This window comes from Ornithodoros turicata, unplaced genomic scaffold (assembly GCF_037126465.1).
Source record: "Ornithodoros turicata isolate Travis unplaced genomic scaffold, ASM3712646v1 Chromosome14, whole genome shotgun sequence".
Taxonomy (NCBI): domain Eukaryota; kingdom Metazoa; phylum Arthropoda; class Arachnida; order Ixodida; family Argasidae; genus Ornithodoros; species Ornithodoros turicata.
This window is the reverse complement of record NW_026999314.1, coordinates 1,133,353-1,205,441: the sequence shown is the minus strand read 5'-3', so window position 1 is coordinate 1,205,441 and position 72,089 is coordinate 1,133,353.

Sequence of the window (72,089 nt, the reverse complement as noted above, 5' to 3'; positions counted from 1 at the left end):
GGAGAAAAGCGTCGAATGGGTAGAATGGCGTTTATTTGGCTACAACTAACTTGTACCCGCAAGCGGGTTGAAACCAAGTTGGGGATCTGCAGCCTCACCGCGCGGAGCGCAGTGAGCTAGTTGGCCTTAGACCCAAACTTGGGGTTAAGACCGATAAAACACCACAAGAAGAAGACTGATAAGAAACTTGCCCAACAATAGGCTAAAAGAGCGGAGCGCAGTACGCCTCAAGTTAAAATAACAACACAACTCAAGCAAGGAGTCCCGATCAATCGAGCGAAAGAACACAATATATTCCCCCGCCGTTACACCATACTTTTTTAATTTTCTCTTGAGATGCAGGATCCGAATGTGGAGAAAAGCGTCGAATGAGTAGAATGGCGTTTATTTAGCTAAAACAAACGTGCACCCGCAAGCGGGTTAAAACCAAGCCGGGGATCTGTAGCCTCACCGCGCGGAGCGCAGTGAGCTAGTTGGCCTTAGACCCAGACTTGGGGTAAGACCGTTAAAAAGAGCATATTAAGAATACTGATAAGAACCAAGCCCAACAATAGGCTAAAAGGAGCGGAGCGCAAAATGCCTCAGGTTAAAATAACTAAACAACTCAAGCAAGGAGTCCCGATTAAATCGAGCGAAACCACAGGGAACTCCACACCACTACCCTATGGCAAAACCAGCAGGGAAAGACAGTGTTACAGTGACTGGTTATGCTGAAGGAGTACTTGCTACACAAGATGTTTGGTTGAAAGGTATTTGCTAAATAAGAAGTTCATGGAGCACTTGAGCTTGCCCAACGGACGCTCAAAATGCTAACCGCCCAGGTGTTAGGGTGTACTCGTACACCAAGCGAAAAGATCTAGCAAAACCATCTAGATCTAGCAAACCACAGAATGGTTAAGAAGGAATTTACTAAGAAGATGTTCTTGGAGCAATTGAGCTTGAAACGCTCAAAATGCTGACCGCCCAGATGTTAAGGTGTACTCATACACCAAGCGACAAAGATCTAGCAAAACCACCTAGATTTAGCAAAACCACAGGGAGAAACCGATGGACGTCCCAGCTACACCTTCCTTACAAACCGACTCAGGCAGATCAAACTACCAACCAGGGCCCTGGCCGCCAACCACGCCACATCACACCTCGAGAGGCCGAGCTCCTCGCATAACTTACGCATGGATTGGCAGACCAGACCCCTGGCTCCAAGGACAGCCCCGACCGCTCTGAAACTTCTGCCTGGAAAAAGCTGCGCCAAACAGGCATACCTGTCAGACTTTTCCTTAGCTTTTTTCTCCAGATTGGCCACAGAGGAGTCCCACGCGATCGCCACATCCACCACCACTACCTCATGCCCCCTATCTAATACAAGGTCTGGCTTGAGCCGAGCACCACCAACAGAAAAGACTTTCTCCGCAGTGACAGTTGTAGTGGGAGAATATTTGGTTACAAGTCTGTGCATCTGCTTGGTGATAAAGTTGTGGCGCTCGACTCTGGGGCCGTGAACTCGCTCGCAGTACTGGAGGATGTGGCAAGGCGTCTCCTCGGCCTCATGACAGTGATGGCAAAGCCTGGCCGCGGGGTCCTCTGCGTGTTTATTAAATAAGGAACGCGTTGGATAAACGTCTGCTCTGAGTCGTAAGGCCTTTATCTTGTCGACTTCCCACATGAATTGGCAGTCTGGGTGCAGCCATCGGTTTCCCAAGAGATCTTTTTCAAAAGCAAAGAGATCTCTTTTTGCATAACTCCCTTTCTTGTCGTTAAACCACTTCCTTCTGCTTTCATTCAGGGCCATCTGCAATTCCTTCCCGTGTACAACTCCATCCGGAACACCTAGCACTGTGGACAGCCGTGAGGCGTAGCCCCCAAGCACCTGGTTGAAAATTTCGTCAACGAAGACGTTACCAAGGCGCCGCAGTCTCCCCAAAGACTTCAACTGGACTGCTGGGGCTGTCCACAGTACCGTCAAAACCCCCATGCCACCATTTCTACAAGGCATCCAGAGCAAGACGTTAGGAAAGGACCCGGGCAAATGTGCTGTCTTTTTAACGAAGGACCTGTGCCATTTGTCGATCTTCTGCGACTGCGAAAGAACCGCCAGAGAGTTGGAAAGGAGGTACAACTGTCTTGATATTACAAGCTCCTTGTAACACTTTATCCTCTGAAACGGCTTCAACGACGCTTTCATTAACAACCTGGCCACAGAGTCGCCGTACTTGTCCTCAAGCAGAGGACCTCTGCTGACAGATAAGGAAACCCCAAGGTACCTGACCATTCCTCCCCTTCCCAGAGCATCCACCCGTGCTCCTGCAATTTCCACAGGTGGTGCACCGTAGTCAAACCAGCCGGTCTCGCTGTTCCAACGCCAACCGAATACTGGGTTTTCCAATGATTCAGTGCGAGACCAACTGAACTCATGTAGGCTTCAACCATCTGCAACAATCTGGTTAACGCAGCATGGTTCTCGGAAAACACCAACAAGTCGTCAGCGAAGGCCATGGACGCAGCCGAGGCTGCTCCAGCGTGGTACCCGAACTCGGACTGGTTGAGTTGTGCGAGGAGGGGGTCTAATACACAATTAAAGAGAAAATGTGACAGGGGGTCTCCTTGCTTGATTCCCTGACGTACAGCGACTCTGGCACCGTCGGTTCTGCCGTTCAGATGAAAAGTAGTCGTGTTACCAGTGTACAGCTCCTTCACCAACTCCTGGTACAGTCGTGGCACGTCCTTGCCCTCAAGAGCCGAGAAGATGGCGTTGTGACTCAGAGAGTCGAATGCCTTCCTAACGTCTAAGCTCGCCACGTATAAGGGTTTCTGTGTTCTTTTGGAATGCAGCATGACTCCCTGAAGAAGCAGAAGGTTGGAGCTCGTGCTCCGGTCATTCTCGAATCCACTTTGAAGGTCGTGGAAGCGATTCTCAGCCGAAAGGCGGGATAGAAGAATTTTGGAGAACAACCTAAGGACCAAAGGGGAGATCGTGATGGGCCTGAAGTCGGAAGCCGACTCAGGCCTTGGCACCTTAGGGATAAAGATCGTTCTGGAGTGTTTGAACGACCGGTGGAACGACCACAAACATCATAAAATTGTTAAGGACAGAGGCAAGGACAACCGCGGGGACCCGCTTCAACAACTCAACGGTCACTCCGTCTGGACCAGGAGAAGTGCCTGTCTTGAAAGAGCTCAATGCCTCCCCAACTTCTGAATCGGCAATAAAGCCGCAATACGCCTTAACCTTACTTCTAGACGAAGGCACCGTAACACTGGTTTTGGAAGGAGAGGAAAAGAGTGGATCATAAGTGGAGTGAACATCAGCCAACGTGACAGGGGAACTCGCCCCCTCAGCCTGAAGCTGGTGAACCAGGACCTTTGGCCCCATTCTGTAAAGACGCTGATGTTCACGATACCTCTCTCTCCTTTTCGCTGCCTTCGTACTAGGCTGGGCTTTTTTAGTAGGCTTAGCAGATCGATGTTTGGGTTGGGGAAATGCATTGAAGACTCGGTAAATACTCTCCAAATCTGTATACTGCAATGGACCAGAAAGAACTCTTTCAGCAAGGTCCCGCGGCAGTCCTGCCCTTTCAAGGTCCTCCACACAGAACTCAATAGCTTCGCCTTCTGACCTCATTCTGTGCAGCGACACGCATTGCTCTTGATTTAAAGATTCCTATATCTCTTGGAAAGGTGCTGAACGTGCATCTGCTAATATTTGTTTGTATTTTTGCAGATGACGTATACCCCTGATGCTCATAAGTGAGCGGGTGGGGTAACGTTTGGAAAGTTCAAGATTGATGAAGGATGCTTTCCAATCTCTATCTCAAGCGTAGCAAGAAGATGCATTTCTGCTTTGGTCCAGCGACCGTAAGACATAGCGGGCCTCTCCGGCTCCGACGCCCCCGGAGGGGCCACCGCCGCCCCGTGCGGACCCAACTCGTCAACTTCGCGGTCCCCAGAACTGCCAGAATGTGAAGAAAGAAAATGTTGAGGTTGATGTTACCTCGTTCCCAGTTAATTGGTGCGGACACCACTCCTTGAGCTGTCTCAGCAAACAGAGGAGGGGGGCAATACCTCTGTCTACCAGTAACTGAGCCAACTGCGACTCGCTCGTTGTCGTAGGGGTTTCAGGCTCGTCAGTCACTACCTCAAGGGAAGGACCGACTTCCGGCATCGCCGGACTCAGAGCAACCTGCCCCGAAGTGTTGAACTCTTCCTCAAGGGAAGAACATTTCTCGTTGTTTGATTGTGGAGCCGGCACAGCCGGACTTAAGACACTCTGCTCCCTGATATTGCCACCCCCATCAGGAGAGCATGGAAGAGATTCTGGACTAGAACTAGGGGCCGCAGCCGTCGACTCGCCAGGCCCACCCGACGCGGCGCAAGCCGCCCCGGACGCACCCGAGCCAGACAGACCCGCATGGGACTTCAGTTTCCTTTTGCATTTTGTGTGGTGTGAAGATATTGTCTTGCTTGAATTGGATGTTTTATTCAAGCAGACACCGCACTTCCAAATGAGCCTAGTGTCGTGTGTATGAAGGTAATGGCTCTCTAGTTTGGGTCGAGATGACACAAGAAGATCACAAAGGTGACAATAAAGACTGTCCAGTGGTGGATAGATGGTAACACATTCATGGGTCGCCATCCTCAAAGAATAAAAGAAGACAATACACTCACGCTCAACGGAGCAGGTGTAGGCCCCCTGTGCTATGAACAGGGAGACCCAGAAGAATAAGAAACTCAGGTTTCACCTGCGCCAGGCCAAAAGGCCTGCGCTCCCCACTTGGCCGGCTATGCAAAGAGCAGAGCCGTTACCACCCGGCACCACGAGGAGGTGGGGGAGCACTTGTGACACACCGTACAGAACACTTCGCAAACACGGAAAGAAGCAGCAGCGAAAAAGGTGTGCCACGCCGGGCAAAAGAACACAATATAGGGTGAAAGAACACAATATATTCCCCCGCCGTTACACCATACTTTTTTAATTTTCTCTTGAGATGCAGGATCCGAACGTGGAGAAAAGCGTCGAATGAGTAGAATGGCGTTTATTTGGCTAGAACTAAAAATGTCCCCCGCAAAGGGGGGTAAAAAGAATAGCCAAGCCAGATGCTGCATGCCCCGCGGCGCAAAACGCCGCAAAGGTGAAATGGGCTTTAGCCATCTGGCTTGCTCATTTAGTGGGAAAAAAGGGTTTTAAAACGTGCAAGGGAACGAGCTTGGCTGAAATAAATAAAACCGAATGCTGGTAGAAACACCACTCACACCATCTTATGAAAGCGATTAAGGCATATTAAACTACCCACCAGGGTACGTGCGGAGAGCCATGCACAATCGGCCACAGTAAGGCCCAACGTCTTACAAATTTTCAATGTTGATGCGCAAGTCATGCCCCGAGCTCCGAAAACGACCCCGGAGACAAGTACATTTTTATCGGGGAACAGCTGCGCCAACCCTTGATACTTAGTAACCTTTTCCAGGTGTTTACGCTCGACGTTCGACTGTGATGAATCCCAGGCAATTGCAATATCTAGTATGACAACATCGTTGCCCTGCTCTAGGATCACGTCAGGCCTAAGCCTGACACCGTCGAGAGTAAACACCTTTTCCGTGGTAATCTTGGCGCCTGGGTTGTACTGCTTGGCCAGTCTGCAAAGTTGTTTAACAATAAAGTTATGCCTCTCCACACGTGGCCCATGGACTCGTGGACAATACTGCAGGATATGGCACGCTGTCTCATCGCTTTCGCCGCAATGCTGACAAAGTCTTGCCGCCGGGTTGGTTGCATGTCTATTGTACAGGGCTCGTGTAGGGTATAAATCCGCCCTAAGGCGAAGGCTCCGCACCCTGTCCCCATCTTTCATGAGACGATTGTCGGGCTGAAGCCACCTGTTCCCAACGGCATCCTTCTGATGAACAAAGAGGCCCTTGTTGCTGTATTTAGCCTTCATGTCTAGGGTCCAACGCTGCCTCCCCTGCCGGAGGACCTCATTCAGCTGTTGGTCATTGGTAATGCCTTCGGGGAGTCTCAGCCGGTGACAGAGCATGGCCTGGTGCTTGCCCAGAACGGTAGCAAACACCGCATCGACGAATCCATTACCAAGTCGTTGAAGGCGGGCAAGACCCTTCAACTGCGTCGCTGGAGCCAGCCACTGCAAAGGCATAACCGCCAACCCTCCTTCTCTCGCAGGAAACCAGATGTGCGATGTGGGAGAAGAGGCAGGAAGATGGCACACTCTCTTGACGTATTCAACGTGACGCCGGTCAGCCTTGTCGCTGTGAGGAACCACTGATAAAGAGTTCGCCAAGGTGTAGAGTCGACGCGAAACCACCAGTTCCCTCAGACAGCGGACCTTCTGAAACGGCTTCAACGCGGCTGTGGCCAGTAACTTCATTGCTGTATCAGCATGGCTATCCACTGGCGAGGGCCCTTTATTGACAAGCAGGTTCAGGCCCAGGTAGCGGATGTTGGTACCTCTGGGCACAGGTTGGATCCGGGTCCCCATGACGTTCACAGGCGGGATGGCATAGTCAAACCATCCGGATGGTCCTGGCCACGTCCAACCAAAATACTGTGTCTTCGATGGATTGAGTTTCAATCCCACGTCGGCCAGGTACCGCTCCGTACGATTAATCAGTTGCTGTAGTGCAGCGTGGCTTTCCGAGAAAATGATGGGATCATCCGTGAAGGTCATAGCGGCTGCGGAAGCGGAGCCAATGTGATATCCCAGACCAAGATCGTTGAGAGTACGAAGCAGCGGGTCGATGATACAATTAAAAAGGAATGGCGAGAGAGGGTCGCCTTGCTTGATTCCTTGTCTAACAGAGACAGGTCTTGCATCGGTCTCGCGTCCAAGCTGGAAGACAGTACTGGATCCTCGATACATATCCTCGATGAGAGCAATGTAGCCCTCATCCAAACCTCTTCCAGCCAGTGCAGCAAAAAGGGCGTAGTGGCTAACGGAATCAAATGCCTTTCTTATGTCGAGGCTTGCCACATTAAGCGACTTGTGGGACATCTTAGCGTCCTTCATGACTCCTCGAAGCAACAGCAGGTTGGAACTGGCACTTTTATCACTCTCGAAGCCGGCCTTAAGATCATGGAATTTGCTTGCGGACGACAGACGCTCCAGCAGAATTCTCGAGAAGAGCCTCAGCATGACTGGAGAGATGGTTATCGGCCTGTAGTCTGATGGCCCCTCAGGAGCGCTCTTCTTTGGAAAAAATGCCGTTCGAGATATCTTCAGTTCCGCTTGTATTGTCCGGAACTTAATAAAGTTGTTCATTACATGGGCTAAGACCTCCACCGGTATCTTCTTCAAGGACGCAACCGTGACGCCGTCAGGTCCCGGCGCTGACTTCAGGTGGAGACGTGACAGCGCTACCTCGACTTCAGTAGGCGCCACTAAAGACAAAGCCACCTCCATCTTCTCCTGCACTTCAGGCACTTCTTTGCTCGATGTCATTGACAGAATGGGGTCATAGAAGGCATGTAGGTCCTGCAGTGTAGTGGACTCCTGGTTGCTTTCCGTCATTAATTGGTGTAGAAGCACCCTGGGACCCTTGGCGTACAGCCGCTGGTGTTCAGCGTACCGCCTTCTCCTTCGCTCCTCACGATTCCTCGGCAGATGTTCCTTGCGAGGCTTTCGTGCCTTGACACAGCCACCAATAGCCGTACGATGCTCCACGTCATAAAGTCTGTATATCTCGTCCAAATCGTGAGCTTGCATGGGACAGTCACGTATGCGCAGAGCCGTAGCTTGTGGAACCCCCAGGTTTACGAGGCAGTCTAATTCTTGTTCCTCCGCAACTAAGTTGGTACGGGGCCCTACATCAACTTGGGCGATATTCTGACCTTGGGCATTCCTTTGGCGGTGCTCATTCATCACAGAGGCACGAACTGTTTTGTATTTTGCAAGGTGCCGAATACCCCGAATACTCATTAGAGAGCGCGTAGGGTATCGCTTGTGGAGCTCTTGGTTTACAAAGGGATGCGGGCCAAGTTCCATTTCCAGGACGGCCAACAGTCTCATCTCAGCCTGGGTCCACCTCCCGTACGAGACCCGCGGAACCACCGCCTCCGGTCCCCCGCATGCGGCACCCGACCCCCCCGCCAGAGGCGTAGGCGCCGACACCCCCTCCCCCACATTCGTGACCTGACGTGCTCCTCCCATAGAGGGCATATGGGTGTCGTAGTCCGTATGAAGGTTGATACTACGACTAGCTTCGTTGTTAAGTGCAGCAAAGCTCGGAGACCCACTAGGGGAACTCCAGTTAGGCATCATGCCGACAGTCGGGGGCGACAGCCCCGCATTAGCCAAGGCCTCAGCCAAGGCCGAAACGTCGTCATCTGGAGTGACATATGAAGTGTTACAACTGACAGGAGCCAGGTCAGGCCTAGCTTCCTCATCAAGCACTCCTGCTGCTTCTGAATGGGCATCACCCAAGTCGTTCTGAAGATCGTCATCGACTCGTGAAGGCGGCATCAGCGCCGGCGCCCCGGCGGAAAGGCCAGCAGCCACACCCGTGGGCAGGGAAGCCGCGTCCCCGCGAGCACCCGCCCGGGATGGGTCTGTATTTCTTGCATATGCTCTCTTGCACTTCGAGTGGTGGGACGATATTGTCTTCGAGGAGTTAGATGTCTTCCGACCACAAACGTCGCATCTCCAAATGAGGGCTATGTTGTGTACCTTTTAATGCTCCTCAAGCTTGGGTCTCGAAGACACTCGCTCGCTGCAGATATGGCAAATCAAGTCGTTAGGTGGATAGCCTGTTGTCCACTCTTCCATTGGCATGGTGGTGAATTCGGTTTATGGTCTAAAACGTTGACCGATCTGCGTAATTGGCAGACTGGTCTAAAACGAACACGTAGAACACAAGATTTTCGTTTCAGAAAACGGCTATACTAGCCGTTGTGCGGTCCTGTTAGCCGGCAACTGCAGCCGTTACCAGGGGGCGCCACGTGGAGGCCGGACCGCACCGTGGCTCAGGCAAACACTTTAAAGAAGACGCCAGTCAATCGAATACAACTCTTGGCAATTCGCAGCTGAAAGATACCTGAGCCACACCCCCCACACAACACAATATAACGAAAGAACACAATATATTCCCCCGCCGTTACACCATACTTTTTTAATTTTCTCTTGAGATGCAGGATCCGAACGTGGTGAAAAGCGTCGAATGAGTAGAATGGCGTTTATTTGGCTACCGAAAGAACACAATATATTCCCCCGCCGTTACATCATACTTTTTTAATTTTCTCTTGAGATGCAGGATCCGAACGTGGAGAAAAGCGTCGAATGAGTAGAATGGCATCTATTTGGCTAAAACATAAATGCACCCACAAGGGGTTAAAAAGCCAAGTCGGGGCTCTGCAGACCTCGCGGAGCGTAGCGAGCTTGGTGGTCGCAGACCCAAACTTGGGGTTAAGACCGACAAAAATGCATAAAATATGCACAATACATAGTAAGAATATACTGAATTAAAACACTGCCCGACAAGTGGCTAAAATGAGTGGAGCGTAATACGCCTCAAAATAAACTCAAAACACAAAACAGGAGTCCCGATGAAATCTAGCAAAACCACGGGAACTCCTCTCCACTTCCCTATGACAAAATCAAGGGGGAAAAAGCGAGCAAGGTAGTATTTGCAACTAGACAAGGATTGTAAAGTGCTCAGAGGGTGTATTTGCTATGTAATATTCAAGAAGGTGTATTCAAAGAAGGTGCACTCACACTCGAAAGGTGTAATTGTTACAAATTGTTCAAAGAAGGTGTATTTGGTACTAGATGCTCAAGAATGTCTTATTGGTACAAGATCTTCAAAGAATAATAATGGGGCAAACGAGCAAAACAGGCGCTCGTAATGCCATCGCCGAGATCTCAAGTGCAATAATACACTGTGCGCTAAAGATCCAATAAGACCACAAAGAAGATCTAGCAGCACCACCGAGAAGATCAAAGAAAGGTGTATTTGCTACAGGATGTTCAAGAAGGTATATTTGCTACAAATATTGAAGAATATAATGGAGCAACCGAGCACAAAAAAACTCTCGGACTGCTAACGCAAGATCTTAAAGTGTATTAATACACTGTGCGTTGAAGATCTAGCAAAACCATAAGAAGATCTAGCAACACCATTGAGAAGATCAAAAGAAGGTGTATTTGCCACAAGATGTTTAAAGAAGGTGTATTTGCTACAGATGATGAAGTGTATTGGTAAGCCAACGAGCACAAAAAAAAAAAAAAAAAAACGCTCGGACGGCTGACGCAAGATCTTAAGTGTATTAATTCACTATGCGTAAAGATCTAGCAAAACCCATAAGAAAGTTTGGCAACACCATAAGAAGATCTAGCAAAACCACACCGAAGCGATGGCTGCCCCAGTCATACCTTACGAACAAACCGACTCAGGCAGATCAAACTACCTACCAGGGCTCTGGCCCCCAACCATGAGACATCAGACCTCGAAAGCCCAAGTTCTTCACACAGCTTTCGCATGGATTGACAAACCAGACCCCTGGCTCCAAGGACCGCCCCAACCGCTCTGAACGTTCTGCCCGGAAAAAGTTGAGCCAGACAGGCATACTTTTCTGATTTTTCCTTTGCCTTCTTCTCTAAATTGGCCACAGAAGAGTCCCACGCGATTGCCACATCCACCACCACTACCTCATGCCCTATCTAATACAAGGTCTGGCTTGAGCCGAGCACCATCAACAGCAAATACCTTCTCCGCAGTAACAGTAGTACTCGGAGAATACTTAACAACAAGTCTTTGCAACTGCTTGGCAATGAAGTTGTGGCGCTCGACTCTGGGGCCATGCACTCGTTCGCAGTACTGAAGGATGTGGCAAGGCGTCTCCTCAGCCTCACGACAGTGATGACAGAGTCTGGCCGTGGGGTCCCTGGCGTGTTTGTTGAAAAGAGAGCGTGTTGGGAAGACATCTGCTCTGAGCCGTAAGGCCTTGATTTTGTCGCCTTCTTTAATATACTGGCAGTCTGGGTGCAGCCATCGATTCCCAAGGAGATCCTTCTCAAAAGCAAAGAGATCCCTCTTAGCGTAACTACATTTTTTGTCACCGAACCACTTCCTCTTGCTTTCATTCAGGGCCAGTTGCAACTCTCTACCATGCACAATACCGTCAGGAACACCCAGCACTGTGGACAGTCTCGAGGCGTAGCCTCCAAGCACGTCGTAAAATTTGATCAACAAACACGTTGCCGAGGCGCCACAGTCTACCCAAAGACTTCAACTGGAGCTGTCCACAGTACTGGCAAAAGCCCCATACCACCACTCCTGTAAGGCAGCCAGAGCAGGACGTTAGGAAAAGATTCTGGTAGATGTGCTGTTTTCTTAACGAAGGACCTGTGCCACTTGTCGACTTTTTGTGACTGAGAAAGAACAGCCAAGGAGTTGGACAGGAGGTATAACTGGCGTGATACTACTATTTCTTTGTAGCATTTAATTCTCTGAAGCGGCTTTAACGACGCCTTCAACAATAATCGGGCAACCGAGTCACTGTACTTATCCTCCAACAGAAGACCCTTGCTGACGGATAAGGAGACCCCAAGGTACTTCACAACACCTCCTCTCCCCAACGCATCCACCCGTGCTCCTGCAATTTCCACAGGTGGTGCACCGTAGTCGAACCAGCAGGTTTCGCTGTTCCATCGCCAACCGAAATACTGTGTTTTCCGAGGATGTAGCGCGAGACCAACTGCACCAACTGCAGCAGTCTTGTTAAAGCAGAATGGTTCTCGGAAAACACCAGCAAATCGTCAGCGAAGGCCATGGAGGCAGCCGAAGCCGCTCCAGCGTGATATCCAAGCTCGGTCTGGTTCAATTGGGCAAGAAGAGGGTCTAGTACACAGTTAAAAAGAAAGGGTGACAAGGGGTCTCCCTGCTTTATACCTTGTCGTACAGCGACTTTGGCGCCGTCTGTTCTGCCGTTCAAGTGAAACGTGGTGGTATTGCCAGTATACAGTTCCTTAACCAACTCCTGGAAGAGTTGTGGCACGTCCTTGCCCTCAAGGGCTGAAAAGATGGAATTGTGACTCAGGGAATCGAAAGCCTTCCTAACGTCCAAGCTCGCCACATACAGGGGCTTATGTGTTCTTTTGGAGTGCAACATGATGCCCTGAAGAAGCAGAAGGTTGGAGCTCGTGCTCCGGTTACTCTCAAACCCACTTTGCAAATCGTGAAAACGATTTTCGGCCGAAAGGCGGGACAATAAGATTTTGGAGAACAACCTAAGGACCAAGGGTGAGATCGTAATGGGCCTGAAATCAGAAGCCGATTCAGGCCTTGGTACCTTAGGGATAAAGATGGTTCTTGAATGTTTGAGCTCAGGTGGAACGACCACAAATTTCATAAAGTTGTTAAGGACAGCCGCAAGGACGACCTCGGGAACCCGCTTCAGCAGCTCGACAGTCACTCCGTCTGGACCAGGAGAAGTACCATTTTTAAAGGAGCTCAAAGCCTCCCCCACTTCTGAGTCGGCAACAGGGCCGCAGTACGCTTTAACCTTACTTCTAGACGAAGGCACCGAGACACTGGTTTTGGAAGGAGAAGAGAAGAGTGGGTCATAAGTGGAGTGAACATCAGCCAACGTGATAGGGGAACTCACCCACTCAGCTTGCAACTGGTGGACAAGGACCTTCGGTCCCATCCTGTAAAGACGCTGATGTCCACGGTACTTCTCTCTCCTTCTCGCTGCCTTCGTACTAGGCTGGGCTGATCTAGTTGGCAGAGTGCGTTGGTGTTTTGGATGGGGAAAGGCATTGAAAACTCTGTAAATTCTCTCCAAGTCAGTATATTGCAGTGGTCCAGAGAGAACTCTTTCACCAAGGTCCCGCGGCAGTCCCGCCCTCTCAAGATCCTCCACACTAAGCTCAGTGACTTCGCCTTCTGACCTCATGGTACTCTCAGACACACACTGCTCTTGATTCAAAGATTCCTGCATTTCTTGGTAACGCACTGACCGTGCGGCCGCCAGTATTTGTTTGTACTTTTGAAGATGACGTATACCCCTGATGCTCATAAGTGAGCGGGTGGGGTAACGTTTAGACAGTTCAAGATTAATGAATGGGTGTTTTCCCAAATCTAGCTCAAGCACAGCAAGAAGATGCATTTCTGCCTTGGTCCAACGACCATAAGACATAGCAGGCCTCTCCGGCTCCGCCGCACCCGGAACGGCCAACACCGCCTCGTGTGGACCCGACTCATCAACTTCGCAGTCCCCAGAACCGCCAGAATGTAAAGACTGTGAGTATTGAGGCTTGATGTTACCTCTCTGCCACTCGATCGGTTTAGAGACCAATCCACGAGCTGTTTCGGCAAACAGAGGAGGGGGGGCAATACCCCTGTCCGCCAGCAATTGAGCCAACTCTGACTCGCTCGTTGTCATAGGGGTGTCAGGCTCGTCAGCCACTACCACAAGGGAAGGACCGACTTCCGGCATAGCCGGACTTAGAATAACCTGCCCCGAAATACTCGATGCCTCCCCGAGGGGAGAACACCTCTTGTCGCTTGATGGTGGAGCCGGCTTCGCCGGACTTAAGACACTTTGCTCCCTGATACTGCCTCCCCCATCAGGAGAGCATGGAAGAAGTACTGGACTGGAACTGGGGACTGCAGCCGTCGACTCGCAAGACCCACCCGACGCGGCGCAAGCCGCCCCGGACGCGCCCGAGCCAGAGGGGTCCGCCTGGGATCTCAGCTTTCTTTTGCATTTAGTGTGGTGTGATGATATGGTTTTACTTGAGTTGGAAGTTTTAATCAAGCAAACACCACATTTCCAAATGAGCCTGGTATTGTGTGTAAGAAGGTAATGGCTCTCGAGTTTGGGTCGTGACGACACAGGAAGATCACACAGGTGACAAGAAAGACTGACTTCTGGTGGATAGACGGTGACCCATTCATGGGTCGCCATCCTCGCATGAAAGACAAAACGCTCGCACTCAGCGGTGCAGGTGTAGGCCCCCTGTGCTATGAACAGGGAGACCCAAAAGAAGAAAGTACGCAGGTTTCACCTGCACCAGGCCAAAAGGCCTGCGCTCCCCACTTGGCCGGCTATGCAAAGAGCAGAGCCGTTACCACCCGGCACCACGAGGAGGTGGGGGAGCACTTGTGACACACCGTACAGAACACTTCGCAAAACACGGGAGAAGAAGCAGCGAAAAAGGTGTGCCACGCCGGGCCGGGTGTGAAAGAACACAATATATTCCCCCGCCGTTACACCATACCTTTTTAATTTTCTCTTGAGATGTAGGATCCGAATGTGGAGAAAAGCTTCGAATGAGTGGAATGGCGTTTATTTGGCTAAAACAACTCTGTCCCCTAACGGGGTTAAAAACTGGGCGAAGCCCGGCGATGCGTACCACACGAACCCTTTCGGGCCGTGCTGTGCTGGTACCATACGCCGCTCTTGCGGCCCTGGTTAAAATAAACGATAATAACACCATACAGCCGAACAGCCGCAAACTAAAACTTCCTGACAGGGAGGGGGAAGACGAATAAACTACACTTTACGAATAAACCGTGACAAACAGATTAGACTTCCGAGCAAGGTACGTGACGCGAGCCAGGCCATATCGCTTTTAGTTAATCCCAACTCGCCACAAACACGCCGCGTAGACCCGCACGTCAGGCCGCGGGCACCGAAGACGATACCCTCAACCTTAACCTCTCTATCCGGAAACACAGCACGGAGAGGTACTTTGCAATTTTGTCGCGAACTTTTTGTTCAAGAGTGGAGATGCACCCATCCCAGCAGATGGCCACATCAGCAATTATCACCCTGTCACCAGTGTCTACCACCATATCCGGTTTTAAACGGGCACCTTCAACTGTAAACACTTGCTCCTCACGTATGGTGGCAGAAGGATTATACTTTTGGGTTAGTCTTGACAGCTGGTGGCAGATGAAATTATGTCTCTCGATGCGGGGCCCGTACACCCGCTCACAATGCTGGAGAATGTGGGCCGGGGTCTCCTCTCCTTCCTGGCAGTGGTGGCAGAGCCTAGCTGAAGGGTCGGCGGCGTGTTTGTTGAACAGGGCTCTGCACGGGTAGACACCCGTCCGCAGGCGCAACGCCCGAATCTTGTCACCTTCTTTTAAGTGTCTTGATGTGGCGCTCAACCAGTGATTCGCTAACAGATCGCTTTCGTGGGCGAAGATGGATTTGTTATAGTAACGGTTCTTCATGTCTATCATCCAACGGCTGTGAGCTTCACGAAGGAGTCTATCGAGCTCTCTACCACTCGTTACACCCGTGGGAATCGATAGCTTCCGGCAGAGGGAGTCGAGATGCGGCGCCAAGACTTCGTTCCCTATAGAGTCAACGAAGGTGCTTCCCAAGCGCTGCAGGCGGGCCAATGCTTTAATTTGCACTGATATCGCCGTAAAGGCCAACTGGAGCATACCTAACCCGCCTCTCCTATTCGGCAGCCAGAGATGGGAAGTAGGAAAGCTTCCTGGCAAGTGAAGAAACCTCTTCGCATCCTTTACATGAGCCGCATCCAGCTTCTGCACCTGACCCAGAATGTTGAGAGAGTTTGCAACAGTGTAGAGGCGCCGTTGAATGATTAGCTCTTTGTAGCAATGAAGCCGTTGAAAGGGTTTGAGAGCTGCCGCATCGATGGTGTCCTTAATGTCTCGAATCTTGGTGTCATCGAGGGAAGGAGCCTTATGGACATATAAATAAAGCCCCAGGTATTTAATGGGCTCTTCTCTGGTCAAGGGCCTGACTTCTTCTCCACAGACGGTAATAGGCCTAATGTCATAACGGAACCAGTCGCTCTGGCTGGACCAGGTCCAGCCAAAGTATTGGGTCTTTTTCGGGTTGATCTCCAGTTGGACCTGACCAAAGTAGTTCTCCGCCATCCTGATCAATTCTTGCAGTGCTGCATGGTTGTCCGAAAAGATGATGACATCATAGGGCGAATGCCATCGCCGCCGCTGTTCCCTGCGAAGCCTGGAAGCCAAGACCGGAAGAGTTTCAGGAGATGGAGGAGCGGATCCATGATACAATTAAACATAAAGGGGGATAAGGGATCCCCCTGCTTCACTCCTCTCCTGAGCGGTATTCTTCTGCCGTCCTTGCAGCAAAAAAATCTCACCATGGCAACCTTATCCAAAATGTGATAAATCACTGACGAGATTCGACAAACATGATACGCCAAACATTGTATTGAAACAGGAATTTGAGCACCTAAGGGAAACCTTTGGCAGCCATATTGAATTCTACACTGATGGATCAAAAACAAATACCAGGGTTTCATGTGCTATGGTTACTGGAATAGTTACACGTTCACACCGTCTAAAGAGCACCATGTCTATTTTTACTGCTGAAGTGTATGGAATAATTTTAGCCCTCAACTACATCCTACAAAATCACATAAGATCCTCAGTAATATACACAGATTCTCTCAGTTCTCTGCAGGCTATTTGTAACATACACCCCACTAAAAACCTGGTAGTTCATCGTGCAAGGAGCCTGGCAAGCACTATAGCTAATAGGGCCTTTCAGCTACTCTTCTGCTGGGTACCCAGTCATGTTGGGATACCTGGCAATGAGCGAGCTGATCATGCTGCTACGGTTGCTCTAACAAGTGACATAACCCCTTTCGAAATTCCATATCAAGACCTCAAACTATGTCTAAGAAGATGCATCAATAACGACTGGCAGACATCTTGGGACCAGCAAACCAATAATAAATTACATAGTATCAAGCCCAATGTAGGCACCTGCTCACAAGGTATGTCCAGTCGACTATATGAAGTGCTATCCTCTCGCCTTCGTTTGGGACACACATACTTGACGCATGGGTATCTTCTACGAGGAGAAGACCCACCGGAATGCAACCACTGTGGGGAACAGCTTTCGATCATTCACATCCTCATCACGTGTCCAGCGTACCAACATCTTCGTCAACACCATTTTGCTCCCTTTTATAGAACCTTCTTGCCCCTCCACCCAATGCTTCTGCTGGGTGATGACAGCTTTGTTCCTTTTGAGAACGTGTATAGGTTTTTTAAAGATACTGGTTTTTTAAAACATCTGTGATTTTAAATACTAATGCAACAGTTACTCATATTTTAGTCCTACACATGTACTTTTTAACTAACTAGTCTTCAGCGGTATTTGGCGCATTATGGCCTTTGTAGCTGATGCGCCAATAAAACCCGAATCAAATCAAATCAAATCTTCTGCCGTCCGACTTGCCCTCCAACCAAAAAGTGGTGTGGCATCCATTATATAAGTCCTCCAGGACATCCAGGTAATGCTGGGATAACTGACGACCTCTGAGGGCGGCGAAAATGGCGTGATGGCTTAGAAGGTCAAAGGCCTTACGCAGGTCGAGACTGGCCGCAAAGAAGGGTCTGTGGTGGAGCTTGGCGTACTTCATCATGCCTTGCAACAGAAGGAGGTTGCTGGAAGTGCTTTTGTCCCCTTGAAATCCACTTTGAAGCTTGTGGAAGGAGGTAGCCGGGGTAAATCTCTGCAGCAGGATCTTGCTATACAACCGTTGCAGCTGAGATGATACTGTGATAGGGCGGTAGTCACCGGCCCCCGAAGGCTTAGATCGTTTGGGGACGAAAACCGTTCTGGCCTCTTTGATATCTGCAGGAACACATTTATTCCTGAGAAAGTTTGTGAACACAGCCGCCAAGATGTCGGGTGGAATACGCTTCAGGCCTTGCACCGTTACGCCATCGGGACCGGGAGCGGCACGTTGTTTCGCTGATGCCAGGCATCGCTCAACCTCGTCAGCCTCGATTGGAGAAAAGGGGACGAGCATCGGACCCCCAATAGCCGGAACCTGGATCTCTTTAGACGAGGGAGAGGAAAACACCATATCATATTCCTCGTGCAGGTCTGGCGTCGTGACCTTGTAGCCACCGGCTTCCGCCATAAGCTCATGGCACAGGACCTTCGGCCCTTTAGCATAAAGTCTTTGGTGCTGCTTGAACTTAGCTCGTCGGCGCTCGCTCCTCGTCTTAGGCTGCTTCTCACCGCTGCGTGCGGGCCTTTTTCCCTGTATTCTTATTCTCTCCACCCCGTAAGCCTCGTAGATGGCGTCGATATCGTGTCCTTGAAGGGGGCCACCCATAATTCGTTCCATTAAGTTCTGGGAGAGCAGACCTTGGGCTGGAGCCGCTCCTTGGGTCATCGTTGCGGCAGGCGTAGTCAGCGTGTCTTGTAGTGTAGCGACCCTCTGGCGCTCTTCTTGCTCAGGGAGACTACGTAGGAGCGACTTGTATCTTGTAGAATGCCGCATCATTCTGATGCTCTGGAGGGAACGATGAGGGTATTTCGTATGAAGGTTTTGATTCATAAAGGGGTGAGACCCCAGGGCAATCTCAGCACGAGCCATGAGAGTCAGTTCAGCCTCCGTCCATCGCCGGTACGAGATCACCGCCGGGCCGCCCCCATCCCCCGCGCCCCGGCCCAAGCCGGACAAACCCGGCCCCGGGTCCGAGCCTCTCACAGTTTGTTCGGGAGATCGGTCCTGTGCGCCTGCCTGACGAATATTCACCCTGCAGGAATCAACCTGCGAGACCCACTGTGGCCCGTCGGGCCCCCCCAAGGGGGGAGTGAGGTCTTCTTGCGCCAATAAAGACGTCAAGTCAGCTGTAGAAGGTGAACTCGGCGCAGGACCCGTCGTAGTATAGATCGTCCCTTCGTCGGTCACGGGCCTTGCCGATTCTTCGGCAGCCCTGGTGATTGGCTCAGGCCCGGGGTCGGGCAAATCCAGCCCCGCCCGAGTCGCAGTCGGACAGGAGCCACCCGACGGAGACCCCGCACGGGCAGTCATCTCTCCAGCATGGTCATCATTGTCGGGTATCTGGTGGTCACTTTGAGGACATCCGTCCGTGTGGGCCGCAGGATCTTGTATTGCCGACCCAGGGGAATCTTGGCTCTGCTGCTCCGATGGCTGCTCTTCGAGCTCTTGCAGTATCGGTCTGTGCCTCCGACGACACTTTGAGTAATGGGAAGACATGCTCTTCGCCGAATCCAAGATTTTCTCCAGGCAGTTGTCACATCGCCACTTCACCTTTATATCGTGTTCGCTGACAAGATGTCTTTCGAACTTCTCCCGCGATGACAAGCGGGTTTGGCATACTCCACAGACTAAGTCACCAGGTGGGAAATAAACTTCCCGATCTTCCATTTCGCGTTAACTCCCTGCCAGGCCAGGTAAGAGCGTTGCCGATCCAGTATAGACCTGGATGGCATAAAATCACAACACCGAGTTCTTCCACTCCTACCACGGCTTATGCCGTGGGCGGTCCGTTAGCCGGCTGCTGCTGCCGTTGCCCGGGGGGTGCCGCGAGGAGGCCGGACCGCCCGTGACTCAGGATACACACCAAAAACCTCTATTCGAGAGCACAATAGATCGCACAGCAAAGCACCCGAATACCTGAGTCACGCCCCCCGAAAGAACACAATATAGAACACAATATATTCCCTGAAAGAACACAATATATTCCCCCGCTGTTACACCATACCTTTTTAATTTTCTCTTGAGATGCAGGATCCGAATGTGGAGAAAAGCTTCGAATGAGTGGAATGGCGTTTATTTGGCTATAACTCTTCTTTCCTCAAATGGGGTGTATCGTCAGGCTCTGAGGCCATTTGGTTAGCCCTGCTGGGAAGACAGGGGACGGCGGTGTTGAGCCTTCAAACCTGTTCTTAATCCGCTCATCATGCCGTGAGTCGGATTGAGTCTGGGAGGGTAAGTTACATCGGCATCCGTCTCAGAACCCAACACCAAAGTGCATCTGGAAGCCCCTGCAGTAGGGGTAGCAAACCGTATCGCAGAGCTTGTATCGGCAGCGTAGTCTTGGTGTTTCGCCAGGGTTCCCTCGGGCTATACCTTAAAGGGAAGAAACGGCTTAAGCAGATCAGGCTGCCGACTAGGACCTTTGCTGCCAACCAACCGATATCATTCTTGGTAAATCCCAGATCTTTCAAGGTCTGTCTTGTGCTTGCACAGGTGCCAGCTCTCGCACCAAAGCACAGACCGTGCACTTCAACATTCTTGCCGGGGAAGGAGGCTTTCAGGCATGAGTATTTTTGTACTTTCCCTTGGTTCACTTCCTTCAGGGTCGATGCGCTGGCGTCCCATGCAATGGCAACGTCCAAGATCTTAACGTCATCGCCCTTCTTGATGATTATGTCAGGTTTCAACCTGACTCCATCTTGAGAAGTTATCAGCTTCTCTTCTTCCACTTCCACCTCGGGATTGTACATCTTGATCAGTCGGACGACCTGCTTTGCTATAAAATTGTGTCTTTCCACCCTTGGTAAGTGGACCCTTTCACACTCTTGGAGTATGTGGAATGCTGTCTCCGGCTTCTCCTTGCAGAACCTGCATTCAATGGCTTTGGGATCAGTGACATGTTTATTAGATAGGGCCCTGGTTGGGTATAAGTTGGTCCTTAGCCTGAGGGCTCGAATTCTGTCTCCATCGGCCATGTATCTGGAATCGTGGTATAACCACTGGTTTCCAACAGGCTCGCTTCGGTGAGAGAACAGACTTTTGTTGGTATAGGTTTGGATCGATTTCTCGATCGCCTGCTAATGAACACAATATGAATGAAAGAACACAATATATTCCCCCGCCGTTACACCATACCTTTTTAATTTTCTCTTGAGATGCAGGATCCGAATGTGGAGAAAAGCTTCGAATGAGTGGAATGGCGTTTATTTGGCTGCCGAAAGAACACAATATATTCCCCCGCCGTTACACCATACCTTTTTAATTTTCTCTTGAGATGCAGGATCCGAATGTGGAGAAAAGCTTCGAATGAGTGGAATGGCGTTTATTTGGCTGCCGAAAGAACACAATATATTCCCTCGCCGTTACACCATACCTTTTTAATTTTCTCTTGAGATGCAGGATCCGAATGTGGAGAAAAGCTTCGAATGAGTGGAATGGCGTTTATTTGGCTACCGAAAGAACACAATATATTCCCCCGCTGTTACACCATACCTTTTTAATTTTCTCTTGAGATGCAGGATCCGAATGTGGAGAAAAGCTTCGAATGAGTGGAATGGCGTTTATTTGGCTACCGAAAGAACACAATATATTCCCCCCTGTTACACCATACCTTTTTAATTTTCTCTTGAGATGCAGGATCCGAATGTGGAGAAAAGCTTCGAATGAGTGGAATGGCGTTTATTTGGCTAAAACACAATTGTCCCCGGCGTAAAAGAGGGGTAAAATAAATAAAAGACCTAGCCAGGCGCTGCAGCCCCGCGAGCGCAGCAAATGGGCTTTAGACCCCTGACGGAGGCCAAAAGCAAATAAAACAGGGGTTAGAATACTAGCGAAAGAAACGCTTCTGACAGGTCAAAGGTAGTTAACGTGGTGGGACCCTACACTCTCTTATTGAAACGGTTCAAACAAATAAGGCTACCCACCAGACTCCTGGCGGCCAACCATGCTGTGTCTGACTTGGAAAGGCCGAGGTCAGCACAGATTCTCCTAGTAGATGGGCATGTCATACCCCTAGCGCCGAGCGCCACCCCAGCTATCTTAACGCTGCAGTCGGGGAATAATGCGGCCAAAGCCTGGTACTTGCTGGCCTTCTGTGCATTCTTTTTTTTCAGGTTAGCCACTGAAGAGTCCCAGGTGATGGTCGCATCCAAGATTACCACGTCATTCCCCTGCTGCAGAACGACATCAGGCTTCAGTCTGGTGCCCTCAACAGTGAACACCTTTTCTCTGGTGACACTAATACCAGGGTTGTGTTGAGCCACCAGACGACAAAGCTGTTTCACTATGAAATTGTGGCGCTCAACCCTAGGGCCATGAATCTTCTCGCAATACTGCAAAATATGACAAGCCGTCTCCTCGGCCTCACCGCAGTGCTGACACAGACGCGCAGCAGGGTTGGCAGCGTGTTTGTTATACAGGGATCTGGTGGGATATAAATCCGCTCGCAGCCTTAGTCCACGAATCTTGTCTCCCTCTTTCATAAAACGATTATCGTGGTATAGCCACCTGTTACCAAGCGGATCATTTTGGAAGGCAAACAAGCCCTTCTTAGCATACTGCTCCTTAATGTTCTGGATCCACTGGCCACGGGCTTCCTTGAGGGCATACTCGATATCGCTGACTGAAGTGAGACCCTCGGGTACTCTGAGGTACCGACAAATCTTTTCCTTGTGCCCCTGGAGATAGGCATTAAATATCTCATCGACAAAAGGATTTCCAAGTCGCTGAAGCCTCGCCAGGGCCTTAAGCTGCACGGAGGGTGCCGTCCATTGAAGAGGCATAAGACCCAGGCCACCCTCCTTAGGAGGCAACCACAGAAGGGCGTTCGGGTAAGAACTGGGGAGGTGACAGGCACGCTTAATAAATAACCTGTTGGTCTTATCTGCCCTTTCACCGAGTCTTATCACATCCAAGGTGTTTGAAATGGTGTAGAGCCTTCTTGAGACTACCAGCTCCTTGTAGCAGCGAACACGCTGCAGAGGCTTGAGGGCAGCTCCCGTAATAATTCTCGTGGCATCATCAGCCATGGCATCATGGTCGGTAGGTTCTCTATTAACGTACATGTTGAGCCCAAGGTATCGAATGGGCCTATCAGCTTCGTGAGGGTGTATCCACTGGTCCATAACTTGAATCGGCGGGATCTTGTACTGGAACCAGTCCTTCGTGCTATCCCATGACCAGCCAAAATACTGGGTCTTGCCAGGATTCAGTTCCAGACCAACCAGCTGCAGATGTTCTTCAGTCATACGAATTAGCCGTTGTAGAGCATCATAGTTCTCCGACACTAGCACCAAATCATCTGCAAAGGCGATTGCAGCCATAGAGGAGTCCTGCAGGTGGAAGCCCAGCCCAGAACCGTTGAGGAGACGCAGTAGGGGATCAAGGATGCAATTAAACAAGTATGGGGGAGAGCGGATCTCCCTGCTTGATTCCCCTACGTACACATACAGGAATTTCGTCCCCTTCACCGTTGAGCTGGTAAGTAGTAACTGAAGACGCATACATCTCTTCCACCAAGGATATATACATTGCAGGCACCCCTCGGCCGCCAAGTGAAGCAAAAATAGCATGGTGACTCAACATGTCGAAAGCTTTCCTGATGTCTAGGCTAGCAGCATATAAGTGTCTATGACTGGATTTTGCAATCTTCATCAGTCCTTGCAAGAGAAGCAGGTTGGAGCTTGTACTTCTATCATCCTCGAAGCCGCTCTGGTAATCGTGGAACTTGTTACACTTAGAGAAGCGTTCCAGTAGCAGCCTCGAGAACAATCTGAGGAGGACCGGGGATACAGTGATTGGCCTTAGATCAGAGGGACCTTGAGGGACGACCTTCTTGGGCACGAAGACCGTACGGGAACGCTTTAGCTCCGGCGGGATGGCTTGAAACTTCAGGATGTTATTCATGACCTGGGTGACGACCACAAGTGGTATCTTGCTCAGCATTACCACGCTGACACCATCCGGCCCAGGCGCAGAGCTTCTATTAAGTCGTCTGAGCCCCTCCAGCACCTCATCAGTGGAGAAGATTCCAATTTCAACGTGAGTCTTGTCAGGCATCTCCGGCACCGAGATATCCCTCTTAGATGGAGTGGAAAGCAGGGGATCATGCAATTCATGTATGTCCTTAAGAGTAATGCCACCACCTCCACCCTTCACCATCTCCTGATGTAGCAGGACTTTCGGCCCCTTGGAATAGAGACGCTGATGTTCTGCAAATCTTCTTCTCTTGCGCTCTCTCCTCGTTATAGGGTTTCTGGGCACATCTCTAACATTCCTTCTTCTTTTGGTGATTCGTAAGTCCTGGCGTTCCGGGCAATATAACTGGTATATTTCCAAGATATCTGCGTACTGCACCGGAAGATCACATAGACGATTTGCAAGAGCTTCTCCCAAACCACAGCGGGTAAGGTCATCAACGCCGAGCTCCGGCACTTGCACTGCCCCATCGCATATATGCATGGTGTTAGGTTGAGCAGAGGACACATCACTTCGTAGCCGTCGGACCTCGGCGAGAATAGTTCTATATTTCTGTAGGTGACGGATGCCACGGATACTTGCGAGGGAGCGTGTGGGATATCTCTGCCCCAGCTCGTGGTTAATAAACGGATGGCGGCCAATTTCAATTTCCAAGTTGGCCAGCAGCTTCATCTCTGAAACAGTCCATCTTCCATACGAGACCGGAGCCCGGGCAGATCCCCCACCGGCGCAGCCGGGGCCCGAAGCCACCGCCGCAGGCATAAGGACCGCAGCACCCCCAACAGCGCCGGCCACTGCACCACTATTAGACAGTGAACCTGTATCAACAGGAACACGTGGGTCCTCCTGACAGGAGAAAGACTGAGTACAAGAGAGTCGAAAGAACACAATATATTCCCCCGCCGTTACACCATACCTTTTTAATTTTCTCTTGAGATGCAGGATCCGAATGTGGAGAAAAGCTTCGAATGAGTGGAATGGCGTTTATTTGGCTACCGAAAGAACACAATATATTCCCCCGCTGTTACACCATACCTTTTTAATTTTCTCTTGAGATGCAGGATCCGAATGTGGAGAAAAGCTTCGAATGAGTGGAATGGCGTTTATTTGGCTAAAACAATCATGTCCCATGGGGATGGGTAAAATAAAATCGTCAAGGTTAAGCGAATGCCTTGGGGCCCGGCCTGCAAGCAGGCCAGCGATGTTATGCCATTGGGCCCCAACGGTCTCCTCTTACCCAGACTGGAAGAAGAAACGAAAAAACAAAGGAGTTTAAAACAATCGATGATTTAAAAACCTGACGCTAAAATCACGCAGCAAACGCGAGGAAGCATTAAAAGTTAAACGGCCTTATTGAAACGTGAGAGGCAAATTAGACTTCCCACGAGTGTTCTAGCAGCGAGCCATGCAGAATCACTTTTGCTAAGGCCAAGGGAAAGTAAAGTTCGGCGAGTGCTGGCGCAGGTACCCCCGCGGGCCCCGAAACAGAGCCCGGCGACTCGAACATTTTTGTCAGGGAAGGAGGCTGATAGAATAGAATACTTTGCCGCCTTCCCGGAGTTGATGACTTCTAGAGCCGCAGGGTTGGGGTCCCACGCCACCGCTACGTCGAGTATAGTGACATTGTCACCCTTGGCAATGACAATGTCAGGCTTCAAACGGGTCCCGTCGATTGCCGTGTACACCTTCTCCCGTTGGACGACGATGGCAGGATCGTACTTCTGGGCGAGGCGGACTACTTGTTTGCAAATAAAATTGTGCCTCTCGATCCGAGGAAAGTGGACCCGGCCGCATTCTTGTAGGATATGGTAGGCTGTTTCTTGCTTATCCTTACAGAATCTGCACAAGGTTGCGGCCGGGTCGAGAGACTGCTTGTTAGACAAGGCCCTAGTCGGCCACAAATTCGCCCGAAGTCGAAGGGCACGGATCCTGTCACCGTCGGCCAGGAAGCGGCAATCGGGATGCAACCAGGTGTTCCCAAGAGGTTCATGTAGATGGGAAAATAGGCCCTGATTTTCGTACAGTTGCATGGCCTTCTGGGTCCAGCGCTTATGGGCTTCGTAAAGGGCCGCCGATAAATCCAACTGGCTTGTAATGCCCATCGGTACATCTAACGCAGTTGAGAGCTTGGAGACCTGATCTTGGAGGGCCTCTCCGAGTACGGCGTCAACGAAGGGGTCGGCCAGTCTTGCGAGCCGGGCAAGAGCTTTGAGCTGGCAGGCCGCGGCCGTCCACTCCAGTTGCAGCAGCCCAAGGCCCCCCTCTCTGGCAGGTAAGTAAACGTGCAGGTTGGGGTAGGAGAGGGGCAAGTGTAAAATCTTCTTTATGGCTGTTCGCATCGTTTTGTCTCTTCTCTTCGCTTGCTGGAGCACGTTTAAACTGTTGGACAGGATGTAGAGATAACGCGGGATAACCAGCGAGCCCAGACATCTCAGACGTTGGAAAGGCTTGATCGACGCCCTGCGGATGGCTCCGGCGATGTCCTCTGTGAGTTCATTGGTGGGTCTTGGTGGCTTGTTGACGTAGAGCTCTAGACCAAGATACTTCACAGGCTGAGTCTTCTCTCGAGGCTTGACGATGGAGCCCGCGACCGAAAGAGGTGGTAAGGCGTACTCGAACCACTTTTTTACTCCGCTATACCTCCAACCGAAGTATTGCGTCTTCATAGGGTTTAGCTGAAGGTGGACCCTTGATAAATAGGCTTCTGTCTTTTGAATGAGGGCCCGTAGTCCCTCGAAGCTTGAAGACGTAAGGAGTATATCATCCGCAAAGGCGAGACCTCCGGCGTTCGCTTCAGCAATTTGGACACCCAACCCGGAACTGTTTAGGTCGTGAAGTAGGGGATCAAGCACGACGTTAAATAGAAAGGGTGATAAAGGATCACCCTGCTTGATCCCCTGCCGGGTGGGGATGCGACGGCCATCGGTCACACCGTTGAGGTAAAAGAAGGTGGAGGTCTGAGTGTACAAGTTCCGGATGAGTTCAACGTAAAACTCCGGACAACCTCGGGCACGGAGAGTGGCGAATATGGCATCGTGGGATACGGTATCGAAAGCCTTCCTCAGGTCAAGACTCGCAGCATAAAGGCTTTTCTTATTTTTCTTGAGATAGCGCATCGTGCCCTGCAGAAGCAGTAAGTTAGAGCTGGTGCTTCTGTCATCTTGGAATCCGCCCTGGAGCGGATGAAAGGACGTGTTCTCAGACAACCGGCTTAACAGGATTCTGGAGAAGGCTCGGCACAAAATCGACGACATTGTAATGGGTCGGAGATCCGCTGCTGTCCTCGGATTGGCGACTTTGGGAATGAATACCGTCTTTGAGGTCTTGAGCTCTTGAGGCACATTCTGGTACTTCAGGAAGTTATTGAAGATGTGCAGGAGAATGGCGACAGGAATTTTCTTCATCTCAGACGTCGTCACCCCGTCCGGGCCTGGAGCAACCTTTTGGTGAAGTCCCTCCACAGCATGGGCAACTTCGCTCAGTGTTACAGGACCCATGGAGACGTTCATTCGTGCTGTGGAGAACTGTGTGCTCGAGACTGGTCTTGATGTGGCAGAAAATAACGGGTCGTAAAGCTCGTGCACCTCCTGTAGGGACACCTTACTGGATCCGTCACGGTCCTTCATGAGCAATTCGTGAGCTAGAACCCTTGGTCCTAGGCGATAGAGCCGCTGGTGTTCTTTAAACCTTGCTCTTCGCTTCATGTTGCGATTCCCAGTTGTAGCATGCCGGACAGAACGGACAGGTCCATTCTTGAAAGACTTTGGCCGGACGCCAAAGTGTTGGTAAATGGCGTTGAGGTCGTCCATTCCCAGGGGCGCATAGAAAAGGTTGTGGCATAGAGCGTCGTCATCTATCCCCACGGCAGCAAAGTCCCTCCTTATATCATTCAAGCTTGCCGGTTGGTCAATATTCAGGACCGGCTCAGGGGTAGGAATGACGTGGGGTGTAGAAGCGCTTGCCAGGCACTCTTGCAAGATATCTTTGTATTTCTTTTGATGGCGCATCATTCTGATGGCCATCAAAGAGCGACTTGGAAATAAACGAGCCAGCTCCTGGTTAATGAATGGGTGACGCAACATATCACGCTCCAGAAGGGCCAAAGCTCTCATCTCCGTGTCGGTCCAGCGACCATAGGGCACATAGCAGCTCGCTGCTCGGGACTGGTCATTAAAATCGCCTTCAGATCCATTGTGGGCATAGCTGGCAGGAGAGGAGGGGGCACCCGCACCGCGGGCCGCCAGCCCAGAGGACCCCGAACCAGGAGGCGGCTCCGGCGCCGGACCGCCAAACGGCCCCCCCACAGCGGCGTTGGCAAACCTGTCAACTCGACAGGGATTGGTGTCTCTAAACATAACAGGCATGACTTGATTGGGCACTGTGGAAGCCCCACCAAGGGGAACTTCACCTGACGGTCGAATAACGGGAGGGGTTAACGCCCCATCCCTGGCCAGCGCTTCCGCTAGCTCGGAGATTTCGTCGTCTGTTACAGGATCGCCCACCGGAGTGGATCCTGTGATCTCCGCTGCGATGGCCTCTGCTAAGAGGGAGACCTCGCGTGTCCCGCAAAATTCCATCTGGCCGTCAGCCTGGGACAAAGTGCCGCCTGACTGAATAGCAGTGCCGCCTGGTTGAACAAGTGGAGATGAGTCACCATTTTCAGTAGTAACCAACAGACCGCCGGGAGAGGCCGAGGCGACCACGGCGTCAGACCCACCACCCGGCACAGAGCACCCCGCGCCGGCGGCCGCCGGCACAAGGGCCCCCCGCCCAACAGATGTCTTCCTCTTGCACTTGGAAAGAACACAATATATTCCCCCGCTGTTACACCATACCTTTTTAATTTTCTCTTGAGATGCAGGATCCGAATGTAGAGAAAAGCTTCGAATGAGTGGAATGGCGTTTATTTGGCTACCGAAAGAACACAATATATTCCCCCGCTGTTACACCATACCTTTTTAATTTTCTCTTGAGATGCAGGATCCGAATGTGGAGAAAAGCTTCGAATGAGTGGAATGGCGTTTATTTGGCTACCGAAAGAACACAATATATTCCCCCGCTGTTACACCATACCTTTTTAATTTTCTCTTGAGATGCAGGATCCGAATGTGGAGAAAAGCTTCGAATGAGTGGAATGGCGTTTATTAGGCTACCGAAAGAACACAATATATTCCCCCGCTGTTACACCATACCTTTTTAATTTTCTCTTGAGATGCAGGATCCGAATGTGGAGAAAAGCTTCGAATGAGTGGAATGGCGTTTATTTGGCTATAACTCTTCTTTCCCCAAATGGGGTGTATCGTCAGGCTCTGAGGCCATTTGGTTAGCCCTGCTGGGACGACAGGGGACGGCGGTGTTGAGCCTTCTAACCTGTTCTTAATCCGCTCATCATGCCGTGAGTCGGATTGAGTCGGGGAGGGTAAGTTACATCGGCATCCGTCTCAGAACCCAACACCAAAGTGCACTGGAAGCCCCTGCAGTAGGGGTAGCAAACCGTATCGCAGAGCTTGTATCGGTAGCGTAGTCTTGGTGTTTCGCCAGGGTTCCCTCGGGCTATACCTTTTTGAAGAAACGGCTTAAGCAGATCAGGCTGCCGACTAGGACCTTTGCTGCCAACCAACCGATATCATTCTTGGTGAATCCCAGATCTTTCAAGGTCTGTCTTGTACTTGCACAGGTGCGAGCTCTCGCACCAAAGCACAGACCGTGCACTTCAACATTCTTGCCGGGGAGGGAGGCTTTCAGGCATGAGTATTTTTGTACTTTCCCTTGGTTCACTTCCTTCAGGGTCGATGCGCTGGCGTCCCATGCAATGGCAACGTCCAAGATCTTAACGTCATCGCCCTTCTTGATGATTATGTCAGGTTTCAACCTGACTCCATCTTGAGAAGTTATCAGCTTCTCTTCTTCCACTTCCACCTCGGGATTGTACTTCTTGATCAGTCGGACGACCTGCTTTGCTATAAAATTGTGTCTTTCCACCCTTGGTAAGTGGACCCTTTCACACTCTTGGAGTATGTGGAATGCTGTCTCCGGCTTCTCCTTGCAGAACCTGCATTCAATGGCTTTGGGATCAGTGGCATGTTTATTAGATAGGGCCCTGGTTGGGTATAAGTTGGTCCTTAGCCTGAGAGCTCGAATTCTGTCTCCATCGGCCATGTATCTGGAATCGTGGTATAACCACTGGTTTCCAACAGGCTCGCTTCGGTGAGAGAACAGACTTTTGTTGGTATAGGTTTGGATCGATTTCTCGATCGCCTGCTTGCGAGCCTCTCTCAGTGCCAACTCCAGGTCGCCTCTATCAGAGATTCCCATGGGAATGCCCAGATATTGGGCTAGCCTTTCTTGATGGTCTTTAAGGGGCGAAGAGAGCACAGCATCCACGAAAGGGAGCCCGATTCGGGCTAGCCTTGCATAGGCTTTAGCTTGGCAGGTCGCCGCTGTCCATTCAAGTGGTAGCATGCCTAGCCCACCTTCCCTTGCCGGCATGTGCACATGGGAGTTTGGGAATGATGATGGAAGGTGGAGCACATTCTTGGTAATGGTCCTTATGATCTTATCACGTCGGGCTGCCTCTGATCTCACATTGAGGCTGTTAGAGAGTATGTATAAGTATCTCGTAGATACCAAGGTGTTAATACACCTGACCTTCTGGAACGGCTTCAAGGCCGCCCTTCTGATCACTGCCACGATCTTCTCAGCCATCTCATCGTTAGCCTTGGGGGGCTTGTTCAGGTATATCTGCAGCCCGAGGTACTTCACTGGGATCTCCTTAGGTAAGGATGGGATGGAACATCCATCGATTCTCAATGGGGGGAGTGTATAGTCAAACCACTTCCTCACACCATTGTATCTCCAGCCAAAATACTGCGTTTTGCGGGGATTTACAGTCAAAGCCAGGTTCTTAAGATAGTCAGTTGTCTCGTTAGTCAACGCTCTGAGCCCTTCATAACTTCCTGACATCAGTAAGAGGTCATCGGCGAACGCCATGGCCGCCGCCTTCTGGCCACCCACGGACACACCCAATTCAGATCTATTGACCTTCTGTAACAACGGGTCCAAGACCGCATTGAACAGAAATGGGGATAGCCGGTCACCTTGTTTGATGCCTTGATTCACAGACACTCTTTGGCCGTCCGACTTTCCGTTTAAGAAGAAGGAGGTTGTACAGTTACTGTACAGGTTCCGGTGCAACTGAATATAGAAGTCCGGGAACCCCCTCCCCTTCATTGCCCCGAATATGGCTTCGTGACTGACCGTGTCAAAGGCTTTCTTGACATCAAGGCTAGCCGCATAGAGGCTTTTCTTCTTGGTCTTTAGATACCTCATCGTGCCCTGGAGGATAAGCAAGTTTGAGCTTGTACTGCGGTCACTCTGAAAACCGCCTTGGAGGGGATGGAAGGTATTATCTTCCGTAAATCTCCTAAGTAAGATATTCGATAGGAGACGGCTCAGCATCGGAGACATGGTTATAGGACGCAGATCCGCAGCAGACCTCGGGTTGGCCTTTTTCGGTATAAATACCGTGCGAGAGGCTTTCATCTCCTCGGGAATGTCTTGGAACGCCAAGAAGTTATTGAGGATATGGGTCAGGATCTTTGGCGGTATCTTTGCCAAGTCTGTCCACGTGAGTCCGTCGGGACCCGGAGCAGCTCTTTTATCAAGGCTCTTCATAGCCCAGATGACTTCGTCCGTGAGGAATGGGGTAACCTCAACAGAGGTTTTACCATCTGACCTCAAATCCCCCTCAATCCTTCTGGATTTGGACGAGAATAGTGGATCGTAGAGCTCGTGGACATCTTTTAGAGTGACTCTCTGGCCATCTCCCTCCTGATCCATGATCAATTGGTGAGCTAGCACCTTTGGGCCTAACTTGTATAGTCGTTGGTGTTCTCTGAACACGGCCCTTCTTCTGGCGTTCCTGGTCTTTGGTAAGGTTACATTCCTCTTTGGCCTTCCTCTGGTCTGCTGGGTCCCGCCTTTGACTGCCACACCAAAGTGTCTAGTGATCTCTGACCAGTCTCCCATACTCATGGGGACATTAGCCAGGTTGGTGGCTAAGGTTCTATTATGGAGTCCAGCTTCCTCCATATCTTCCATAATCTCATCGACACTAAGCACTATAGTTTCCTCCTCCCTGACTTCATTGTCAGCATCCGTGACCATCTGCGTGGACACTGCTTCTTTGATCCTCTGCATGGCACGTTTGTATCTTTCCTGGTGCCTCATCATTCTGATTGCCATAAGGCTTCTGGTGGGAAAAACCTTGGCCAATTCTTGATTCATGAAAGGGTGCGAGCCGAGGGCGGCCTCCAGCTGAGCCAGCGCAGCCACCTCTGATTCGGTCCATCTCCCATGGGAGAAGACTTGGGCTACTTCCACCCCAAGGGACGTGGGGGGATGCTGCGACATCGCACTTCCAGTGAGTTCAGCCACTCTCCGTGGTTCAGGCGCAGACATAATGATCGCACCATCGGGATCAAGCTGGGGTGAATCTTGAAAAGGTGCCCCCTTGTCCTCGTGGTGTGTCTGCGCCGGCGGCTCCGGAGGTCGAGTTGAATCGATCGCTCCACTGGGTCCAGGGCGGGGTGGATCTTGAAAAGGAGCCCCGTTAGCCCTCTGGCCGAGTTTCCTCTTGCATTTCGTATAGTGGGAAGACATAGTCTTCGCAGAGGAAGCTTCCTTCTCATCACAGAGAGAGCATAACCAATAGACCTGGAAGTCGTGTGCAGATTTCAGATGGTTTTGGAAAGAACACAATATATTCCCCCGCTGTTACACCATACCTTTTTAATTTTCTCTTGAGATGCAGGATCCGAATGTGGAGAAAAGCTTCGAATGAGTGGAATGGCGTTTATTTGGCTACCGAAAGAACACAATATATTCCCCCGCTGTTACACCATACCTTTTTAATTTTCTCTTGAGATGCAGGATCCGAATGTGGAGAAAAGCTTCGAATGAGTGGAATGGCGTTTATTTGGCTACCGAAAGAACACAATATATTCCCCCGCTGTTACACCATACCTTTTTAATTTTCTCTTGAGATGCAGGATCCGAATGTAGAGAAAAGCTTCGAATGAGTGGAATGGCGTTTATTTGGCTACCGAAAGAACACAATATATTCCCCCGCTGTTACACCATACCTTTTTAATTTTCTCTTGAGATGCAGGATCCGAATGTGGAGAAAAGCTTCGAATGAGTGGAATGGCGTTTATTTGGCTACCGAAAGAACACAATATATTCCCCCGCTGTTACACCATACCTTTTTAATTTTCTCTTGAGATGCAGGATCCGAATGTGGAGAAAAGCTTCGAATGAGTGGAATGGCGTTTATTTGGCTACCGAAAGAACACAATATATTCCCCCGCTGTTACACCATACCTTTTTAATTTTCTCTTGAGATGCAGGATCCGAATGTAGAGAAAAGCTTCGAATGAGTGGAATGGCGTTTATTTGGCTACCGAAAGAACACAATATATTCCCCCGCTCTTACACCATACCTTTTTAATTTTCTCTTGAGATGCAGGATCCGAATGTGGAGAAAAGCTTCGAATGAGTGGAATGGCGTTTATTTGGCTACCGAAAGAACACAATATATTCCCCCGCTGTTACACCATACCTTTTTAATTTTCTCTTGAGATGCAGGACAAGCACAGCGTCGACGAACGGGTCGACCAATCTAGCGAGTCGAGCGAGAGCTTTTAATTGACAGGCCGCCGCTGTCCACTCGAGTTGCAGCATGCCGAGGCCCCCCTCTCTGGCTGGCAGGTGGACGTGCAGATTTGGGTACGAGAGGGGCAGGTGGAGGATCTTCTTAATGGCAATGCGCATCCCTTTGTCCCTTTTCTTCGACTGCTGGATCACATTTAAAGTGTTTGATAGAATATAAAGGTAGCGCGGCAACACCAAAGAGCTAAGGCATCTCATCCGTTGAAATGGCTTGAGCGCCGCCCTGCGAATGACTCCAGTGAAGGCTTCGGTGAGATCATTAGTGGGTCTTGGCGGCTTGTTGACATATAGGTCCAGGCCAAGATACTTCACCGGTTGAGTCTTATCACGGGGCTGAACCATGGAGCCGGCAACTGAGAGTGGTGGCAGGGAGTATTCGTACCATTTCTTCACCCCGCTATACCTCCATCCAAAATACTGGGTTTTTGTAGGGTTGAGTTGTAAATGAACCCTTGATAAGTAGGCCTCAGTTCTTTGGGTGAGGGCCGAAGTCCCTCGAGGCTCGAAGACATAAGAAGAATGTCATCCGCAAAGGCAAGACCGCCGGCGTTCGCTCCAGCAACTTGTACACCCAACCCGCAAGTATTCAGTTCATGCAGCAGGGGATCAAGCACTACATTAAACAGAAATGGTGATAAAGGATCACCTTGCTTGATCCCCTGCCGGGTGGGAATGCGGCGGCCGTCGGTCCCGCCATTGAGGAAGAAAAACGTGCATGTTTGAGAGTATAGATTACGAATGAGTTCGATGTAGAACTCGGGGCATCCTCGAGTACGGGGAGCAGCGTATATAGCCTCGTGAGAAACGGTGTCAAAGGCTTTTCTCACGTCTAAACTGGCGGCATACAAACTGTGCTTGTTCTTCTTAAGGTACCGCATCACCCCCTGCAGAAGCAATAAGTTGGAGCTGGTGCTTCTGTCGTCTTGGAAGCCTCCTTGAAGCGGGTGAAACGACGTGCTCTCAGATAGCCGGCTCAACAATATTCTCGAAAAGGCTCGGCACAGGATAGATGACATTGAGATCGGGCGAAGGTCAGCCGCCACTTTCGGGTTTGGGACTTTAGGGATAAAGACCGTTTTAGAGGTCTTCAACTCATGCGGCACGTCTTGAAATTTTAGGAAATTGTTGAAGATGTGAAGAAGGATAGTGGCAGGAATTTTCTTCAACTCGGGCACCGTCACCCCATCCGGACCAGGAGCAACCTTCTGGTGCAGTCCTTCCACAGCATGGGCAACCTCGCTTGCCGTAATCGGGCCCATGGAAACATTCATTCTTGCTGTGGGTGTTTGTTTATTCGGGACAGGCTTGGATGCGGCAGAAAATAGAGGATCGAAGAGTTCGTGCACTTGCTGGAGGGACACCTTGCTGGTTCCATCGCTCTGTTCCATCATCAGTTCGTGGGCTAAAATTCTCGGCCCCAAACGATAGAGCCGCTGGTGTTCACGAAACTTCTCTCTGCGTTTCGCGTTCCTGTTACCCGTCACAGGCCGCCGGGCTGAGTGGGAAGGCTTATTCTTAGAAGGCTTTGGCCGAACACCGAAATGATGGTAGATGGTGTTCAAATCATCAATACCCAGAGGCGCATACGTCAAGTTATGGCATAAAGCATCATCCTGTATCCCTGCAGTGGCGAAGTCCCTCTTTATGTCAATAAGGCTTGCCGGTTGATCAATATCTACTACCGGTTCGGGGCTCAGGGTTGGTTGAGGTCTAGAAGCATTCATGGAACACTCCTTCAGGATGTCTTTATACTTCTTCTGATGGCGCATCATTCTGATGGCCATCAGAGAGCGACTGGGGAATTGACGAGCAAATTCTTGATTAATAAATGGGTGGTGGGGCATGTCACATTCAAGAAGGGCCAAAGCTCTCATCTCTGTATCAGTCCATCGGCCGTGGGGCACATAGCAGTCCGCCGTCCGGAGCTGGTTGTTGGAATCGCCTTCAGATCCACGGTAGGGGTAATTAGTAGAAGGGGGGGCACCGGTGCCAATGATCGCCGGCCCAGGAGGCCCCGAGCCAGAGGACGGCTCCAGCGCCGCGCCACCCAACAGCCCCCCCTCGGCGGCGCCAGCAGAACTGTCAACTTGACAGCCATTGGTGTCTCTGAAAACTCCAGGCATAGTTTGGTTAGGCACTACGGAAGCCCCACAAAGGGGAACTTCTCCCGACGATCGAATAGCGGGTGGGGTTAACACCCCATCCCTGGCCAGCGCTTCCGCTAGCGCGGAGATGTCACCGTCAGAGCCAGGGTCACCCATTTGAGTGGGCCCTGCCATCTCCGCCGCGATGGCCTCTGCCAAGAGGGAGACCTCGCGTGTCCCATACACGTCGCTTTGGCCATCGGCCTGGGACACATTACCAGTGCCACCTGGTTGAGTAGAAGGAAGAGAAACACCCGTTTCAGCATCTGCCAGAACACCGCCGGAGGAAGCCGGGGCAACCACGGCCCCAGACCCGCCACCCGGCACAGAGCACCCCGCGCCGGCAACCGCCGGCACAAGGGCCCCCCGCCCAGTCGAGGTCTTCCTTTTACACTTGGTGTAATGTGAAGATAGGACTTTACTCGATTCAGAAGTCTTGCTACAGCATATATCACATCTCCATACGAGCACCATGGAGTGAGTAGCGTAATGATGCTCAAGCTTGATTCTCGACGACTCCCGCGAACCACAGTGATGGCAAACAAGTTCGTCGGGAGGATAGGATCTCTCCCATCTGTTAGTATTGTTGTTGTCCATGATGTGCCAATAGGCTAAAAGCTTCCTCAATAAACTTCACTGCGAAGGTGGGAAGAGCGGAAGACCCACTGTATATGAACAGGGGCTTTGTAAAGTAAGCAATACGCAAGTTGCGCTCAATCCCAGGCCAAAGGCCTCGGGCGGTCCGTTCGCCGGCTGCTGAAGCCGTTGCCCAGGGGGTGCCACGTGGAGGCCGGACCGCCCGGTGACTCGGATAACACTCGAAAGAACACTGATTTGCACAAATAAATTTCGCTCAGCACAGCAAACCAATTCCGAGTCACCACCCCCCAAAACACAAGAAAGAACAATATAACACAATATATGCAAACCAATTCCGAGTCACCACCCCCCAAAACACAAGAAAGAACACAATATATTCCCCCGCTGTTACACCATACCTTTTTAATTTTCTCTTGAGATGCAGGATCCGAATGTGGAGAAAAGCTTCGAATGAGTGGAATGGCGTTTATTTGGCTACCGAAAGAACACAATATATTCCCCCGCTGTTACACCATACCTTTTTAATTTTCTCTTGAGATGCAGGATCCGAATGTAGAGAAAAGCTTCGAATGAGTGGAATGGCGTTTATTTGGCTACCGAAAGAACACAATATATTCCCCCGCTGTTACACCATACCTTTTTAATTTTCTCTTGAGATGCAGGATCCGAATGTAGAGAAAAGCTTCGAATGAGTGGAATGGCGTTTATTTGGCTACCGAAAGAACACAATATATTCCCCCGCTGTTACACCATACCTTTTTAATTTTCTCTTGAGATGCAGGATCCGAATGTAGAGAAAAGCTTCGAATGAGTGGAATGGCGTTTATTTGGCTACCGAAAGAACACAATATATTCCCCCGCTGTTACACCATACCTTTTTAATTTTCTCTTGAGATGCAGGATCCGAATGTAGAGAAAAGCTTCGAATGAGTGGAATGGCGTTTATTTGGCTACCGAAAGAACACAATATATTCCCCCGCTGTTACACCATACCTTTTTAATTTTCTCTTGAGATGCAGGATCCGAATGTAGAGAAAAGCTTCGAATGAGTGGAATGGCGTTTATTTGGCTACCGAAAGAACACAATATATTCCCCCGCTGTTACACCATACCTTTTTAATTTTCTCTTGAGATGCAGGATCCGAATGTGGAGAAAAGCTTCGAATGAGTGGAATGGCGTTTATTTGGCTACCGAAAGAACACAATATATTCCCCCGCTGTTACACCATACCTTTTTAATTTTCTCTTGAGATGCAGGATCCGAATGTGGAGAAAAGCTTCGAATGAGTGGAATGGCGTTTATTTGGCTACCGAAAGAACACAATATATTCCCCCGCTGTTACACCATACCTTTTTAATTTTCTCTTGAGATGCAGGATCCGAATGTGGAGAAAAGCTTCGAATGAGTGGAATGGCGTTTATTTGGCTACCGAAAGAACACAATATATTCCCCCGCTGTTACACCATACCTTTTTAATTTTCTCTTGAGATGCAGTATCCGAATGTAGAGAAAAGCTTCGAATGAGTGGAATGGCGTTTATTTGGCTACCGAAAGAACACAATATATTCCCCCGCTGTTACACCATACCTTTTTAATTTTCTCTTGAGATGCAGGATCCGAATGTAGAGAAAAGCTTCGAATGAGTGGAATGGCGTTTATTTGGCTACCGAAAGAACACAATATATTCCCCCGCTGTTACACCATACCTTTTTAATTTTCTCTTGAGATGCAGTATCCGAATGTAGAGAAAAGCTTCGAATGAGTGGAATGGCGTTTATTTGGCTACCGAAAGAACACAATATATTCCCCCGCTGTTACACCATACCTTTTTAATTTTCTCTTGAGATGCAGGATCCGAATGTAGAGAAAAGCTTCGAATGAGTGGAATGGCGTTTATTTGGCTACCGAAAGAACACAATATATTCCCCCGCTGTTACACCATACCTTTTTAATTTTCTCTTGAGATGCAGGATCCGAATGTGGAGAAAAGCTTCGAATGAGTGGAATGGCGTTTATTTGGCTACCGAAAGAACACAATATATTCCCCCGCTGTTACACCATACCTTTTTAATTTTCTCTTGAGATGCAGGATCCGAATGTGGAGAAAAGCTTCGAATGAGTGGAATGGCGTTTATTTGGCTACCGAAAGAACACAATATATTCCCCCGCTGTTACACCATACCTTTTTAATTTTCTCTTGAGATGCAGTATCCGAATGTAGAGAAAAGCTTCGAATGAGTGGAATGGCGTTTATTTGGCTACCGAAAGAACACAATATATTCCCCCGCTGTTACACCATACCTTTTTAATTTTCTCTTGAGATGCAGGATCCGAATGTAGAGAAAAGCTTCGAATGAGTGGAATGGCGTTTATTTGGCTACCGAAAGAACACAATATATTCCCCCGCTGTTACACCATACCTTTTTAATTTTCTCTTGAGATGCAGTATCCGAATGTAGAGAAAAGCTTCGAATGAGTGGAATGGCGTTTATTTGGCTAAAACAACTACGTCCCCGGAAAAAAAACGGGGTTAAAAGATCTCCAAGTCAGAGACTGTATGCCTGACGAGCGCGAGGCGCCGCCTGTTGGTATTGGCACTTAGGCTCGTGACTTGTGGTCGAGAGTCTAAAATAAAATAAACAAGGGGGGGACTAAAACCAAACTACTCCGACGGAGCGAAAAATCAGCTGTGAAGCGACGACGGCTGTGATGCGACGCCATTTAAACCATGCGCACAAACCGATTCAAGCAAATTAAACTGCCCACTAGGGTCCGGGCAGCAAGCCAGGAGATGTCCGCCGAAGAAAATCCGAGTTGCTTAGACAGTGATCTTGTGGTAGGGCACGTCATCCCTCTGGCGCCGAAAACCAAGCCGGAAACTGTAACAGGTTTGTCGGGAAAAGCGGATGTTAAAACTTGATATTTGTCGCGCTTCTCCTTGCATTTCCTTTCTAAGTTGGCTGCCGAATTGTCCCAAGCAATGGCCACGTCGATTATGCGGACCTCTTCGGGGGTTTCGATCACGATATCAGGTTTAAGGCGTACTCCCTGAACGGTAAAGATCTTCTCCTGCGTGACTTTCGCCTGCGGACTATGCTCGTTGATGAGTCTGCACACCTGCTTGGCGATGAAGTTGTGCCGTTCTATGCGCGGGCCGTGCACCTTGTCGCAAAACTGGAGGATGTGCACCGCCGTTTCTTCAGCTTGACCACAGTGGTGGCAGAGACGTGCATTGGGGTCCAGGGCATGACGATTGGAAAGAGATCTTGTCGGATAAAGGTCGGTCCGGAGGCGAAGAGCGCGGATCCGATCGCCGTCCTTCATAAACTTGCAGTCAGGGTATAACCAGCGGTTCCCAACATGGTCGTGGGTGTGGGCAAATAATCCTTTGTTTCTGTACCCCGACTGCATGGCATCCTTGTACCGACGGCGACCCTCGTTTAGCGCCGACTCGATATCCTCGAACGAGGAAAGACCCTCTGGGATGCGAAGGTATTGACAAAGCTTCGAAAGATGTTCGTGTAAGATCCCATTGAAGAGCTCGTCAATAAACTGATGACCTCTTCGTAGGAGCCGGGCCAGAGCCTTAACTTGCACAGCAGGGGCAGTCCATTGGAGATCGATGACACCTAAACCACCTTCTCTTGCCGGGAGCCAGATGTGAGAGCTCGGGAAGGAGTGGGGGAGGTGGCACGTTTTCTTAATAAATTCACGTGAGCTCTTGTTGGCTTTCTCGCTATGGGGAATAACCGCCAAAGAATTGGCCAATCCATAGAGACGTCGCTGCACCACTAGCTCCTTGAAGCATCGTACTTTCTGAAAGGGCTTCAGGTCGGCTTTCATGATGACAGTGGAGGTGGCCTCTGAGACTGCGTCGAGATGAGACGGTCCGCGGTTGATGAGTATATCCAGTCCCAGATATCGTAGGGGCGTATCTCTCGCAATGGGGTCCACGCTGACGCCGTTCACCACAATTGGCGGTACGTTGTAATTGAACCACCCCTGTGCACTCGACCATGCCCATCCGAAGTATTGGGTCTTAGCCGGGTTCAATTCGAGTCCCACCCTCCGCAAGAACTGTTCCGTCATGTCCAACAGTTCAGTCAAGGCGGCATGGCTTTCAGAAAATAGCAGCAGATCGTCTGCGAAAGCCATTGCGGAGGCAGAAGTGGAACCCAAATGGAACCCCAGCCCGGATCGATTAAGGTGTTCCAGCAACGGGTCGAGTACACAGTTAAAAAGGAACGGCGACAGCGGGTCCCCCTGCTTGATGCCTTGCCGGACGGATACGGTGATGTCATCGGTAACGCCGTTAAAGCAGAAGGTTGTGGTGCAACCGCTGTAAAGTTCCTTGATGAGCTCAATGTACTGCTTGTGCAGACCTCGTCCTTGTAGGGCAGAAAATATGGCATGGTGGCTTAAGGTGTCGAACGCCTTTCTTATATCAAGGCTGGCGGCGTAGAAAGGCTTATGAGTCTTCTTGGCCTGGCGCATGAGCGCCTGTAAGAGCAGTAAGTTGCCGCTGGTGCTCTTGTTGATTTCGAAGCCTTGCTGGAGTTCATGAAAGTGATGTCCGGTTGAGAAGCGACCCAGCAGAACCCTGGATAACAGCCTGATAATCATAGGGGGCACCGTTATGGGTCGTAAGTCCGTGGCAGTGGCCGGGGAAGACTTCTTCGGTATGAAAACCGTTCTCGAGCATTTGAGTTCCTGAGGTATCGCTTTGAACTGAAGAATGTTATTCAGCAGCAGAGCCAGAACTGGGGGAGGAATCCTCTTGAGGTCGGAAGCGCTTACGCCATCGAGGCCTGGCGAAGAAGAAGAGTTCATCATCTTGAGAAAAGCGTCGACCTCCTCAGAGGTAAAAGGCGAGTAGGGCGCCTTGATTCGGGAACTGGTGGCGAACTCCTCGGTTGTTCGTGCAGATCGGGCCGTAAACAGGGGGTCGAATAGCTCGTGAATAGAATCGAGCGTAATTGAAGAATGATCTCCTTCTGTCATAATGTGATGCACCAACACCCTGGGACCTTTCTTGTAGAGGCGCTGGTGCAATTTAAAGCGCTCTCGCCGGCGTGATGCCTTGGTACTTGGAGCGGGTCCAGGGTGAGGGTGCCTCGCTGCAGACTTGGTGTATTTCTTGTGCGAAATGCCAAATATACCATAGATGGATTCCAGGTCCCGATACTGCAGAGGGTAGTTCTCAAGTCTGTCCTTTATTCCGGGATCAAGGTCGCTCAAACCAGCTTGGCTAGCTGCAGAAGTGGTGTCAGGTTGTAGTTCTTCGGTAGACCCAGCAGCTCCTTGAGCAGGACTGCAGGGATGTTGTTGGCGGAGCTCTTCTCTCATCGATCTCAACACAGATTTGTACTTGCTTAGGTGGCGAAGGCCTCTGATGCTTGCCAAAGATCTGGTGTTGTGTCTTTTGGCCAGTTCGACATTAATAAACGGGTGCTGCCCGATCTGTAGCTCATATGTGGCGAGCAGCTTCATTTCTGCTATGGTCCATCTCCCATAGGAAATTAGTGGCGCCGCCGACGCAACCTCCGTCGAGCCAAGCTCGGCCGAACCGACACCCCGCAAGGCCGCCGCGGCACCCTGGGTCCGCACCCCGACAATGTCCCCGCAGGAAGATCCTATAGAAGGATCGTGGGCATTAGATGAGAGAGACATAGCCTCGGCAGCATTCATGCTCATTTGTTGGTGTTCAGCAATCTCCGCTGCCAGAGCGGAGAGGTTCTGTGAGTCACCTACGTCTTTGTCGAACGAAGGTATTGGAGATGCAGGCCCTAGTAGGGCAAGCTCCGCCGCAAGGGCGGAAATATCCGAGGAATCTCCATCAGACGTGGTGGGAGCAATGTTGGAACTTTGAGAAGATAGGCCGCCATTGACCCGGGCCAAAGTGCCCTGCCCAGTCGAAGTAGCAGTAGGGGAATTGTCGTGGCGGGACACCGATACCCCGGCGACCCCGCAAGGCGCCGGCACACCCGAACCCGACCCCCCAAAGGCCGCGCCAAGGGCGCCATCGCCGTCGTTAATGCCAGTGGCATTGTTGGAGAGGATGTCGTCGGGTCGTCCTTGAGTTTTACGCTTGCACTTTGTGAAGTGCGAAGACATCACTTTGCTACTGGTGCTCGTTTTAGTTTGACACATGCTACACCTCCATAGCAGTTCGAGGGAGTGATCGTGGTAATGACATTCCAGCTTCGGTCTTGAGGATAACTGCAATCCACATCGTGGGCAGATCAAATCCTTTGGTGGATATCCTCGTATGGCTTCTTCGAGACTCATTCTCGAAACAGTCTTTCGCTTGTGGCACACAGCGCCGAAGTATCACAGCTGTGATTGACTAAAAGCGTGGGCTGCCGTGCAACGAGCAAGGCAGCCTAAAAAGCACAAATTGAACAAAAGTTTCACTCTAGCCACGGCAAAATGCCGTGGGTGATCCGTTGGCCGGCTGCTACTGCCGTTACCAGGGGGCGCCACGTGGAGGCCGGATCACCCGTGACTCAGCTGTAGCAGGCAAACGCACTGCCCTGAGGCAGAAGAAAAACACTCACTCTGATATCGCAAAGCACAAGTAGCACTCACGTAGCAGAAAAGACAGCTGAGCCACACCCCCCGAAAGAACACAATATATTCCCCCGCTGTTACACCATACCTTTTTAATTTTCTCTTGAGATGCAGGATCCGAATGTAGAGAAAAGCTTCGAATGAGTGGAATGGCGTTTATTTGGCTACCGAAAGAACACAATATATTCCCCCGCTGTTACACCATACCTTTTTAATTTTCTCTTGAGATGCAGGATCCGAATGTGGAGAAAAGCTTCGAATGAGTGGAATGGCGTTTATTTGGCTATAACTCTTCTTTCCCCAAATGGGGTGTATCGTCAGGCTCTGAGGCCATTTGGTTAGCCCTGCTTGGACGACAGGGGACGGCGGTGTTGAGCCTTCTAACCTGATCTTAATCCGCTCATCATGCCGTGAGTCGGATTGAGTCGGGGAGGGTAAGTTACATCGGCATCCGTCTCAGAACCCAACACCAAAGTGCACTGGAAGCCCCTGCAGTAGGGGTAGCAAACCGTATCGCAGAGCTTGTATCGGTAGCGTAGTCTTGGTGTTTCGCCAGGGTTCCCTCGGGCTATACCTTTTTGAAGAAACGGCTTAAGCAGATCAGGCTGCCGACTAGGACCTTTGCTGCCAACCAACCGATATCATTCTTGGTGAATCCCAGATCTTTCAAGGTCTGTCTTGTACTTGCACAGGTGCCAGCTCTCGCACCAAAGCACAGACCGTGCACTTCAACATTCTTGCCGGGGAAGGAGGCTTTCAGGCATGAGTATTTTTGTACTTTCCCTTGGTTCACTTCCTTCAGGGTCGATGCGCTGGCGTCCCATGCAATGGCAACGTCCAAGATCTTAACGTCATCGCCCTTCTTGATGATTATGTCAGGTTTCAACCTGACTCCATCTTGAGAAGTTATCAGCTTCTCTTCTTCCACTTCCACCTCGGGATTGTACTTCTTGATCAGTCGGACGACCTGCTTTGCTATAAAATTGTGTCTTTCCACCCTTGGTAAGTGGACCCTTTCACACTCTTGGAGTATGTGGAATGCTGTCTCCGGCTTCTCCTTGCAGAACCTGCATTCAATGGCTTTGGGATCAGTGGCATGTTTATTAGATAGGGCCCTGGTTGGGTATAAGTTGGTCCTTAGCCTGAGAGCTCGAATTCTGTCTCCATCGGCCATGTATCTGGAATCGTGGTATAACCACTGGTTTCCAACAGGCTCGCTTCGGTGAGAGAACAGACTTTTGTTGGTATAGGTTTGGATCGATTTCTCGATCGCCTGCTTGCGAGCCTCTCTCAGTGCCAACTCCAGGTCGCCTCTATCAGAGATTCCCATGGGAATGCCCAGATATTGGGCTAGCCTTTCTTGATAAGAACACAATATATTCGACCGCCGTTACACCATACCTTTTTAATTTTCTCTTGAGATGCAGGATCCGAATGTGGAGAAAAGCTTCGAATGAGTGGAATGGCGTTTATTTGGCTACCGAAAGAACACAATATATTCCCCCGCTGTTACACCATACCTTTTTAATTTTCTCTTGAGATGCAGGATCCGAATGTGGAGAAAAGCTTCGAATGAGTGGAATGGCGTTTATTTGGCTACCGAAAGAACACAATATATTCCCCCGCTGTTACACCATACCTTTTTAATTTTCTCTTGAGATGCAGGATCCGAATGTGGAGAAAAGCTTCGAATGAGTGGAATGGCGTTTATTTGGCTACCGAAAGAACACAATATATTCCCCCGCTGTTACACCATACCTTTTTAATTTTCTCTTGAGATGCAGGATCCGAATGTGGAGAAAAGCTTCGAATGAGTGGAATGGCGTTTATTTGGCTACCGAAAGAACACAATATATTCCCCCGCTGTTACACCATACCTTTTTAATTTTCTCTTGAGATGCAGGATCCGAATGTGGAGAAAAGCTTCGAATGAGTGGAATGGCGTTTATTTGGCTACCGAAAGAACACAATATATTCCCCCGCTGTTACACCATACCTTTTTAATTTTCTCTTGAGATGCAGGATCCGAATGTGGAGAAAAGCTTCGAATGAGTGGAATGGCGTTTATTTGGCTACCGAAAGAACACAATATATTCCCCCGCTGTTACACCATACCTTTTTAATTTTCTCTTGAGATGCAGGATCCGAATGTAGAGAAAAGCTTCGAATGAGTGGAATGGCGTTTATTTGGCTACCGAAAGAACACAATATATTCCCCCGCTGTTACACCATACCTTTTTAATTTTCTCTTGAGATGCAGGATCCGAATGTGGAGAAAAGCTTCGAATGAGTGGAATGGCGTTTATTTGGCTACCGAAAGAACACAATATATTCCCCCGCTGTTACACCATACCTTTTTAATTTTCTCTTGAGATGCAGGATCCGAATGTGGAGAAAAGCTTCGAATGAGTGGAATGGCGTTTATTTGGCTACCGAAAGAACACAATATATTCCCCCGCTGTTACACCATACCTTTTTAATTTTCTCTTGAGATGCAGGATCCGAATGTAGAGAAAAGCTTCGAATGAGTGGAATGGCGTTTATTTGGCTACCGAAAGAACACAATATATTCCCCCGCTGTTACACCATACCTTTTTAATTTTCTCTTGAGATGCAGGATCCGAATGTGGAGAAAAGCTTCGAATGAGTGGAATGGCGTTTATTTGGCTACCGAAAGAACACAATATATTCCCCCGCTGTTACACCATACCTTTTTAATTTTCTCTTGAGATGCAGGATCCGAATGTGGAGAAAAGCTTCGAATGAGTGGAATGGCGTTTATTTGGCTACCGAAAGAACACAATATATTCCCCCGCTGTTACACCATACCTTTTTAATTTTCTCTTGAGATGCAGGATCCGAATGTGGAGAAAAGCTTCGAATGAGTGGAATGGCGTTTATTTGGCTAAAACAATCATGTCCCATGGGGATGGGTAAAATAAAGTCGTCAAGGTTAAGCGAATGCCTTGGGGCCCGGCCTGCGAGCAGGCCAGCGATGTTATGCCATTGGGCCCCAACGGTCTCCTCTTACCCAGACTGGAAGAAGAAACGAAAAAACAAAAGAGTTTGATGATGATTATGATTATTCAGGTTTTTATGGCGCACGGACAACTAGGGTCATAGTGCGCCAAAGCTATGGTGAAAAGACAATGGGGATGGTTGGTGACAATGTAAAAGCAGCAAGATTAAACTAAAACCATAGTTTTAGAAAAGTTTAGATAGTAAAACAAGATACATGAGCAGCTAGGTAAAACTATATTGTATTTAAATAGCCAATATCTTTAAAATAGTTAAAAACTCTCATGAAGGGTAAAAGAGGCTCATCACCCAACAACAAGGCTGGATGAAGTGGCAACTGATATTTGTAAAGCTCTTTAAAGTGATACTGACGATGAGGTTCATGTGCAGGACACGTGATTAGGATGTGCAGCACAGACAGCTGCTCCCCACACAGCGTACGTTCCGGTGGTTCCTCCCGGCGCAGTAAAAAACCATGTGTGAGGTGTGTGTGACCAATGCGTAAGCGACTAAAAACTACTGAATGGAGACGATTTTTAAAACTCGGTATGCTTCCTAAGATTGTGTTTTTTGACATCCAAAGCTTGTTGTTTTCTCGTGTAGCCCACTCTTGTTGCCATTTCTCATTAATTTTCCTCCTCAGGACTGACCTAAGGTCTTGAGAGGGACTCTCCAATAGGCTCACTTCAGAAGAGAGCACAGCTGCAGCTGCTGCATCTGCGAGTTCATTGCCGGGTATCCCAACGTGGCTGGGAACCCAGCAAAAACCTAAACAGAGACCTTTTTTGATTACCTTGGTTGCAAGATATCGGGACCTTAATACAAGGTGATTTTTCTGTTTCTGCATTCTACAGATGGCTTTAAGAGAACTGAGTGAATCGCTGTAGATGATCGAAGACTTGATCTGACGGTCTAGGATGAAGCTAAGCGCCATGATTATTGCATATAGCTCTGCAGTAAAAACTGATGCAGAGTTTGGAAGCCGCTGAGACTTCGTGCAAGATTCAGTAACCATTGCACAAGAAACGGATGTGTGTGTCTTTGACCCATCGGTATAAAAAGCAGTGTGATCTCCAAAGCTTTCGGCTACATAACTGAATTCTTGTTGGAGGACACATGGTGGAGTGCCATGTTTGTTATATTTAGCTAAAGAGTAATTGCATTCAGGAAGTACATCCCACGGCGGAGCTCCCACACACGCTTGCAAAATTGGTGTGTGATACTCAATGAACTCATACGTTTCGATTCCCTGTAGCACACGCATACTAAAAGGAGGTATAACTGTGGGTTTGCTGAGAAAGAACTGCTTAAACCGTGTCTCCCTCACAGAGTGGAGTGCAGGATGTTCTGGATAGCCTTTCACTCTAAGCGCATATGATGCTGAGAGGTAGAACCTACGTCTCTCCAAGGACCACTCCTTGGATTCGACATATAGACTCTCAACTGGTGATGTACGAAAGGCACCAGTTATTAAACGCAACCCCTGGTGGTGAACTGGGTTCAAAATCTTGAGAGCAGACTCGCGGGCAGATCCATAGACAATGCACCCATAGTCCAATCTTGACCTCACTGTCGAAATGTAAATTCTATGCAACGTGTCACGATCTGCGCCCCAGGATCTGTGTGACAGCACCTTTAAGAGGCTTAGGGACTTGATGCATTTAGTTTTAAGGCTCTTAATGTGCGGTAGGAAAGTAAGTTTGCTATCAAACGTGACCCCAAGAAATTTGTGCTCACTCTTAACAGTGAGGTCCTGCCCATTCAGCTTAAGAGTAGGTGAAGGAAGCATTCCTCTGACCCTAGAGAAGTGAACACAGACAGTTTTCTCGTGCGAGAACTTAAACCCATTTTCGAGGGACCATGTGGTAAGCTTGTTTAGAGCTAGCTGCATCTGACGCTCGCATATTGCTAGATTTGTAGAAGAATATGATATTTGAATGTCATCTACGTATAAGGAGCATGACATGGAACGTGGAATTACATTGGCTACTGAATTGATTTTCACAAGGAAGAGAGTAACACTCAGGACAGATCCCTGTGGCACTCCATTCTCTTGAACCAGAACACGAGATAGCGTCGTTCCAAGTCGTACTTGGAATGTCCTGTTTTGTAGGAAGTTCATGACGCACCTAAGTATGCGCCCCCTGATCCCAAAAGAGTACAGATCTTGTAGGATACCATACCGCCAAGCGGTATCGTATGCCTTCTCAAGATCAAAGAAAACAGAGAGGCAGTGTTGTCTTCGGACGAAAGCTTCACGTATCATTGTTTCTACTCGAACCAGGTGGTCCGTTGTGGACCGCACGGCACGAAAACCACACTGAAGTTCAGAGAGACATTTGTTTTCCTCTAGAAAATGGACGAGCCGACCATTGACCATACGCTCAAATGTTTTGCCGATGCAGCTTGTGAGAGCGATAGGTCGATAGCTAGTTGGATTTGAAGGGTCTTTTCCAGGTTTTAACAGTGGAACAACGGTGGCAGTTTTCCATGCGGATGGTAATGTGCCGTCTGCCCAGATTCGGTTGAAGAAACGAAGCAAGCATTCTTTCGATGTTTCGGACAAGTGCTGAAGCATGGAATATGTCACTCGGTCTGGACCAGGTGAGGTAGCCTTTGCTGAAGATAATGACCTCTGCAGCTCTATCATAGTAAACGGCTGATTATATCCATGGTCGTCCCCGCCACTCATTCGAATTGTCTTCTTTTCTGCAGTGTCTTTGATCTTAAGAAAGTTTTTACTATAATGAGATGAGTCAGAAATTCTTTGGAAATGCTCCCCAAGCGCATTCGCCTGCTCTTCTAGGCTTTCACATACCTGACCGTTAACTTCTAAAAGAGGGACGGAATGACTGACATGTTCTCCTCTGATTTTGCGAAGTCTGTCCCATACCACTTTGGATGGGGTGTTACAAGACAGAGACGATACAAAGGCGTGCCAAGAGGACCGCTTAGCTTGCTTGCGTGTCCACCTGGCCTTTGCTCTTGCCTTTTTAAAAAGTAGGAGATTTTGTGATGTGGGGTACCTCCGAAATGTGCCCCATGCCCGATTTTGAAGTTTGCGAGTTTCCTCGCATTCACTGTTCCACCAGGGTTTAGGTCGCTTTGGGAGACGACCAGAAGCCTGGGGAATGAATTGTGTTGCTGCATCGAGGATGATGTTACTAATAAGATTGCTAGCTTCCTCGATCGTCACCGTATCAATAGGAATCAGAGAGAGGTCACATTTTTCAGAAAACTGATTCGAGTCGGCTATTTCAAATTTCCACCTGGGAGGGCGTGTCGTCAGAGTGTCGACTAGAGTAAGGTATTTTAACACCACTGGGAAGTGGTCACTTCCAAGTGGGTTTTGTTTTACAGTCCATTCTATCTCCTGAAACAAGGATGGACTGCAAAAAGACAGGTCTAAGGCTGAGAGAGTCTGACTTGAAGAATGTATGTATGTAGGTGCCCCTGTGTTTAAAAGACAGATGAATGTTGATAATAAAAATTTCTCTAACATTTTCCCTCGAGTGTCAGTTCTTGTACTGCCCCAAAGTGGATTATGAGCATTAAAGTCACCTAGAACTATAAAAGGACTTGGAAGTTGGCTGCATAAATCTTCTAATTCTTTTTGTGTACCCCGCAGGGGGCACCGGCTTCGGCTGGTGTTTGGTGAGTGGCACCACCACGGACCCCAGCCCCCAGTCCCAAGGTGTTACCTACCGTGCCGAGGGGATGAAAGGTGAAGGGAGAGAAACCATGAACGGAGGCGGTCGAGGTTTTGGTCAAACCCCGGCCGATGGGTTTTCAGTAACTCCGGGACCTTCCCACATGTATGGACGTGAAGTGTGGGAGACAGTTTGGATCGTCCAGCTCTAAATACCGCATGGGTAAAAAATCGTCTTCTAAATCTTTGATCGGGGGCGGTAAGCGCCCTCGCACCGATGGCTTACAAACTGTGCTATTGAACACGCCAAACAACACACCAAAGTTCATTGTCTTGACTAGTGCTGGCCCTGAGCCCACTCCTTTAGGTAAAATGTCGCCCTTTTTCATCGAAAAAGCGGTTGCATCACTTTCAAAAAATGTGACAGAGATGAAACGCATGAGGTCTGGTGACTTACTGCTCAAATGTGTATCCGAAAGGGATAGCAAAACAATTCTTCAAACATTCATTCAGAGATGATGGGGCACAAGATCTCAGCGTCTCTACATAAGACCCTGAATACATGCCGAGGTGTCATTTCCCTGTCTGAACTCATCCATGTGCCAGCTGAAGGGTGAACTTGAAAGACCAACAAGTTATAGACGTCTGCAAGATAAAAATCAGACGAAACAACGAATATATCACCACTAGGAACGTTATACTTACGTTTGACACACCGGTGCTACCTGAGAAGCTTAAGGTGGGGTACCTAACAACCGACGTTAGGCCTTACATACCCAACCCTCTTCGTTGCTTTAAGTGCAACCGCTTTGGACACGCTGCAGGTGCATGTACAGGCCGCCCCTGTTGCGCACGTTGTGGGCAGGAGGGACACGAAACCAAGGAATGTGATCGTGCTGAACAATTGTTCTGAGAACCACCCCTCTTATTCTCGGTCTTGTCCAAAATGGAAAGCCGAAAATGAGGTTCTACATCTTAAAGTGACACTTAATATAAGTTACATTGAGGCAAGAAAAAGGGTATCACCATTTTTGTTCGGAAACAAATCTTATGCAGACAAGGCTAAGGAGAAACCAAGAATGATAACACACGCAACACAAACACAGGTACAATCCACCAAAACGCAAACTGACATCACACCCACTGTCTTACCAACTACATCCATGACGCCACCTGAAGGTGTGGTGTCACAACTGTCGTCGTCCTCCGTGGAGAAAATCTCTATGGATTGTGACGATGACTCGAGCTCAGAACGCTCATTCGTGAGCACGAGCTCAGAATCACAGAAAAAGACTGTCAAGGGTTTGTCTGTGAGTGGTTCGCTCCCAGACATCTCTGACAAGGAACTGGCAGAGGCCAGGAAGAAAACCCCTCGACAGAAAATAACTGCGCCAAAAAAGTAGGAAATGAAAGCACAGTCCTCTGATTCGAGGTACTTAGATTTAATCTTTTTTCTCTTTCTTTCGTACATTATGGGCCAAACAATCCTCCATTGGAACTGTCGGGGTCTTATTGCAAATGTCGATGACATAAAAGACCTCTTCGAGGAACATAGGGCGGTTTGTTTTTGCTTACAGGAGACAAATTTACACCCACAAAGCATAAACCCCTTTCGGAGATACACCGTGTTCAGAAAGGATCGTTTAGGGTGCGCGCGCGCATCGGGAGGTGTGGCTGTCGTTGTCCCGCAGTCTGTACCTGCAAGGGCCGTACCCCTGGTAACAAACCTAGAGGCTGTTGCTGCTCAAGTATGTCTCGAACAGGTAATTACTGTCTGCTCTCTGTACTTACCGCCAGCAGAAAACATAGACCAAGCAGAGTTTGAACAGTTATGTGATCAGCTTCCTCAGCCCTTCATGATTCTCGGGGACCTTAACGCCCATAATCCGCTGTGGGGCAGCTCAAGGCTCGACAGTCGTGGCAAGCTAATTGAAAGGGTTTTACTGTCAAAGCAGCTCTGCCTTTTGAACACTGGTCTCCCAACGTACATAAATTCTGCCACTCAGACATTTTCACCCCTAGATATTTCTTTGTGCAGCCCCTCTCTGTATTATAATGTCAATTGGGATATGCAAGCAAACCCTCGCGGTAGCGATCATTTTCCAGTTGTACTTAGATTTCCTGGTCCAACAAGTAGCTTAAGAACACGACCGCCTCGATGGAACCTTTCCCGCGCGGATTGGAGTAATTTTAAGAAAACAGTTGGGGGGGGGGGGATTTGTCATCTCTGTCTCTTGAAAGAGGAGATATTGAAGAAGCAAACAGAGTGGTGACTGATGCGATCATAAATGCAGCTGTTCTATCCATTCCACAAACGTCTGGGAACCTGCCAAAGCGCTCCAAGCCTTGCTGGAACACCGACTGCAAGGATACGCGGAAGGAGCAAAATCGGGCATGGAGTATCTTCCGCAAATATCCAACCACAACAAACTTAATCCGGTTTAAAAGGGCTAGGGCTAAAGCCCGTTGGACACGGCGCCAAGCCAAAAAAGCGTCGTGGAAGGACTTTGTCTCAAGTCTGAATAACAACACACCTTCAAAGGTAATTTGGGACAGGCTCCGAAAAGTAAAGGGAGATTATGCTAGTTTTTCTGTTCCTCTACTACAAGTAAATGGCGTTGTATGCCAAAACGTGCAAGAACAGGTAGACGCCCTTGTAGAACACTTTCAGAGCATATCGAGCTCTTCACATTATAGCACTGACTTCATTAAAATCAAGGAACAGTCAGAGAAGCAGACCGTCCCCCTTGGATCTGGCAATGGGTACACTTACAACTCCTTATTTACAATGACATAACTGCTGAGGGCCCTATCACGCAGAAAGGTTACTGCACCAGGTCCAGATCGTGTGACATACAGCATGCTAGAAAACCTATCCAATTCCTCGTTAGAATGCGTTTTAGATTTCTTCAACACCGTATGGCGAGAAGGATCACTCCCTCTGGTTGGAAAGCAGCGACCATAATCCTGCTGTTGAAGCCAGGAAAGGATTCATCAGATCCATCTAGCTATAGGCCCATAGCGCTCACAAGTTGTTTGGGAAAAGCTTTTGAACGCATGGTCAGCAACCGCCTCATATATTTTTTAGAGGAAAATAACTGCTTGGATCGATACCAATGTGGCTTTAGGGCTGCACGGTCGACAACGGACCAGCTTTTGCGCCTTGAAACAACAATTAGGGAGGCTTTTGTAAGAAGTAGGCATTGTGTCAGTGTATTTTTTGACCTGCACAAGGCCTATGACACCACTTGGCGGTACGGTATTGTTCGAGACTTGTATGCAATGGGACTTCGCGGTCGCATGCTGCGCTGTATTTCGAACTTCCTCGAAGGGAGAACCTTCAGAGTCCAGGTAGGAACAACACTGTCCCGACCATTTGTACAGGAGAACGGTGTCCCACAGGGGTCAGTTCTAAGTGTCACACTCTTTATCGTGAAAATGAACTCAATAGCAAAAGTAATTCCTCCTTCAATTAAGTACTCGTTGTACGTTGATGACGTGCAGATTTCCTATTGCTCTTCAAATGTGTCTGCATGCGAGCGCCAGCTCCAGCTGACAATCAACAGGTTAGTGAAGTGGTCAAATGAAAATGGCTTCCAGTTCTCTCCTGAAAAGACTGTCTGTGTCCACTTTTCGAGGCTTCGGAGCGTTTTCCCTGAGCCAGCTTTGAAGTTGCGCAGCCACCCAATTAATGTACAGCCTGAGCACAAATTTCTCGGGCTCATCTTTGACAAAAAACTGACATTTCTGCCACACATGAAACAACTCAAGAATAAGTGCATTAAATCCCTTAGCATTCTAAAGGTACTTTCACACCGGTCCTGGGGAGCAGATCGCGAAGTACTGAATCGCATCTACATCTCCACTGTCCTTTCTAGATTGGACTATGGATGTGCTGTTTATGGGTCGGCTCGACCAACTGCTTTGAGGATACTCGATCCGATACATCACCAGGGACTACGCTTAGTCCTTGGTGCATTCAGAACATCGCCAGTGGAGAGTTTGTCTGTCGAGTCGAACCACTGGTCTCTCGCAAGACGGAGGTTTTTTCTTAGCGCCACATATGCACTTAGGGTTCGGTGTTACCCCCAACATCCAGTGCTCGAATGTGTGCAGGACACTCAATACAAGCAACAGTTTTTGAATAAACCGTCACAATCGCTTCCTTTTTGCATGCGCATCTCTCAGGAAGTTAAACGATGCAACTTCGCTGAATACGATTACAAGGTCATGGAATTTAACCAAAGGCTGCCTCCATGGCAACCACCTCCAAGTTTCAACAAGTCACTAACAAAATTCAAGAAATCTGACACTTCACAGGCTGTTTTGTTACAAGAATTCCTTCATCTTAGAGAAAGCTTTAGCAAGCACACAGAGTTTTACACTGACTGTTCAAAAATCAGCACAGGGGTTTCGTGCGCCATGGTTACGGGTTCACACACGAGCTCACACCGTCTCAGAACCAGCATGTCCATTTTTACCGCAGAAGTGTATGCGATAATTTTAGCACTCAAGTACATATTGCATAATGAAATTACTTCATCTGTAGTGTATACAGATTCTCTGAGCTCACTGCAGGCTATTTGCAACTTGCACCCAACTAAGGACTTGCTTGTTCACCATGCGAGGTGTTTAGCGAGTATGATCTCGGAGAGGTCTTACAATCTGATGTTCTGCTGGGTACCCAGCCATGTCGGGATACCTGGTAATGAGAGAGCTGATAGTGTTGCCACAAGTGCACTAACTGAAGATATAACCCCTCTTGAGGCCCCGATGCAGGATATTAGACGGGCATTAAGAAACGTCATCAATGATCAGTGGCAGATATTTTGGGACACGCAGGATAAAAATAAGTTACATTCTGTCAAGCCTAATCTCGGGAGAAACTCATCTCCACTTCCAAACCGTCTGCATGAGGTGGTACATTGTCGGCTAAGGTTGGGTCATACATTCCTTACTCACGGGTACTTGTTGCGGCGTGAGGACGCCCCGGAGTGTGACCACTGCGGGGGGACGCTTTCTGTTATGCACATCCTCATTACATGTCCATCCTATGAAGATGTTCGTCGACGTCACTTCTATCGATTTTACAGATATTGTTTACCGCTTCACCCGGCCCTTTTGCTGGGTGATGAGGCTGAAGTACCTTTTACAGCTGTGTATGAATATTTCAAGGACATCCAGCTAATTGGTCTCTTGTGATCTCATACTGTTATTTTAGTCATTTTATCATATGTGGTAACTGTCTCCGGTAGTTCTTAAATAATCATCTCTGATTTTACGTTTGCCATCGTACATACCATTGCTTGGCGCTCTATAGCCTTGGTAGCTTTTGCGCCAATAAACCCTAATTATCATCATCTTTTTGTGTAATAGTGTCTGATGGCGGCAAGTATACCGAGCAGATGGTGACGATCCTGTCTAAACACACCTGCACAGCTACAGCTTCCAAGTTTGTAACTAGGTGAATTGCTTTTATTGGGAGAGATCGTCGTGTGATGATCGCTACACCACCAGATGCTCGGGTGGCGTCACTTCGATCTCTTCGAAATATGTTGTGTCTACGCAGTGGATTTTGTGTTTGGTTGTTCAAATATGTTTCCTGAAGACAAAAACATGTAGCATTATACGTCTCGAAGAGATCGTTCACATCATCTAAGTTAGAAAGGAACCCACGACAATTCCATTGGAGGATCGTGTGCTGCATAATAGTTGCAGTACTAAGAAGTAGTAGTAAGTGTGTCAGAAACTTTTGCCGACTTTGAAAAGCTTTCATTACCTATTTTTTGTTGGAGGTGTGACCCGCGGCCTTGTGGGTTTCTTCCGCGCAGCCGCAAGCTACTTGTCAGATATGTCAGGGAGTGACCCACTCCCCGACAGACTAGCTCTATTCTTTTGAAGGACTTGGGAGCTCGTGCTCGCGAAGGAGCGCTCAGAGCTCGTCTCGTCCTCGCAGTCCATGGATGTGGTCTCCGTGGACTGTGAGGACAGAAGTGGCGTCGGTGTTAGGGACGCCACTGGAGTTTCGGGGACTGGAGGTGGACGTGCACCTCCCTGGACTTCTTTTGTGGTTGTCTCTATCAGCAGTGATTGCTCGGTTTGTGTGAACTGTGTTACTAGTTTTACTTTCTGTTTTACGGCTGTGGCAAAGGATTTTTCGAAAAAGATGGGAGCTACTTTTTTCCTGGCTTCTGGGTAACTGATGTTCTGTGTAACCTTAACGTGCAGGACTTCTTTTTCATATTTCCACTTTGTACATGACCTCGAGTAGGATGGGTGGTTGGAAGAACAATTGACACAGCAGTCTGGCCCTTTGCATTCTTTGGTCTCATGGTCACTCTTTCCACACCGTGCGCAACAAGCAGAGCCGCGGCACCCGTCTGCAGCATGTCCAAACCTGTTGCACCGAAAACAGCGCAACGGGTTCGGAATGTAAGGTCGGACGTCTACTGACAAGTAGCCTGCTTTTAGTTTTGTTGGAAGTGTGGGCCTGTCAAAAGTCAGTACTATGTTTCGTGTGGTGATGCACTCCCCATTTTTACGGATTTTGATTTTGCGTACATCAACGACATCCTGGTCCCTGAGCTCCATCAAGATTTCTTCAGCTGGCACGTCAACCAGCTCGAAGACTGAGATGACACCCCTGCAAGTGTTTAGTGTTTTATGCATCGAAGCTGCAAGCTTTACTCCCATCATTTCATGAGCATTTAATATGCGGTTGCAGTCTTTCTCATTCGTGCATTTTATGAGCAAGTCACCAGATCTGATACGTTTTATTTCAGTGATATTTTTAGACAGGGACGCCACCGCTTTTTCAATAAAAAATGGTGACATCTTTCCTAGTGGTACGTTTTTCTCTTTTTCAGGGTCTTCACTAGACAGTACTATATACTTGGCAATGAACTGTTTATATGAACTTTGTGAAACTTCGGTTCGTGGTCGCTTTGCGGCCACGATCTCAAGAGGAGAAGAAAATTTACCCATACAGGTTTGTTGAAACGAGTATTCCAAAGAGTCGCCCGTACTTCATACTCATACATACGGGAAGGTCCCGGAGTTTCGACAACCCATCGGCCGGAGCTTGACCAAGACCCCGACCGCCACCGTTCAAGGCTTCTACCCTTCGCCTTTCATCCCCTCGGCACGGTACGGATAACACCTTGGGACTGGGGGCTAGGGTCCGTGGTGGCGCCACTCACCAAACACCAGCCGAAGCCGGTGCCCCCTGCGGGGACAAAAGAGTTTAAAACAATCGATGATTTAAAACCTGACGCTAAAATCACGCAGCAAACACGAGGAAGCATTGAAAGTTAAACGGCCTTATTGAAACGTGAGAGGCAAATTAGACTTCCCACGAGCGTTCTAGCAGCGAGCCATGCAGAATCACTTTTACTGAGGCCAAGGGAAAGTAGAGTTCGGCGAGTGCTGGCGCAGGTACCCCCGCGGGCACCGAAACAGAGACCGGCGGCTCGAACATTTTTGTCAGGGAAGGAGGCTGATAAAATGGAATACCTTGCCGCCTTCCCGGAGTTGATGACTTCTAGAGCCGCAGGGTTGGGGTCCCACGCCCCCGCTACGTCGAGGATAGTGACATTGTCACCCTTGGCAATGACAATGTCGGGCTTTAAACGGGTTCCGTCGATTGCCGTGTACACCTTCTCCCGTTGGACGATGATGGCAGGATCGTACTTCTGAGCGAGGCGGACTACTTGTTTGCATATAAAATTATGCCTCTCGATCCGAGGAAAGTGGACCCGGCCGCATTCTTGTAGGATATGGTATGCTGTTTCTTGCTTATCCTTACAAAATCTGCACAAGGTTGCGGCCGGGTCGAGAGACTGCTTGTTAGACAAGGCTCTAGTCGGCCACAAATTCGCCCGAAGTCGAAGGGCACGGATCCTGTCACCATCGGCCAGGAAGCGGCAATCGGGATGCAACCATGTGTTCCCAAGAGGTTCATGTAGATGGGAAAATAGCCCCTGATTTTCGTACAGTTGCATGGCCTTCTGGGTCCAGCGCTTATGGGCTCCGTATAGGGCCGCCGACAAATCCAACTGGCTTGTAATGCCCATCGGTACATCTAACGCAGTTGAGAGCTTGGAGACCTGATCTTGGAGAGCCTCTCCGAGTACGGCAACACAACGAAGAACGGAAAGAACACAATATATTCCCCCGCTGTTACACCATACCTTTTTAATTTTCTCTTGAGATGCAGGAACCGAATGTGGAGAAAAGCTTCGAATGAGTGGAATGGCGTTTATTTGGCTAAAACAATAATTTCCCTTCAAAAAGGGTTAAAATAAAGCGCCTAGTCTAAGTGGATGCTTTGGGGCCCGACCCGAAAACGGGCCAGCGATGGTCAGCCATTGGGCCCCAAGAGTCTCCCCTTAGCCAGACCGAAAAAGGGAGAATAAAAGAAACCCAAGCGGGATAAAATACTTTCCACTGTCTTAAAACCGACGATTAAAAGAAACTCGCAGCAAGTTAAAGGGGACGAATTTAAACCATAGTTCTAAAACGTGAAAGACAAATAAGGCTGCCCACAAGAGTTCTGGCAGCAAGCCAGCCAATATCGCTCCTTGTGAGTCCAAGCTGATGGAGGACCCGTCGTGTGCTGCTGCAGGTTCCCCCACGGGCACCGAAGCAAAGCCCCGCAATGGTGACATTCTTGTCAGGGAAGGAAGCCGACAGGACTGAATACTTAGCGACCTTCCCATTATTCACCACCTCTAGGGCTGCTGGTGAGGAATCCCAAGCCACGGCGACGTCGAGGATGGCAACATTGTCCCCTTTAGATATGACAAAATCTGGTTTCAGCCTAGTTCCATCGATCGCCGTCATGACTTTTTCCTGTTGCACGGTCAGGGAGGGGTCATATTTCTGCGCCAGCCGGACTATCTGTCTGCAGATAAAATTGTGACGCTCGATCCTTGGTAGGTGAATGCGGCCGCACTCCTGTAGAATGTGGTACGCCGATTCTACTTTATTCTTACAGAATCGGCAGTGCGTGGCCGTTGGATCGGTGGACTGCTTATTTGAAAGCGCTCTCGTAGGGTAAAGGTTCGTCCGTAGACGCAGAGCTTTGATCCGGTCACCGTCGCCCAAGAACCGAGAGTCCGGACGAAGCCATAGGTTACCAACAGGCTCCTGGAGATGGGAAAAGAGGGCCGCATTATCGTAACCCTGGATAGCCTTCACAATCCATTTCTTGTGTGCCTCATGGAGGGCCCTGGCGAGGTCGATGCAACTGGTAATCCCAACTGGGACGTCAAGAACCTCCGACAGCTTCACCACCTGGTCTTGAAGAGCCTCTGCCAGGACCGCATCCACGAACGGATCGGCTAAACGGGCCAATCTGGCCAGAGCTTTGAGCTGGCAGGCTGCAGCCGTCCATTCCAATTGGAGAACACCGAGTCCTCCCTCCCTGGCCGACAGATGGACGTGTGCATTCGGGAATGACAAGGGCAGGTGGAGGATCCTCTTAACGATGAGCCTTATGTCTTTGTCTCTCCTCCTCGACTGCTGCAGGACATTCAATGCGTTTGAGAGGACGTAGAGATATCTGGGCACTACCAGCGTTGAGATACACTTCAGGCGCTGAAAAGGCTTCAACGCAGCTCCTCGGATTACCCTGGCCGTAGCTTCCGTGACATCGTTGGTCGTCCTCGGCGGCTTATTGACGAATAGCTGTAGGCCGAGGTATGTCACTGGCCTGCCTTTCTCATGTGGTTGGACAGTAGAGCCAGCTACTACTATGGGTGGGAGGGCGTAGTCGAACCATTTTTTAACTCCACAATATCGCCACCCAAAGTATTGTGTCTTGGCTGGGTTTAGCTGTAGCTGGACATGGGACAGAAAGGCCTCCGTACGTTGAATCAGTGCCCTGAGACCCTCGTAGCTTGACGACAACAGGATGACGTCGTCGGCAAAGGCAAGACAGCCGGCCTTAGCCCCCGAAACTTGCACTCCAAGGCCACAGCTGTTTAATTCCTGTAGCAGGGGGTCCAACACAATATTAAATAGGAACGGGGACAGCGGGTCCCCCTGCTTGATGCCTTGTCTTGTAGCGATGCGACGGCCGTCTGTTCTGCCGTTAAGGTGGAAAAATGTCGACGTATTGCTGTAGAGGTTCTTAATCAGAGCAATATAGTTTTCAGGGCAGTCCCTTCCACGTAGAGCAGTGAATATGGCCTCATGGGAAACAGTATCGAAGGCCTTTCGAATATCGAGGCTAGCCGCGTAGAGACTCCGCTTGCCTTTCTTGAGATACTTCATGATACCTTGTAGTAGTAACAGGTTTGAGCTGGTGCTGCGGTCGTCCTCGAACCCTCCCTGCATGGGATGGAAGGTGTTGTGTTGAGACAGTCGACCCAGAAGAATTCTTGAGAATGCTCGACAAATAACTGATGACATGGTAATCGGCCTAAGATCTGCCGCTGTCTTCGGGGCCGCCACCTTTGGTATGAACACTGTTTTCGATGTTTTCAGATCCTGCGGCACATCCTGAAATGTCATGAAGTTGTTAAACACATGGGCTAATATAGCCGCCGGTATCTTCTTGAGTTCAGGGACCGTCAGACCATCAGGCCCAGGGGCGGCCTTATCGTGGAGACCGTTGATGGCATTAACGACTTCGCTTTCTGATATCGGGCCTAAAGGGACTGTCATCTTGTTCGTGGAAGTCAAGCCTTGCTGCACAGCAGCAGAAGGTGTGGTAAACAGGGGATCAAACAGCTGATGGACATCTTGCAGATTAACGCTGCTGGCACCGGCCTCCTGCTCCATCAAAAGTTCATGGGCCAATATCTTCGGCCCCAGCCTATACAATCGCTGGTGCTCCTTAAATTTAGCCCTTCTCCGGGCACTGTGGTTGCCATCATGCAATCGCTGGGGTGGGCGAGGAGCGCCATTCCTGGGTGATCGAAGCTGAACCCCAACGTGGTCATATAGAGCCTTCAGATCCGGCATCGCAAGCGGTGCTTGAGTCAAATTATGCCATAAAGCCTCATTCTCAATCCCGACTGCTGCGAAGTCTCTTCGTATAATTCCCGGACTCGTCAAGTCAGGCAGAAGACTGGATCCAGCCGCTGGCATGGGATTATGAGATACGGTGTCAAGCCGAGTTGTTGCCGCTATACATTCTTGGAGGATGACCTTGTACTTGCTTTGGTGCCGCATCATCCTTATGGCCATTAATGACCGGCTCGGGAATAAGCGAGACAGCTCCTGATTTATGAAGGGGTGGTGGAGCATTTCCTTCTCCAGGAAGGCCAGGGCCCGCATCTCGGTGTCTGTCCATCTTCCGTAGGATATGTGCGCAGAGGCACCACCAGTTTGATCAGTAGAGTAGTTTTCAGGTTCCGACAGGATTGTAGTAGTCGAACCAGGGACACACGCCCCGCCGACCGCCGGCGCAGGAGGAACCCAGCCAACCGACGGGCCCGACGGAGGACCGCCCAACGTCACCCCCACTGCAACCCCGGCATCCGCACCCTCAGAAGTAGGTGCAGTGACTCCATAAACGTCCGGTTCGTTCAGATTAGGCGTGCCAGGAGCCCCGCACAGGGGAACTCCATTCGTCGAACTAAAGACAGGGGGAGGCAAAGCCCCATCCCGGGCCAGTGCATCCGCCAGCTCAGAAATATCGTGGTCAGAATTATTGTAGTTGGTCTGAGCAAGCTCAGCCAATTCCACGGCGATTTCCCCAGCTAACTGGGAGATTTCTGGCGTATTCCAATAGGTGCACTGGCTTTGAAGCATTTCGGCATCGCCACCGGATTCAGCAGAAGGAATAGGAGCCTTGTCACTCTGTGAAGGAGCCGGAAGGTCACAAGAGGGCGCCGGGGCGGCACCAACGCCGGACCCGCCAATCGGCACGGAACCCCCCGCACCGGCAACCGCCGGCACGGGAGTCCCCCGCCTGGTCGAAGCCCTCCGTTTGCATTTCGTGTAATGCGATGATAGAACCTTGCTTGATTCAGATGTCTTTTCCAAGCAGATGTCACATCTCCACACCAAGACAAGTGCATGGGCAGTATAATGAGTCTCGAGTTTCGCTCTTGAGGATTCCCGACTACCACAATGGTGGCATCGTAATTCTTCTGGCGGGTAGGAAAGGACGAACTTGTCCATCCTGCAGACAGTTAGCTCTCACAGTAACCTTCAACTTGCTGCGCCTTCGGGTGGAGCGTAGATCCCCCTGTTATGAACAGGGAGCTTGCGAACTTGAAGAAAACACTGAAGTTGCACTCCAACCAAGGCCAAAGGCCTCGTGCGGTCCTATTCGCCGGCTGCTGTTGCCGTTGCCCGGGGGGCGCCACGAGGAGGCTGGACCGCACCGTGGCTCAGCTGCTGACACCTAAATAGCACACACCAATCCAATCGCTTTTCTAAGTCACACAGCGCACGAGAAAATCAGCTGGGCCACACCCCCCAAAGAACACAAGAATAATAAGAATAAGAAGAAAGAAGACAATATATTCCCCCGCTGTTACACCATACCTTTTTAATTTTCTCTTGAGATGCAGGATCCGAATGTGGAGAAAAGCTTCGAATGAGTGGAATGGCGTTTATTTGGCTAAAACAACAAAAGTCCCCTAAAAGAGGGGTAAAAACGTCAGCTACAAGAGGGGCGCTTTGGGGTCTAACCTCCGAAAAGGTTGGCGGTAGTCTGCCCAAGGACCCCAAAGTCTCCTCTTTGCATCAGAAAGAAGAAACTAAAACAGTAGAGGGGTAAAACTGGCCCATAAAAACGGCAAGAGCCGACTCATTAAAAGTGACTGAGAGCACAGTCGGCCAAGTCTAAATCTTCTGGTTGAACCGAGTGAGGCAGATCAAACTTCTAGTAATAACTCTGGCGGCTAACCAAGCCATATCCGCAGTAGAGCAGCCCAAGTCTCGAAGGGCAGAACGCGTCCCTGGGCAGGTGCCCCCAGGAGCGCCAAAGCAAAGTCCCGGCACTTCGACCTGCTTGTCTGGGAAACAATTCTTGAGGCAGGTATATTTCGGAACCTTGGTCTTGTTGACGTCTTCTAGTGTCGTGGTGGACGCGTCCCACGCGATGGCGACGTCAAGGATAGTGACTTTATCTGCGTTAGTTATAACTATATCCGGCTTTAGACGCTGAGTAAAGCTTCTCTTGATCCACGGTGACGCCGGGGGTGTATTTCTTCGCCAATCGCACTATATTCTTGGCAATGAAGTTGTGCCTTTCTACACGGGACAAATGGACACGGTCGCACTCCTGCAGGATGTGAAACGCAGTCTCATTTTTCTCCCCGCAGAACCTGCACAGGAGTGCGGCCGGGTCCATTGCATGCTTATTCGATAACGTCCGCGTGGGATAAAGATTAGTACGCAGTCTCATCGCCCGGATCCGATCGCCGTCCGACATGTAACGGCAGTCTGGTCTTATCCAATGGTTGCCCACCGGCTCGCGACGATGCGAGAATATTCCAGCGTTGGTGTAGTGGGCCGCATTCTCGTTGATACGCTTCTTCTGTGCGTCCTTCAGGGCTAGGGCCAGGTCGTGCTGGCTCGTGATGGAGGCGGGAACTTGTAGGTACGCGCTCGTTTTCTCTATGATGTCCGCAAGTGACTCAGATAGGATACTGTCCACGAAAGGATGGGCAAGCCGGGCCATACGCGCGAGGGCCTTCCTTTGAGCGGCTACTGCCGTCCATTGGAACTGAAGCAACCTCAGGCCTCCCTCCCGGTTGGGAAGGTGCACGTGAATATTCGGGAAGGACTGGGGAAGGTGCAGTACTTTCTTGATGTGGACTCGCAGCTGCTTATCTCGTCGGGGCGCTGCCTGCCTTACATTAAGGGCATTCGAAAGTATATACAAGTACCTAGGTACTACAAGGCAGTTAATGCATCGCAACTTCTGAAAAGGCCTTAGAGAGGCCTTCGAGATTAGCGCCGAAATCCTCTCGGAGTAGGGCTCGTCTACTTGTGGTGCTTTGTTGGTGAAGAGACGCAATTCAAGGTACTTGACGGGGACGTCCTTGGTCTTGGGATGAACAATCGTTCCCGCAATGGTGATAGGTGGTATACTGTAATCAAACCATTTTCTGACGCCGTTGTACTTCCAGCCGAAATACTGGGCCTTGATACGGTTCAACGAAAGGTGGATGTCCTTGAAAAACCTTTCGGCTTCCGATATAAGGGCCTTGAGGCCTTCTAAGCTGGACGACATCAAAAGAACATCATCCGCGAATGCCATCGCTGAGGCGTTTACGCCGGCAACTTCCACACCTACTCCTGATCTGTTGACTTGCTGCAGGAAGGGATCCATCACTATATTAAAAAGGAATGGGGATAGTGGGTCCCCCTGCTTAATCCCCCGCTTAGTGGCGACTCTTCTACCGTCAGCTTGACCATTGAGGCAGAACGTCGAAAGAACACAATATATTCCCCCGCCGTTACACCATACCTTTTTAATTTTCTCTTGAGATGCAGGATCCGAATGTGGAGAAAAGCTTCGAATGAGTGGAATGGCCTTTATTTGACTAAAACAAACGTGCACCCGCGAGCGGGTTAAAACCAAGCCGGGGATCTGTAGCCTCACCGCGCGGAGCGCAGTGAGCTAGTTGGCCTTAGACCCAGACTTGGGGTAAGACCGTTAAAAAGAGCAAAGTAAGAATACTGATAAGAACCAAGCCCAACAATAGGCTAAAACGAGCGGAGCGTAAAACGCCTCAAGTTAAAATAACTAAACAACTCAAGCAGGGAGTCCCGATTACATCGAGCGAAACCACCGGGAACTCCACACCACTACCCTATGGCAAAACCAACAGGGAAAGACAGTGTTACAGTGACTAGTAATGTTGAAGGAGTATTTGCTAGAAAGGATGTTTGGTTGAAGGAATTTGCTAAATAAGAAGTTCATGGAGCGATTGAGCTTGTCCAACGGACGCTCAAAATGCTAATCGCCCAGATGTTAGGGTGTACTCGTACACCAAGCGAAAAGATCTAGCAAAACCATCTAGATCTAGCAAACCACAAAATGGTTAAGAAGGTATTTACTAAGAAGATGTTCTTGGAGCAATTGAGCTTAAAACGCTCAAAATGCTGACCGCCAGATGTTAAGGTGTATTCATACGCCAAGCGGCAAAGACCTAGCAAAACCACCTAGATCTAGCAACCACTGGGAGAAACCGATGGACGACCCAGCTACACCTTCCTTACAAACCGACTCAGGCAGCTCAAACTACCAACCAGGGCCCTGGCTGCCAACCATGCCATATCGGACCTCGAGAGGCCGAGCTCCTCGCATAACTTACGCATGGATTGGCAGACCAGACCCCTGGCTCCAAGGACCGCCCCGACCGCTCTGAAACTTCTGCCTGGAAAGAGCTGCGCCAAACAGGCATACTTGTCAGACTTTTCCTTAGCTTTTTTCTCCAGATTGGCCACAGAGGAGTCCCACGCGATCGCCACATCCACCACCAGTACCTCATGCCCCCTATCTAATACAAGGTCTGGCTTGAACCGAGCACCACCAACAGAAAAGACTTTCTCCGCAGTGACAGTTGTAGTGGGAGAATATTTGGTTACAAGTCTGTGCATCTGCTTGGTGATAAAGTTGTGGCGCTCGACTCTGGGGCCGTGAACTCGCTCGCAGTACTGGAGGATGTGGCAAGGCGTCTCTTCGGCCTCATGACAATGATGGCAAAGCCTGGCCGCGGGGTCCTCTGCGTGTTTATTGAATAAGGAACGCGTTGGATAAACGTCCGCTCTGAGTCGTAAGGCCTTTATCTTGTCGCCTTCCCTCATGAATTGGCAGTCTGGGTGCAGCCATCGGTTTCCCAACAGATCTTTTTCAAAAGCAAAAATATCTCTTTTTGCATAACTCCCTTTCTTGTCGTTAAACCACTTCCTTCTGCTTTCATTCAGGGCCAGCTGCAAGTCCTGCCCGTGTACAACTCCATCCGGAACACCTAGCACTGTGGACAGCCGTGAGGCGTAGCCCCCAAGCACCTGGTTGAAAACTTCGTCAACGAAGACGTTACCAAGGCGCCGCAGTCTCCCCAAGGACTTCAACTGGACTGCTGGGGCTGTCCACAGTACCGGCAAAACCCCATGCCACCATTTCTACAAGGCATCCAGAGCAAGACGTTAGGAAAGGACCCGGGCAAATGTGCTGTCTTTTTAACGAAGGACCTGTGCCATTTGTCGATCTTCTGCGACTGCGAAAGAACCGCCAGAGAGTTGGAGAGGAGGTACAACTGTCGTGATATTACAAGCTCCTTGTAACACTTTATCCTCTGAAACGGCTTCAACGACGCTTTCATTAACAACCTGGCCACAGAGTCACCGTACTTGTCCTCAAGCAGAGGACCTCTGCTGACAGACAAGGAAACCCCAAGGTACCTGACCACTCCTCCCCTTCCCAGAGCATCCACCCGCGCTCCTGCAATTTCCACAGGTGGTGCACCGTAATCAAACCAGCCGGTCTCGCTGTTCCAACGCCAACCGAAATACTGGGTTTTCCGAGGATTCAGTGCCAGACCAACTGAACTCATGTAGGCTTCAACCATCTGCAACAATCTGGTTAACGCAGCATGTTTCTCGGAAAACACCAGTAAGTCGTCTGCGAAGGCCATGGAGGCAGCGGAGGCTGCTCCAGCGTGGTACCCGAACTCGGACTGGTTGAGTTGGGCGAGGAGGGGGTCTAATACACAATTAAAGAGAAAAGGTGACAGGGGGTGTCCTTGCTTAATTCCCTGACGTACAGCGACTCTGGCACCATCGGTTCTGCCGTTCAGATGAAAAGTAGTCGTGTTACCAGTGTACAGCTCCTTCATCAACTCCTGGTACAGTCGTGGCACGTCCTTGCCCTCAAGAGCCGAAAAGATGGCGTTGTGACTCAGAGAGTCGAATGCCTTCCTAACGTCTAAGCACGCCACGTATAAGGGTTTATGTGTTCTTTTGGAATGCAGCATGACACCCTGAAGAAGCAGAAGGTTGGAGCTCGTGCTCCGGTCATTCTCGAATCCACTTTGAAGGTTGTGGAAGCGATTCTCAGCCGAAAGGCGGGATAGAAGAATTTTCGAGAACAACCTAAGGACCAAAGGGGAGATCGTGATGGGCCTGAAGTCGGAAGCCGACTCAGGCCTTGGCACCTTAGGAATAAAGATCGTTCTGGAGTGTTTGAGTTCCGGTGGAACGACCACAAACTTCATAAAATTGTTAAGGACTGAGGCAAGGACAACCGCGGGGACCCGCTTCAACAACTCAACGGTCACTCCGTCTGGACCAGAAGAAGTGCCTGTCTTGAAAGAGCTCAATGCCTCCCCAACTTCTGAATCGGCAATAAAGCCGCAATACGCCTTAACCTTACTTCTAGACGAAGGCACCGTAACACTGGTTTTGGAAGGAGAGGAAAAGAGTGGATCATAAGTGGAGTGAACATCAGCCAACGTGACAGGGGAACTCGCCCCCTCAGCCTGAAGCTGGTGAACCAGGACCTTCGTCCCCATTCTGTAAAGACGCTGATGTTCACGATACCTCTCCCTCCTTTTCGCTGCCTTCGTACTAGGCTGGGCTTTTTTAGTAGGCTTAGTAGATCGATGTTCGGGTTGGGGAAACGCATTGAAGACTCGGTAAATACTCTCCAAATCTGTATACTGCAATGGACCAGAAAGAACTCTTTCAGCAAGGTCCCGCGGCAGTCCTGCCCTTTCAAGGTCCTCCACACAGAACTCAATAGCTTCGCCTTCTGACCTCATGCTGTGCTGTGACACACATTGCTCTTGATTTAAAGATTCATGTATCTCTTGGAAACGTGCTGAACGTGCAGCTGCTAATATTTGTTTGTATTTCTGCAGATGACGTATACCCCTGATACTCATAAGTGAGCGGGTGGGGTAACGTTTGGAAAGTTCAAGATTGATGAAGGGATGCTTTCCAATCTCTATCTCAAGCGTAGCAAGAAGATGCATTTCTGCTTTGGTCCAGCGACCGTAAGACATAGCGGGCCTCTCCGGCTCCGACGCCCCCGGAGGGGCCACCGCCGCCCCGTGCGGACCCAGCTCGTCAACCACGCGGTCCCCAGAACTGCCAGAATGTGAAGAAAGAAGATGTTGAGGTTTGATGTTACCTCGTTCCCACTCAATTGGTGCGGACACCAATCCTTGAGCTGTCTCAGCAAACAGAGGAGGGGGGGCAATACATCTGTCTACCAGTAACTGAGCCAACTGTGACTCGCTCGTTGTCGTAGGGGTTTCAGGCTCGTCAGCCACTACCTCAAGAGAAGGACCGACTTCCGGCATAGCCGGACTCAGAGCAACCTGCCCCGAAGTGTTGAACTCTTCCTCAAAGGAAGAACATTTCTCGATGTTTGATTGTGGAGCCGGCTCAGCCGGACTTAAGACACTCTGCTCCCTGATATTGCCACCTCCATCAGGAGAGAATGAAAGAGATTCTGGACTAGAACTAGGGGCCGCAGCCGTCGACTCGCCAGGCCCACCCGACGCGGCGCAAGCCGCCCCGGACGCACCCGAGCCAGACAGACCCGCCTGGGACTTCAATTTCCTTTTGCATTTTGTGTGGTGTGAAGATATTGTTTTGCTTGAATTGGATGTTTTATTCAAGCAGACACCGCACTTCCAAATGAGCCTAGTGTCATGTCTATGGAGGTAATGGCTCTCTAGTTTGGGTCGAGATGACACAAGAAGATCGCAAAGGTGACAAGAAAGACTGTCCAGTGGTGGATAGATGGCAACCCATTCATGGGTCGCCATCCTCAAAGAATAAAAGAAGACAATACACTCACGCTCAACGGAGCAGGTGTAGGCCCCCTGTGCTATGAAAAGGGAGACCCAGAAGAATAAGAAACTCAGGTTTCACCTGCGCCAGGCCAAAGGCCTGCGCTCCTCACTTGGCCGGCTATGCAAAGAGCAGAGCCGTTACCACCCGGCACCACGAGGAGGTGGGGGAGCACTTGTGACACACCGTACATAACACTTCGCAAAACACGGGAGAAGAAGCAGCGAAAAAGGTGTGCCACGCCGGGAAAGAACACAATATATTCCCCCGCCGTTACACCATACCTTTTTAATTTTCTCTTGAGATGCAGGATCCGAATGTGGAGAAAAGCTTCGAATGAGTGGAATGGCGTTTATTTGGCTATAACTCTTCTTTCCCCAAATGGGATGTATCGTCAGGCTCTGAGGCCATTTGGTTAGCCCTGCTGGGAAGACAGGGGACGGCGGTGTTGAGCCTTCTAACCTGTTCTTAATCCGCTCATCATGCCGTGAGTCGGATTGAGTCGGGGAGGGTGCATCTGGAAGCCCCTGCAGTAGGGGTAGCAAACCGTATCGCAGAGCTTGTATCGGTAGCGTAGTCTTGGTGTTTCGCCAGGGTTCCCTCGGGCTATACCTTTTTGAAGAAACGGCTTAAGCAGATCAGGCTGCCGACTAGGACCTTTGCTGCCAACCAACCGATATCATTCTTGGTAAATCCCAGATCTTTCAAGGTCTGTCTTGTACTTGCACAGGTGCCAGCTCTCGCACCAAAGCACAGACCGTGCACTTCAACATTCTTGCCGGGGAAGGAGGCTTTCAGGCATGAGTATTGTTGTACTTTCCCTTGGTTCACTTCCTTCAGGGTCGATGCGCTGGCGTCCCATGCAATGGCAACGTCCAAGATCTTAACGTCATCGCCCTTCTTGATGATTATGTCAGGTTTCAACCTGACTCCATCTTGAGAAGTTATCAGCTTCTCTTCTTCCACTTCCACCTCGGGATTGTACTTCTTGATCAGTCGGACGACCTGCTATGCTATAAAATTGTGTCTTTCCACCCTTGGTAAGTGGACCCTTTCACACTCTTGGAGTATGTGGAATGCTGTCTCCGGCTTCTCCTTGCAGAACCTGCATTCAATGGCTTTTGGATCAGTGGCATGTTTATTAGATAGGGCCCTGGTTGGGTATAAGTTGGTCCTTAGCCTGAGGGCTCGAATTCTGTCTCCATCGGCCATGTATCTGGAATCGTGGTATAACCACTGGTTTCCAACAGGCTCGCTTCGGTGAGAGAACAGACTTTTGTTGGTATAGGTTTGGATCGATTTCTCGATCGCCTGCTTGCGAGCCTCTCTCAGTGCCAACTCCAGGTCGCGTCTATCAGAGATTCCCATGGGAATGCCCAGATATTGGGCTAGCCTTTCTTGATGGTCTTTAAGGGGCTCAGAGAGCACAGCATCCACGAAAGGGAGCCCGATTCGGGCTAGCCTTGCATAGGCTTTAGCTTGGCAGGTCGCCGCTGTCCATTCTAGTGGTAGCATGCCTAGCCCACCTTCCCTTGCTGGCATGTGCACATGGGAGTTTGGGAATGATGATGGAAGGTGGAGCACATTCTTGGTAATGGTCCTTATGATCTTATCACGTCGGGCTGCCTCTGATCTCACATTGAGGCTGTTAGAGAGTATGTATAGGTATCTCGTAGATACCAAGGTGTTAATACACCTGACCTTCTGGAACGTCTTCAAGGCCGCCCTTCTGATCACTGCCACGATCTTCTCAGCCATCTCATCGTTAGCCTTGGGGGGCTTGTTCAGGTATATCTGCAGCCCGAGGTACTTCACTGGGATCTCCTTAGGTAAGGATGGGATGGAACATCCATCGATTCTCAATGGGGGGAGTGTATAGTCAAACCACTTCCTCACGCCATTGTATCTCCAGCCAAAATACTGCGTTTTGCGGGGATTTACAGTCAAAGCCAGGTTCTTAAGATAGTCAGTTGTCTCGTTAGTCAAAGCTCTGAGCCCTTCATAACTTCCTGACATCAGTAAGAGGTCATCGGCGAACGCCATGGCCGCCGCCTTCTGGCCACCCACGGACACACCCAATTCAGATCTATTGGCCTTCTGTAACAACGGGTCCAAGACCGCATTGAACAGAAATGGGGATAGCGGGTCACCTTGTTTAATGCCTTGATTCACAGACACTCTTTGGCCGTCCGACTTGCCGTTTAAGAAGAAGGAGGTTGTACAGTTACTGTACAGGTTCCGGAGCAACTGAATATAGAAGTCCGGGAACCCCCTCCCCTTCATTGCCCCGAATATGGCTTCGTGACTGACCGTGTCAAATGCTTTCTTTACATCAAGGCTAGCCGCATAGAGGCTTTTCTTCTTGGTCTTTAGATACTTCATCGTGCCCTGGAGGATCAGCAAGTTTGAGCTTGTACTGCGGTCACTCTCAAAACCGCCTTGGAGGGGATGGAAGGTATTGTCTTCCGTAAATCTCCTAAGTAGGATCTTCGATAGGAGACGGCTCAGCATCGGAGACATGGTTATAGGACGCAGATCCGCAGCAGACCTCGGGTTGGCCTTTTTCGGTATAAATACCTTGCGAGAAGCTTTCATCTCCTCGGGAATGTCTTGGAACGCCAAGAAGTTATTGAGGATATGGGTCAGGATCTTTGGCGGTTTCTTTGCCAAGTCTGTCCACGTGAGTGCGTCGGGACCCGGAGCAGCTCTTTTATCAAGGCTCTTCATAGCCCAGATGACTTCGTCCGTGAGGAATGGGGTAACCTCAACAGAGGTTTTACCATCTGACCTCAAATCTCCCTCAATCCTTCTGGATTTGGACGAGAATAGTGGGTCGTAGAGCTCGTGGACATCTTTTAGAGTGACTCTCTGGCCATCTCCCTCCTGATCCATGATCAATTGGTGAGCTAGCACCTTTGGGCCTAATTTGTATAGTCGTTGGTGTTCTCTGAACACGGCCCTTCTTCTGGCGTTCCTGGTCTTTGGTAAGGTTACATTCCTCTTTGGCCTTCCTCTGGTCTGCTGGGTCCCGCCTTTTACTGCCACACCAAAGTGTCTAGTGATCTCTGACCAGTCTCCCATACTCATGGGGACATTAGCCAGGTTGGTGGCTAAGGTTCTATTATGGAGTCCAGCTTCCTCCATATCTTCCATAATCTCATCGACACTAAGCACTATAGTTTCCTCCTCCCTGACTTCATTGTCAGCATCCGTGACCATCTGCGTGGACACTGCTTCTTTGATCCTCTGCAGGGCACGTTTGTATCTTTCCTGGTGCCTCATCATTCTGATTGCCATAAGGCTTCTGGTGGGAAAAAACTTGGCCAATTCTTGATTCATGAAAGGGTGCGAGCCGAGGGCGGCCTCCAGCTGAGCCAGCGCTGCCACCTCTGATTCGGTCCATCTCCCATGGGAGAAGACTTGGGCTACTTCCACCCCAAGGGACGCGGGGGGATGCTGCGACATCGCACTTCCAGTGAATTCAGCCACTCTCCGTGGTTCAGGCGCAGACATAATGATCGCACCATCGGGATCAAGCTGGGGTGAATCTTGAAAAGGTGCCCCCTTGTCCTCGTGGTGTGTCTGCGCCGGAGGTCGAGTTGAATCGATCGCTCCACTGGGTCCAGGGCGGGGTGGATCTTGAAAAGGTGCCCCGTTAGCCCTCTGGCCGAGTTTCCTCTTGCATTTCGTATAGTGGGAAGACATAGTCTTCGCAGAGGAAGCTTCCTTCTCATCACAGAGAGAGCATAACCAATAGACCTGGAAGTCGTGTGCAGATTTCAGATGGTTTTCGAGCTTTTCTCGAGACGTGACTCTGGCTCCACATACCCCGCAAAGCAGGTCATCTGGTGGGAATTTCAAGACTGTCATGCTTCTGCTGGTTTGCTGTCCTACGCCATTCGGCGGCGCCAGCGCAGGTGGTGGGGTTCCGGATCGGGTAACTACCCGTCCCGTTGTGAGTGTGGTGTGGCACTGGGCATCTTCACTCCCACCTCGGGTCATAGACCGTCGTTGTGGCGAGACCGCTTGGCCGGGTTCCGTCAGGATTACCCGCCCGGGGGGCACGACGTGGACGTGGGTCTGCCGGGTTGCTGAGATAGTAACACAAGTAAGAAGAATAGAATGCAGGTGCTGGAGTGGGT